Here is a 72,089-nt window from a genome sequence, read left to right on the forward strand (position 1 = left end):
TGAAAACTGTGTAAAAGATGGTTCAACATCAAACTGATGTATGCTGTCCTCACAACATTTCTTGGATTTTAAGTGAGAAATTCAAGTTTTAAAAATCTCTCCAGCATCCTGAGATTTCTAAAACCTGGAAATATAGGAGGATCTGCTACTCTCTTGCTGACGGAAGAAGGGTGAGAAGTAAAAAACGAGTAAAAAACGACGGCTGGTCCGCTTCTTCTCTTGTCTCTTAGCTACAATTTTGAAGAAATCCCGAATTCTAAAATCCGCATATCCAAACGGTTGGATATGCGGATTTTAGAATCCAGGTTTTTAGTTTGAGAACAATGTAAAAGAGGGTTCATGATCAGGCTGTTGTGTGCTGTCCTGGCAGCGTTTCTTGGATTTTAAGCAAGAAAATCAGGTTTTAAAAATCTCTCCTGCAACCTGAGATTTATAAAACCTGGAAAATGGGAGGATCTTCTACTCTCTTGCTGATGGAAATAATGGAGAGAAGTAAAAAATGAGTAAAAAACGATGGCCGGTCCTCTCCTTCTCTTGTCTCTAACCCTCTTTTATATAGTTTTCAATCTAAAACATGGATTCTAAAATCCTTGTATCCAAACGGCCCCTTAGTGTTGAGAAAATCCACCGGGCAAATCCAATTCGATTGTACATAAATTAACGAAAAAGAAAAGTAAACATATACCATACGATGGACACTGATAGTTCTGCAAGATGCCCATATCCACGGGCGAGAACATGGTCTCCACTATGAGAAAAACCCGCAACCCTTTCCTTGCTCTCAACCAAGACCATACAAGGGAGTAACCTGAGAGGAATCCGAAAAGAAAGCCAAGAAGTAGAAACCCTCTTCCTCTCTATTCCTATTCTTCTTCTTCTCTCTCTCTCTCTCTCTCTCTCAAGAGAAATCGTTCTCACACCCAAGCCTTCACTTGCCACAACAACCCTTTGATTGTTTTAGGAAGACTTTTTAGGTTTGTCTTGAAGCCTAAACGAAACTATTTCCAATTTGCCTCCACCGAATCCCATCAGTCCATGGGAAACAAGGCAACTTTCCCAACACTTGGTCATTCCTAGCAAACTCTCTGGGCCTGCTTCAAATTCGTTTGTCCGGTCGGGAATCAAAAGTGTGAGTGTGACATTTCCAAATGGCAATGAGAACACTTTGATCTGATGATCCTAAGTCGTTGATCCATCAAACTTCTATTAGGTTTCCATCGACAAAAGCTAAAACCATTGATTTTGGTTGTTCTTTATCTTACACATGGGTTGCCTCATGATGATCTACAAGATCAACGGTCTTGATTGCACATTCATGTCCCTATGGTACCATAAAATTGATTGTCACCACTGATCCTGATCGACCCACTCTCTTTTAAATTTTGAGTTATGATAGAATTGTATCCGATCAATCAGTGGATCCCGCTCTAAAAATAGGCTCGGTGACATTTTCCTGCAAGGTGAATCTCTTTAACATCCAAATCTCCGGGTCCGATTAGTAATTGGGCCGTTGGATCCTTAGTATCAGATAAAGACTCCACTACTTAAATGCACATGATATGAAATTATATAAACTTTTGTTACAAGGGATTTGCTAGGCAATTTCATGGAAAGCCATTTCGTGGCTGACTTTTGCATGGGAGAGGCCACCTAAAATGAATTAAATGAATAAGACAGAATCTATTAAAAAGTCGGGTCGATACACACAACACCTAGTATCCATCGTTTATGGATGGGACTACTGGGGTATCTAATCCCATTCGTTCCCCTAGCGAACTCTTATTGTCATTGTCAGCCCAGTAGTGCTTCCACCGTTGGTGTTCTTTTCGATCTCTACGCATTTCACTGCTCCACTGGAAATGCCTTCTTCCCCTATCATCCTCTAGCTTGGTAAGTAAGCAGCATCCGGCTGAAAACCAGAGTGGCTAGTTGTTAGTCGCCTCCACTATCGATTAAGGTTTAGTTGAGACCGAGCCGTGGAGAAGTAAGCTCAAATCCCACCTCCCGACCGTTAACTACCATAATGGCCTAGGGATGAAAACTTCAATTTGCTCCACAAAGCACTCGCCCCTTTATCAATTTGAATTGATAAATCAATTTAAATGGAATTGAATGAAAAAAATCTACTAAAAAGTAAGCTTGTGTAGCTGTTCACCAGGGGTGTAAATGGATATTCAAAAATTCGATTACCCTCCACATCCGAATCCATTTAAAGCGAATATTATCAAGATCCGTTTCAAGCGGATATTATCCAAATCCGTTTATGAAATATCCGGCTTTTAACGGATGCAAATTTGGTAAATGGTATATCCGATCCTTTTAACATCCGAATTCGAGAAGTAAATCTTTTTTATTTATTATTAATAATATCAATAATATTTATTTTTAGTAATAACACACTATCTTTTGTTTCTAAAAGAAAAAGTGAATTTTCTTCTTAGAAAAAAACAAAAACAAAAAGTGTTTTGGGTATGAAATGAAGTAATCTCTCATTTTAAGGGCATTCTTGGAGTTTGAAATGGCTTCGCAACAAATGTGGGCTGTAGGATGAAAGAGACAAATGGATGATGGTGATTGAAAGAAGATATCAAAGTTTCTAGAGAATTCTAGAGCAAAAAGGTCATAGTCATTGATGGTAAATGGACGGCTCAGATCAATTTTTCAACTTGGGGTTATATAAAAACCCAAAATGCAATCAAAAGAGAGGACTTCTAACGCTTGCAAGGAGAAGCAAGAGAGAGGAGAAATGAGGAGGCTGAGACATCATCTTCGGCATTCCTTGGTTCCTCTAACCCCACCAAAATCCACTGCCGCCTCTCTCCACCTTCTCACTAGGGCTGTCAATTTCACCCGAAAAAGCGGGGATCCGCCCCGCCCCGCCCCGTTTGGGGAGGGGATTCCCCGATTTGAGAGGGGAAGGGTAAGGGGAAGGGGATTTTAAAAATTCCCCGGTGGGAAGGGGAAGGGGATGGAGTTGTCCCCTCCCCGCCCCGCCCCGCCTCGCCCCGTTAATCAATGCCATTTTTTGTATATTTTTAAGTGTTTTTTTTTTTAGGAAAACTACTAGAAACTCTGTGGATCGGCTACCAGATTCCCCGAAACATAGACTTAGCTTGTCTTTTCCTTTTAATTAGCTTCTGAGAGCATTTTGGGAACTATAATAACCTTTTGACAGATGTTGAAATAATAAAGACAAGCTGAGTGAGTGAGTGTATGCAATTATCAAAAAATCGTAGTGCCAACATCGGTAGCCAAAATAAATTGCATTTTATTATTAAAAGTATGGTATGGCCCGCACCATACGATGATCCAAACCATCCATTAGATGGGGCACACCCTAAATAGGTTGTGCCGCAAAAATCATTTCCATAGGTTGATCCTAACCCTCCGATCTATAGAGGAATAGGATCATTCAGTACCTCTACAGATCGGAGGGTTAGGATCAACCTAAGGAAATGATTTTTTGGGCGCAACCTATTTAGGGTGTGCACCATCTAATGGACGGTTTGGATCATCCTATGGTGCGGGCCATACCTTACTTTTAATAAAGTCAGGAGTGCGATCATCAGAATACAGTAGTGCTCATAACATTTCCCAAAATTAATGATCCAAAATGGGGTTTGGATGTTGGGTACTCTAAGTGGCAGGCTATGATACCACTTGATCTAAAATTGAAGTTGGATCGAATCCAATTAGCAATGTGCGGAAATCCCATCATCCAACAACAGCTACTGTCGGTCCAATGGGTCCATCCATCCATCGTCCACACACAAATACCGAATATGGATCTGCCCTCTCTTATTAAATCTTCAAGTAAAAAAACACTGCAAACAAGTGAAATCTGGATGTTCGTTGCTGCCCAGCATTTCAATCAATATATAAAGAAGAGAAGACAAACTCCTTATACCAATCTCTTGCTAATTTAATTAACAGCTAGCCTATCGATTGTTAGTTTATAACATTTTTATATATTGAAATTGCATCAAGTTGATTAGGGACACCCAGCATTAGTGTATCAATGACTAAAGAGGGGGTGATGTTGGGGCGGGGCGGGGCGGGAATTTTGTCCCCGCAGAGGGGAAGGGGTAGGGGACCCCAACATCCGGCCCCGACCCGCCCCGTTGCCAGCCCTACTTCTCACAGCCACCTCCATCACACCCAGTCACCTCTCTAACCCAATCCCCATCTGCATCACCATTTCTCTTCATCTTCCACAATCAGCACTCCCACTTCCCCTGTTCAAAATAGCCCAAACCCATTCCATCATATACATAAAAAAGAAGAAGAAAAAACCCAAAGACCACTACCAACACCATCATCCATCCCCACCGCCTCTCTCTCTGTGCTTTGTTTTATAAGGAAGAAGAGGATCTCATATATTTTAGGGTTTGAGAGTTAATTTTGTGAAGAGAAGGTAGTAGGGGTGTAAACGAGCTAAGCCGAGCCGAGCTTGGACAGGCTCGGCTCGTTAAGCTCAAAAGCTCTGCTCGGTTCGGTCAGGCTCGCGAGCCTTATCGAGCTCGGATTATGTTAAATTCACACCCCTCATCTTCCCTGGACAGCCCTATCTAGTGTAATTTGACTACTATTTTTACACTACGGGGGGTGGTCCAAGTAACAAATGGGGTTCCAAAAAAGAAGTGACATATTTTGCCTACCCCTTTCACTCCCTGGACAACCCTTTTAGTGTATATATTAATATAATATATATATTTAAATATATTAAATTCTTAACGAGCCGAGCCGAGCATGACCTAACTCGGGCTCGGCTCGTTAAGCTTAACGAGCATGGCCAGCCGGCTCGGCTCGGCTCGGCTGGTTAAGGATTCGAGCCGAGCTCGAGCGAGCTTCCGAGCCCGAGCCAAAATTGACACCCTTAGAAGGTAGCGGTCTAGTTTTACGGTTCGAAAAATTTATTCGAGGAGTAAGAAGGAGAAGAAAGATAAAGTGCCGCAATAAAATATTCGAATTTACCAGATAAACGGATACGGATAATATCCGATTTCAAACAATATTCGACGGATACGAATTCAGTAAGAGATATTAAATATCCGTCAAATTCGAATCCGAATTTGGATAGTGTATACTGTAATCGAATTCGGATATAGCCAATCCGATTCGAAGTCGATCCGTTTACACTCCTACTGTTCACCCATGCCAAAGTCAGCCTGGGATTGGCTTTCCCCGAAATTGCCCAGCAAATCCCTTGTAACAAACTTTTATATAATTTCATTTCGTATCATATGTATGGAATTTGCTAGGGACCATTGGAAAAGGGATTTCGAAGACAGGCTGTTGCATGAGAGAGCAGCCAGCCACATAGGCTCACTTTTCAACAGATTTTGTCTTATTCATCTAATTCATTTGTTGTGGTTGGTCACTCTTAGAACAGCTGGTCCGTGAAATGGATGTTCCTGGCAAATATTAAGTTGCGGAGTCCTTGTCTGATACTAACCCAATTACTAATTGGACCGGAGATTTGGATGTTAAAGAGATTCACCTTGCTGGAAAACTGTGATGAGCCTATTTTTTGGGCCGGACCCACTTATTAATCGAGCCAACCCTGTCCACTCCATCTCTAGCCATCATCAATAGATTTCCTCTTTTAGAGAGCATCCGAAGAATGTCATAAAGTCCCATCATTCCACCATACACAACGGCTCTTTTCCAATATTTGTCTCTTTCCCCAATGCATCGAAATTCAAAACGCACACTCAGTGGGCCCATCTTTCCATCTCACTCTACCGTTACACCGACACACTTTCAATTCCTCCCCTTTCCCTCCTCTCCATCACAAAACAAAACCCTTATTTCCTTCTCTCGCCATGACTCTTCTAAGTGAAGCTGTTCTCACCCCCTGCAAAAAACTTGTAAGATTTGGAGCAACCATGTTCGGTAGAAGCTTCAATTCCTCCAAATGGTACCAAACCCACTTCTTATTTTCTCTCAATTTCATTTTCCTTTCTTCCATTTGGAAGATTTTTGAGACCCATTTCTTAATCTCTTCTACCCATTTGAAAAATGTACAGTAAAACTGTGGCGAGATTGGCAACTTCTAGGATAAAATTACTGAGGAACAAGAGAGAGATGCAGGTGAAGCAGATGAGGCGCGACATTGCGATGCTTCTTCAATCAGGCCAAGATGCCACGGCTAGAATCCGGGTAAAAAAAAGCCCTAGTCTCCTTTAATACCATCTATGTGTTTGTTTGTCAGTTCTTGCAATCTGAAGCCTATTTGTTATGAGACTATATTTTAGATTTTGATGTGTTTTCCTGACCTAATGTGGCTCAATTTCTGCTGAAGGATTTTTGTGTCTTTTGGGTTTGATTTTTGGATGGATTAAACAGAGACCCAATAAATAGTTTGCTGATAAAAAACTACATTTCTCGGCATATATAAGTGATTCTTGAAATTGGAAATGAATAGACTGAGATTTTGATTTATCTCGGTATTGGACTCTACCAGATGCTTTGTTTGTATTTAGAGCCAATATAGTCTGCAAAACCACCGATGAATAATAATTTTTATCTATCCTATCGGCCAGTGAAAAAAACCATACTCCATAATTTGATTGGGCCATAAAAACCAAAAGATTCCTATATTGGCCGAAAATAATTCGATTGGCCCACAAAAAGCTGATACATTATAATTTGTTGTATTTTGACAATGAAATGGTCTTTTTGAAAACTCGTATCACATCAATTCAAGGGGAGATGCTTTTAGATGAAAGTAGAACTATTTGTTAACTTGGAAGGAGTGGAAAAACCTCATATTTAATGCAATTTTATTGCTTTTTTTACCTTCCTATATTACAAACTATTGGGGTAAAAATTGACACCCAATCAGAGGCCAAGAAGTGGCACTATAAGACTCAAAAGCTGGAGAGGTAAAAGGGTAGCTTCACAACTCTTTTGGAAGCCCTAGAAACCTTAAAACTACAACCCAATCAGAGGCCAAGAAGTGGCACTATAAGACTCAAAACCTGGAGAGGTAAAAGGGTAGCTTCACAACTCTTTTGGAAGCCCTAGAAAACCTAAAACTACATCCTAACACCACATCGGCCAAAGATAAACTTGGAAACCTGAAATTCTAGGTAAGCCAGCCAATCAGGAGAAAGTCCCAAGAGGCAACTTTCCTAATTGGCGGGGGACTCTTGCTCTATAAAAAGGGACTGAGGCTCAAAGGTACGGATTCAATTTCCTTTTTTTTATTTTCAATTCATTGTGCCCGCAGAGAGGTTCGTATCTGTCTTGAGAGGAATAAAGGCCCAGAGTAGGCCCCCCCTTGCAGAGAGGAGGGAATACTTGCATGCACAGAAGTCTACCTCAGAGGTTTGAAAACTTCACACCACTCAATACTCTGAGGAGCCACAACCTGATGGAAATCCGAAACTAAGAATTTGTTAGATGGCCCGCGAAGCTGCAGACCAAGAGCAACAAGTGAGACAAAACCAAATACTGCAAATTCCATCGGGACCACGGCCACACCACTGAGGAGTGCAGGCACCTCAAAGAGGAGATAGAAGGTTTGATCCAAAGGGGCTTCCTCTGAAATTACGTCGACAAATGACACCATCCTAAGGATGAGAGTGGCCGAGTAGATCCCCAGTGAGGAGTCCGAGGAGAGAGGATCGGCAACAATCTCCTGCTGGGGTCATCCACACCATCACGGGTGGCCTAACGGTGGGGGGTGCCACTTCAGCCGGGAGAAAGCCATATGCTAAGCAGGTCAACTCTGCCCATGGTCCGAGCAAAAAGCCAAAGATCGACCAGGGCATCTCCTTCTGGGATGACGACCTCAAGGGCATCCTAATGTCACTTTAAAGAGGAGATAAAAGGTCTAATCTAAAGGGGCTTCCTCCGAAATTACTTCGACAAATGATATCATCCTAGGGACGAGAAGTGGCCGAGGAGATCCCCAGTGAGGAGTCCAAGGAGAGAAGATCGGCAACAATCTCCTGCTGGGGTCATCCACACCATCTCGGGTGGCCTAACGGTGGGGGAGCCACCTCGGCCAAGAGAAAGGCATATGCTAGGCAGGTCAGCTCTGCCCATGGTCCGAGCAAAAAGCCAAAGACCGACCAGGTCTTCTCCTTCTCAGATGATGACCTCAACGGCATCTTAATGTCGCACAATGATATTGTTGTGGTGGCAATGACTGTGGCCAACTACACGGGTGGCCTAACGGTGGGGGGAGCCACCTCGGCCAAGAGAAAGGCATATGCTAGGCAGGTCAGCTCTGCCCATGGTCCGAGCAAAAAGCTAAAGACCGACCAGGTCTTCTCCTTCTCGGATGATGACCTCAACGTCATCTTAATGTCGCACAATGATATTGTTGTGGTGGCAATGACTGTGGCCAACTATGAGGTCAAGAGAGATTCTTAATTGACAACGACAACTCGGCTGGCATCCTATATTACGAGGCATTCGAAAAACATGAAACTTAGGTAGATCGGCAAAAGCCCGTGGATTCACCTCTGTACGAGTTCTCGTGTGATGCAATGAAGTCAAAGGCTTTATAGGGCTACTAGTTACTGCCAGGCCAGGGCACAATGATGGTGAATTCATGGTCGTTAAAGCTCCATCAGCATACAATGCCATCCTAGACCAACCTACCCTGGTAGAATGCTCTAAAGGCAATTGTCTCCACCTACCACTTGAAAATGAAGTTACCAACTGGCAATGGGGTAAGGTAAAGTTCGAGGAGATCAAGTTGCAACTCGTATCTGCTACGTGGCCAAGCACTTAAGGGAAAATCCAAGGAAAAACCCCCTTCCTATCAAAACCTTGGACCACAGAGACAAAGCTTAGGTCACCAGGTGAGAACCAGCAGAAGACCTGATTGCCATCCCACTGTTCAAAGGGGATGAGGACTGAGTAGCTCAGATCGGTTCGTCACTACAAGGAGAGCTCCACTCAAGCATCATCAATGTTAAGTCAATGTGCGCTCAAACTCACCTCAGGAATCCATATCTGCTGCCGACTTGGGAAATATGTTCGCCATCCCACTGTTCGAAGGAGATGAGGACCGAGTAGTTCAGATCGGTTCACCACTACAACGAGAGCATTGCTCAAGCATCATCAACTTCTTATGGTTCAATGCAGACATTTTTTGCCTGGTCTGTAGCAGATATGTTGGGAATAGATCCCGAAGTGAGCGCACATAGACTTAACATTGACCCAAACCGCAAGCCAAGAAGAAGAACTTCTCACCAGAAAGGCAGTTGACGATCGGAAAGGAGGTAGAGAAACTTCTCCGAGTTGAGTTCATCCAAGAGATCTATTACCCATAATGGCTAGCCAATGTGGTTACGGTGAAGAAGCCCAATGGAAAGTGGAGGATCTGCATAGACTTCACAGAACAAGTCTTGCCCGAAGGACTTCTACGCCATACCGAGGATTGACCTACTGATCAATGCGACCTTAGGGAATGAGCTGCTAAACTTTATGGATGCGTTCTTTGGCTACGTTCTTTGGCTACTATCAGATCAGAATACATGGGCCCGCTCGGCCTGAAGAACGCTGGCGGTGCTACCAGAGTTTTGTTAACAAGTTATTCAAGGACCAGATTGGACATGAAAGCCTACGCCGACAACATGTTGGTGAAGAGATTGGACATGAAAAAGCCTACATCGACGACATGTTGGTGAAAGGTCGACAACACATGGCCGATCTATAAAAAGCCTTTGAAATCCTGCAGAGGTACTAAATGAAGTTAAACTTGCCAAATGTGCATTCAGAGGCCAAATGCTCATTTGGATTCATGACTGGGAAATTCCTCAGCTTCATGTCCAGTCAAAGAAGAATTGAGGCGAACCCTAAGAAAATCAAAGCCGTGCTGGAATGCGCATTTGGATTCACGACTGGGAAATTCCTCAGTTTCATCACCAGTCGAAGAAGAATTGAGATGAAACCTAAGAAAATCAAAGCTATGCTGGACGTTTCCGCTCCAAACTATCAAAGAGGTGTACCCCCGCCTGCCGGCTTTCTCAAAATAAATTTTGACGATTCTAGCCTTGGTAATCCTAGACTTTCTGGGATTGGTTGCCTTCTTAGAGATGAGGCGGGAGTCACATTGCGGGCCTTTTAAGGCCCCATTGGTTTAGGGGACTCTAATGAGATAGAAATCAGGGCTACTTTGCAAGGTATCAGGCTAGCGGAGTCTATTGACTTGGACAAGCTTATAGTGGAGGGAGACTCCGCTTAATGTCATCAGATGGCTTCAAAATAAAAAGTCGGCTCCTTAGAGATTTGCGAGTTGGATGGATGAAATTAGGGATCGCATTGGAGGGGCGAATGTAATTTTCCAGCATATAAAAAGATCGGCAAATGAGGAGGCAGATAAGCTTGCTAGGGAAGTAGGGAAGCAAAAGCTCGAGTTTTTCTATTTTCTCCCTCCTTGATGTTCTTTTGTGTGTTCTGTTTTTTCTTTTCTTTTAGTCGTCCTCCTCGATTTGCTTTGTACACCATCAAAAAAAAAAAAAAACTATCAAAGAGGTGTAAAAGCTTACATGACGGATCACAAAACTAGTTCGGTTCATGTCAAAATCACCTGAAAAGTGTGAAACGTGAAGGAGTTCCAATGGACAGAGGAGTGAAGCGTACATGATGGATCACAAAACTAGTTCGGTTCATGTAAAAATCACCTGAAAAGTGTGAAACGTGAAGGAGTTCCAATGGACAGAGGAGTGCTAGGCGTCCTTCGAACAATTGAAGCATTACCTCAGCTCGCCACTACTCCTCACCAAGCCCGAAGTCGAAGAAGAGTTGTTCCTATACCTTGCAGTGACCTTGGTATGCTTGTGTAGTTTTGGTTAGAGAGGAAGAAAAAACATAGAAGTCAATCTACTATGTTAGCACTGAGCAGAGGGTGCTACACGATGATGAAATGAGGTACCAGAGAAAAGAAAAGCTTGGCCTATGCCTTGGTGATTGCAGCACGAAAGCTCAGGCCCTACTTTCAGGCTCACACCGAAAGTGTCCTGACGGATTAGCCACTGAGGAAGGTCTTGCACAAGCTAGATACCTCAGGTCGCCCAGTCAACTGGTTGGTGGAGTTAGGGGAGTTCGACATCCACTACAAACCTTGACCAAAGATAAAGGGGGTCTTACCTGACTTTGTGGTAGAATGCACAATCCCAGACAATCCTCGTGTGTGGGTGGTGGGGGTGGCGTGGGGGTGTGTGTGTGTGTGGGGGGGGTGTTGTGGTGTAGGAGCCAAACTTCGATCTAGATGGGCCGATGTGTGCAAATCAGCTTGGGGGCAGGAGCCAAACCCCGAGCTACAAGGGCCGATGTGCGCAAATCAGCTTGGGGGGTAGGAGCCAAACCTCTATCTAGATGGGCCGATGTGCGCAAATCAGCTTGGGGGCAGGAGCCAAACCCCGAGCTACAAGGGCCAATGTGCGCAAATCAGCTTGGGGGGTAGGAGCCAAACTCCAAGCTAGATGGACTGATGTGCACGGATCAACTTGGGGGCAAGAGCCAGACTCCAAGCTAGAAGGGCTGATGTATGCAGATCAGTTTAACAAATAAAAGCCAAGGTCCGAGTTGGATTGGCTGATATGGATGTTATACGTCGATCGCTCGTCAGCGGAAGTGGAGCCAGCTTGATGTTGATAGGGCCTGACGGTTTCATGGTGGAACACGCTCTACCCTTCAATTTCAAAGCCTCCAACAATGAAGCAGGAATTCGAGGCCCTGATTCTAGAAATGAATCTCACCCTGGAAGTCAGAGCTGAAAGGTCTAAGGCCCACAACAACTCCCAGCTCATAGTCAACAAACTAAAGGGCGAGTGCGAGGCAAAAGGACCAAGGATGGTGAAATACCTGGAAAAGGTAAAGAACACCATCCCAAACTTCAAGAAATTCGAGATCATTCAAGTTCTGAGGTCGAAGTCGACACCTTATCTCCGTCAGTGACCCCAAAGAGTCGTTTAACGCCTGATCATATAAAATGGTATGGGTGGCCAAGTGCCTGGTGATTGCTCTTTATAGACTTTTCGGTGACATATTCAAACAAAATGTCGAATTTAGATAAAAGCAAAAGCCTTCTGGTCGTTCTTCCAAATAGTGCAAACTTCTTGAAGAGATATTTTAGCGGATCCATTAAGGATAAGAGCAAAACTTGGCTGGGTATCATATAATTTCTTAATCATTGTGTGGACCAAGCCAAAGCTAAGCAAGTTTTCTTGAGGAGAGTATAATTTTTCTCATATCCTATCTTTTCTTGTTGAGATAAGTGACTCCTATTTTTATGATGGATCACGTTGGGCTAGCATGCATTGCATTATCACATCGATGATTGAGAGGCAGATAAGTGAAGGATGACCCGGAGAAGGAGGTACAAAGACTGGTGGATTGCTAAAGTACCTCTTGATCTCTTCAACAAATGCTTCTTGACATTGCTTATTCCTTTCTTTGGAGGCATTCCTATTGAGCGCTTTAAAGATTGGTTCACAGTTGTGTTGTCAGCTGAGCAATGAATAGCCTCCAATATTGAATCTTCTCCAAGAATTCTCGGACTTCCTTCTCTGTTTGAGAAGGCAACATCTCTTAGATTCCTTTCTTTGGAGGCATTCATATTGAGCACTTTAAAGATTGGTTCACAATAGTGTTTTCAGCTGTGCAATGAATCAATGATTGAGAGGCAGATAAGTGAAGGATGACCCGGAGAAGGAGGTACAAAGACTGGTGGATTGCTAAAGTACCTCTTGATCTCTTCAAATGCTTCTTGACATTGCTTATTCCTTTCTTTGGAAGCATTCCTATTGAGCACTTTAAAGATTGGTTCACAATTGTGTTGTCAGCTGAGCAATGAATAGACTCCAATATTGAATCTTCTCCAAGAATTCTCGGACTTCCTTCTCTGTTTGAGAAGGCAACATCTCTTAGATTCCTTTCTTTAGAGGCATTCATATTGAGCACTTTAAAGATTGGTTCACAGTAGTGTTTTCAGCTGAGCAATGAATCGACTCCAATATTGAATCTTCTCCAAGAATTCTCGGGCTTCCTCGTCTTTTTGAGAAGGCAACATCTCTTGGATTCCTTTCTTTAGAGGCATTCATATTGAGCACTTCAAAGATTGGTTCACAGTTGTGTTGTCTGTGTTGTCAGCCGAGCAATGAATCGACTCCAATATTGAATCTTCTCCAAGAATTCTAGGACTTCCTTCTTTGTTTGAGAAGGCAACATCTCTTGGATGGCCTTGGTCTTGGATGGATAGACCTCAATCCCTACCAAAGTCACCATGCAGATAGTTACAAAATTAGAATAATTGCCATAGATATCGGGGAAAGCACCAACTCCCTTCCTCAATCCCTACCAAAGTCACCATGCAGATAGTTACAAAATTAGAATAATTGCCATAGATATCGGGGAAAGCACCAACTCCCTTCACCTCTATTTGCTTTGTGCTAAGCAAAGCCACCCGATGACTTACAGCATCAACTACCTTGTTTCTTCTGCCAAACTTGTGTTTGATAGTGAATGGGAATTCTTGTAGTTATCTAATTCATTTAGCATGCCTTTAGTTGAGTTTTCGCTGCCCTTTTAGGTGTTTGAGTGCCTGGTGGTGATAGACAAACAAGATAAATTCCCGTTGGACTAAATAGTTCCACCAATGCTTTGATGCTTGGACAATAGCGTAGAACTTAATAACATAAATAGACTAATTGAATCTTTGCACCATTGAGCTTCTCATTGTAAAAATCAATTGGCCTTCCATCTTGGCTCAAGAGAGTTGTTCCAATGCCAATGTGAGAATCATAGCAATCAATTTGGAAAGCCTTCTCAAAATCTGGAAATATTAGGACTAGAGTGTTGGAAATATTCTCCTTGATAAGGCTAAAACTATGACCGGCTTTGGGCATCTGTGTGAAGGGCTATCTCATCCTAATGCAGTCGGTAATGTGTGCTATGAGACTGCTGAAATTTCAAATGAATTTCCGACCAAAACAAAGTGAGCCTGTAAAAACTATAGACCTCCTAAAGTGAGTGAGCCACAAGCCACTCTAAGATAGCTTGTACCTTGGCTTGATCAGTATATGATCAGTCATAAAAGTGTACTTCTCTAGGTTGACATAAGTATATAACTTATCTCACCGCAATGCCTCCAACACTTTGCTTGAGTGCTGCATGTGAATATCTACTGAAGGGCTGTCAATCAAGATACAATGGAAAATCATCCAATAAAATGCCACAACACTTGCATAAATATGGAAAGAAAGAAAGATTCCTATTCTGTAAAGACTACCCTTCGATCCTCGTTAAATTTGAAAATTGGAATTTTAAGTGTGGTTGTGGAATTTTAATTTTGATATAAGACTCATGAATGGAATGTTAGTAGATAGAATTTTTTTCCAAATTCATCTCTTTGTGTTTCAAAAAAAAAAAAATGATGGTTTTCAGTAGGTTCTTTTCCCGTAGCGACTCTTATTGTTTCCAGTTGTTATGTATTCTAAAATGGAAGCATGCAGTTGTAGTTTGACAAGATAAGTACTTTTTTTTTTTTAAAGGTAACAGATATTTATTAATAATTGCAAAAAAGATTACATCTCCCGGGGACGAGTTGCCCCACTGATGCATCCTTTGTACAGTTAGTTTCCCCTAATCCCCTTACATGTAGTTGTAGTTTGACAAGTACTTATATAAATAAAGAAGCAACAACTAAAATAAAGAAACTTCCTGAAAAAATAAGAATAAATAAAGAAACTTCTAAATCAGAATAACATGGATGCTCTCACTCATTTTGTGAGCCCTCCATTTGGATGCCGGAATTTTTTTGGTTCTTGGGACCTTTGCGGAATTTCCGCAGGAAACTCACATTTGGTTGCTGGTTATATAGTGGGCCCAAAAGAATCCCACGAACCAAAATAACCCCGCATGAAACCCAAAGCTGGAAAAAAAATCTCAGGAACCAAAATAATCCCGCACGAAATCCGACGAACCAAAATAACCAAAAGAAGAACTTTTTTCTTCCCAATAGCAGTTCAAGCAACCAAACAAAGCATGGGATTTTTATTTTACCGGGATTTTTTTTTCCCACCATAGTCCGGTCAACCAAACATGGGATTTTTTATTTTACCGGGATACTTACAGGGAGTTTTTTTTCCCACCAATCTCCCAGGAAGTTTGTTGTTCCACAAAAGTCCCAAGAACCAAAAAAATACCGGCAACCAAACGGACCAAGGGTTGTCCATCCACTCCATGTGATCCTTTACTTCTTGCTCGTGTACTCCTGCATCATAAATTTACTTTAATTCAAGGAGAGCAACTAATTATCCATTAAACTTGTAACTTGTTGTTTCTTCTGATATTATGGTCCTTGGATAGTCTCAGTTCATTGGTTTACTCATTTGGAAAAAAGTGATAAAATGCATTAATAGTTGAGAGTTGGATAGAGGAAGGCTTCATCTAATACCGATTATTATGCTGTTTATTTTAAAGTTCCTTCTTAAGAGATTACACGAAATTTGTAGGTTGAACATGTGATGAGAGAACAAAATATTATGGAAGCAACCGAGATAATTGAACTCTTCTGCGAACTGGTTGTGGTTCGACTGCCTATCATTGCGAAACAAAGGTTATTATGATCTATTCCTTTTCTTGTTTCTTTTTTCATCTATCTTGGTGTGTTCTCTTATGCTTGTATCTTGACCATCTCGGTCTTCTTTTATCAATAAATTGGCGATCATTCCCAAAAAAAATAAAAATCCTTCTAAGCTAGGAGATTCATGTTTATGCAAGGTTTGAAATTTCGGTTTCGGTTTTGATTTCGGTTTTGGCCTCAGCTGAAAATGAAATTTCGGTGGCAATTTCAGTTTCAGTTTTAAATTTCGGTCCCGGTCAAAATCTGAAATTTCGGTAGAAACTTTTCATGTATGCAAGGTTTGAAATTTCGATTTCGGCATCGGCCTCAGCTGAAAATGAAATTTCAGAGGCAATTTCGGTTTCAGTTTTAAATTTCAGCCCCGGCCAAAATCTGAAATTTTGGTAAAAACCTTCATGTATGCAAGGTTTGAAATCTGGGTTTCAGTTTGGGTTTTGGCCTCAGAAAATGAAATTTCGGTGGCAATTTTGGTTTCGGTGGAAATTTCAGTAATTATCTTATAATTTTGGGTTCGGTTTTAAATTTCGGTCGAAATTTCTGTATTTCGGCTGAAATTTAAAACCATGCATGTATGTTAATTCTGATGTAGTAATTTTATATTCAGGGGATGTCCGGCAGATCTGAAAGAAGGGATTTCTAGTTTAATATTTGCAGCTCCAAGGTGCTCAGATATACCAGAACTACAACAAATTCGCAACATTTTTGAAAAGAAGTACGGGAAAGATTTTGTATCAGCTGCGACAGAATTACGTCCTGACTGTGGTGTGAATCGCACGGTATGCACCTTATGCGGTTCTAAAGATACGTGTCCCCTATTTGGGGAGCCATTGATAGGCATGTGGTATGCACCTTATGAATCTGAAAGGATTTTGATCCCCTACACCTTGCTCATGGATACAGGCAAAGTTTTTTGAAATCATAATTCAATTCTTGCAGAATGTGAAATCTAGCTACTTAAAACTCTACGAGTTAACTCTTAATTTTGAAATGCTCAAACTTCTCTTTGAGGTCTCATTTTAGTTTAATTGAGACATGCTTTATCATTGTGTATTTCATGAATATTGCTGTTTATTCTTTTTTTTTTGAATGGTATATTGCTCTGTTTAATCTTAGCAGGATGAATTTTGATGTATCAATGCTATATACTTGGGATCATCACCCATAAATATTTTTTTCTTGCACAGCATGATAATTTTACATGAAAACAGCATTGATGCATTTTCATCCCTTTAAAGTTTAAACTTCTTATCTCCATGTATTGGGGGATAGAGTTCCATTTTTTTGTTTTACAGAATCACACAACTTAGAGATGTGGTAAATACTGAGGTGATCTTAATGTTATCTTCCCTATAGCTGATTGAGAAGCTATCTGTTCGAACTCCAACCGGTGAAGTTAAGTTGAAACTCATGAAGGAAATAGCCAAGGAATATCAGATTGAATGGGATACAAAAGAATCCGAGCTCGAGCTTCTCAAGCCCCCTGAAGAAAACCTAGTGTGTTCTCATGCTACTCCTCTCTCTCTCCCCCTCTTTCTCTTAATGAATACAGTTCTCATGATGAATAATTACATTTTATACAGGAAGGACCATGTACTTTTGTTAGTGCCACCAGCATGCCTGTGAAGTCTATGTCATTGCCAGATGTTGGGCCAAATGGGTCAAATAACAGGTACCAACCTCAATTCTCAGGCGCCTGCATGCCAGTTTGATGTCAACGTTAAAAGAAAAAATAAATCTGATTTGTTTTTCTTTCGATATCCTTTGGTCCTAGATTTTCCAACAACAGAGAAATCAATGTGAAGTCTATGCCATTCCCAGATGTTGGACCAAATGGGTCAAATAACAGGTATCAACCTCAACTCTCAGGCTATCACAAATATCTCAAATATTTACTAAATATAATGATTTTATCATGTTATTTTAATAAAACCACAAAATCACTATATAATCCCAGGAATTTTAAAAAAAAACCGATATTTTAATTTATCATGATAATATCGCGATATTTTACAATATTTTTTATTTTTTCTTATTTTTTATATATTTTTAAATAATTTTATTTTACTGTTTTTCCCGATATAAAACCGAAAAAAATAAAATAAAAAATCTTTAGAGAAATTCCCGAGAATGATATTTGTGACATAGCTCTCAGGCACCTGCATACCCAGTTTGAATAGAAAAAACAAGACTGATTTGTTATTCTTTTGATATCCTTTTGCCCTAGATCTTCCAACAACGGAGAAATCAATGTTATGCATTTCAAGGATACAGCGTCAGCTGCTCAAGCAGCTGCTGAGTCAGCAGAGAAAGCAGTTGCTGCGGCGCAAGCTGCTGCCTATCTGGCCAACCAAAACCCTAATCGATTCTCTCAAGAGTCTGGTTTTAGGACTGTTATTGGAAATTTCAGTGACCCAACAATACCAAGCAACAAAAATGTGTCGGGAACTCGCACTATCAATTCCACTCAGTCTTTTGGTTCAAATGATCCACAGGTTTTTAGAAGTGTTGAAAACTTCCATAAGCGTGGAGATAATCAGTCTAAAAGGTGGCATTATATGAGTGAGGAGGAGATGGGGGATACCAATTTGGATGGCAAAAAGACTTATAGAAGGCACAGCTATAATGCGCCTAAAGTGCATTCTGATGTTAATTTTGATGATTCAGATGGTTTAGATTCAGAGTGCGATGAAGAAATCGAAATGGAAATGCCTGTAGGTGGTATTTATCTGCCACCCAATCGGCCACCTCCCCCATTACCCTCATCTTATCATACCAATAAACCCGAGGAAAGAACATCATGGGATAGCTCTGGTTCGCATAAACAGAATACCATCTCTCATGTTCATCCAAAATTGCCAGATTATGACGCAATATCTGCTCGTTTTGAAGCTCTAAAGTTTCCCAGATCTTGAACTGAAGAGTTGAACCATATAGTGTCTGAATTGAAGAGTTGAATGCTTTACGTTTGCTGTATGTCCATATAGTGCCTGAACTGTTATTTCTTTTTGAAAGGTATTACCTAATGAACTGTTAATTTTTTGTTTTACTTAATGTACAATAAATTTTGTATTCCGAAAGGAAGTAGTTGATGAAGGTAATTCAATTTGGATGCTCAATAAGGTTTGGCCAGTGTTGTGATTTTCTGATTCGACCGACGTTTCTTCCAAATCTTAAAAAGTTATTCAGGCTCATGATTATCTTACAAAGATTATCCCCACCACCTAAAATACATGGTTACCGTTATATGCCCAACTAGTGTTGCATAGATTCGGATTCGCATGTTGGGATCTGACACAGATTCGAGGTGTCGGATTCGGCAAACCCTCAAAAGTAGGATTCAGATTCGGTAATTTTTAAATAAAATAAAATTTTCAAAAATTAAAATTATATGAGGAAAGTGTTCTTGCGCAGCTGTGCATGGAGCTTCCCTGCGCTTAAGTGGCTTAAAAAGCCTCCCATTGGTTCGTATAGCGGGTCCACCTTTGCAGGTCCACAAAAAGTGACCAATGGGAGGCTTTATAAGGTAAGCGCAGGGAGCTTCCTTGCGCTTAAGTGGCTTAAAAAGCCTCCCATTGGTTCGTATAGCCGGTCCACCTTTTCAGGTCTACAAAAAGATACCAATGGGAGGCTTTATAAGCCACTTAAGCGCAGGGAGCTCTCTGTGCATGAACACTTTTCTCAATACACACACACACATAGAGGAAATGGTTTGTGAGAAGCTGCTCAGATAAGCTTATCTGAGTAGAGGGGGAGCTGGGGAATTATTTAGATGATCCAAATCATTCATTTGATAGGCCCTAATATAGATAAGGTGTGCCCAAAATATCAGCTCCCTCGGATCATCCTAACCCTTCAACTGTAGAGGCAAAATATGGACAAAATATGGATCATCCAAATAATGTGGCCCTCCCTATGTTTGTGAGCTCCTCTGCTCAAATAAGCTTATCTGAGCAGCTGCTCAAAAACCATTTGAGCTTATCTGAGCAGCTGCTCACAAACATAGGGAGGGCCACATTATTTGGATGATCCAAAGCATTCATTTGATAGGCCCTCATATAGATAGGGCATGCCCAAAAAATCAGCTCCATGGGATCATCCCAACCATACGATTTGTGGGGTTAAAAATGGACGTGTATAACGTTCACAAATTTGTCTGTATTTTGCCTCCACAGTTTGAAGGGTTAGGATGATCCCAGGAAGCTGATTTTTTGGGCACACCCTATCTATATGAGGGCCTATCAAATGAATGCTTTGGATTATGTAGCTAACTTAGCTACACCGACGGCTTAAAATACAGTGGGCCCACATTATTTGGGTGATCCAAACCATTCATTTGATAGGACCTCACATTGATAGGGTGTGCCCAAAAAATCAGCTCCATTAGATGATCTCAACCCTTCAAACTGTGGAGGCAAAAATGGTCAGATTTGTGAAGGTTTTTACACGTCCATTTTTGCCTCCACAAATCGTAGGGTTGGGATGAACCTATGTAGCTGATTTTTTGGGCACACCCTATGTGAGGGCCCATCAAATGAATGGTTTGCATCACCCAAATAATGTGGGGCCCACCGTATTTTAATCCGTTGGTGTAGCTAAGTTAGCTACACGTATGTTTAGCTACACTTTTCTCATATATATATATATATATATATATATATATATATATATAGAGAGAGAGAGAGAGAGAGAGAGAGAGAGAGAGGAGAAGGTACTCCCTGGAGTAGATAACTTATCTACTCCCTACCTTAAAATAACAGTTGGGGCCACATTGTTTGGGTGATCCAAAGCATTCATTTGATGGGCCCTCACATAGATAGGGTGTGCCCAAAAAATCAGCTCGATAGGATCATCCTAACCTTATGAACTATGGAGGCAAAAATGGACGTGTATAAACTTGCACAAATCTGTCCGTTTTTTGCCCCCACAGTTCATAGGGTTAGAATGATCTTATCGAGCTGATTTTTTGGGCACACCCTATCTATGTGAGGGCGCATCAAATGAATGCTTTGGATCATCCAAACAATGTGGCCCCAACTGTTATTTTAAGGTAGGGAGTAGATAAGTTATCTACTTCAAGGAGTACCTTCTCTTTTCTCATAAGTATATATCTATGCAGGAAAAATTGAGGGTAGAGGGTTAAGGCAAGTCTTGTATTAAGAGAGTTGAAGGAGGAAGGGGGTCGATGTTTGAGCGTCGAGGCGCTAGGATTTTTATTAAAAGAGTACGGATTGTGCTTTCATATAAAAAAATTCATAAGAAAATACGTTTAAAGGGAAAATATGCAGGATTCACATTTCAAAAGAGACAATGATGAATCGGATTTGTTTGAAAAAAAAGAGGATTCGTATGGGACACGGCTACGACAAGAATCCGGATGTGTCCCATGTGAATCCATATCCGATTCGGATGCGGAGGCGTGTCGACACGGATTTGGCTTAGGGGGCCAAAGAATCCATGCAACATAGTGCCCAACGAATCATATTCGATATGATATGGTACTATTGCTAGTACTAGAAACTTGATGAATAAAACAGTTTGAAGAGTTCTTATATGGTGTCCGCCTTTTATGCACAGGTGGCTTTTATGCACAGGTACAACAACTGTTGGAATCCAACATGGGGTTACTGAGTGTCTGGCTAACCTCAGAAAAAAGGATTCATTGATTCACCAATATATTTTAACCAATTCAGATTTATTTACTCATAGTTATAATGGATATTAAATTGAGAATTTTAGTAGGTTAAGTAAATATAATCTTGTATTTCCATATAAAAACTTACTAGTAAAATAGATAAAACTCAAAATATATGATTATTGTAAATTTGTTATAGCAATATTTAGAATAAAAATAGATAAAAGAGATCTGCAAGTATCACAGTGAATCCTAAAGATTTATTTACCAATATATTTTAACCAATTCAGATTTATTTACTCATAGTTCTAATGGATATTAAATTGAGACTTTTAGTAGGTTAAGTAAATATAATCTTGTATTTCCATATAAAAACTTACTAGTAAAATAGATAAATCTCAAAATATATGATTATTGTAAATTTGTTATCGCAATATTCAGAATAAAAATAGATAAAAGAGATCTGCAAGTATCACAGTGAATCATAAAGTATTAGAATCCTAAAGTATTAGAATAGGATACGGGCACGTAGCCTATTCAGAAGAATCCATATAGCATAGATGTCCACAAATCCATGTAACATAGGTGTCTATACTTAGCTAAGTGTATTTTTAAGAGATACAATGCGGTTCACCCTGTCTGAAGATCCAAATCATTCATTTGTTAGGCTCCAATGTAAATAGGTTGTGCCTTGAAAATCATCTCCATAGGATGATCTTCGCCGAGAAGTCGTAATTTCCTTTTTCTTTTTTTCTTTTATTTTCGCTCATAAAATGTCTAGTTTATTTATTTACAAAACTTCAGTTCCCTCTTTTCTTACAATGGAGAAAAAAAGAGATCAAGAAGTCATGCCGCCGCCGCGCCCTCCCCCACCCCCACCCCCACCCCCCCCACACACACACACAATTTTTGAACTCTCGATCGATCTCTCAAGTCTCCAGTCTCCAGTGGCACATTACAGAAACCTCTACAGATTGAAAGGAAACGAAATCAAGAAGTCATGTCCCCCCCTAATTTTCAAACTCTCGATCGATCTCTCAAGTCTCCAGTCTCCAGTGGCACACTACAGAAACCTCTACAGATTGGAAGGAATTATGTTCTCTAATGAAAAGAAATTAGGACTTTTCGGCGAAGACCATCCTATGGAGGTGATTTTCAATGCACAACCTATTTATGCGCTGGGGCCCAACAAAGGAATGATTTGGATATTTGAACAAGGTGGGTCCCACTGTTTTTTTTTAAATGCACCTATCATGCAGACACCTATCATGCTTCTTGTTTGTTACTGTAGTCTATGTTAGTCAATGTGCATTGTCCTACCAACCAAATTCAACTTGTTCATTGTGTGTAACATTGACTCAGATGAGTTAACTTGGTTAATGCAACTTTTCATGATTTTTCTTGATAATTGGTCTAAACTTTAAAAAATATCAAAGTATAATAAGCTTTAAGTAATATACATGCCAAACCTACTTGAAATAACTGATAGATTAATCTCCACAAGTTCATAAATTATGTGAACTTTGAAATAATAGGAGTATAGCAAAAAGGGAAAATACCTAATGACAAGGGTTGCATTTTCATCTGGAGGGGCTAGAGAATTTTACTGACATAAAAAAGAGCAAAAAAAAAAAAACAGGTTTATATTGCTCATAAAGAAAAGAAGAATCAGCTTAATAAATAAGAAAAAAACTCCGGCTCATTTACCTTAATCATTGCTTTGCTCACTTAGATGGAAAATTTTGAATGATTCTAGATTTGACTCGGTCAAATTTTTTCAACTCATGCTGGTTTGACAAATCCCATCATGATTCATTCATCTTGCTCCCATTCCGACCCATTTAATGTAAGGTTTACAGCTTGAATCAGTGACAAATTTAGAAACCCATTTAATTCCGACCCAAGTCCAAACCAACCTCAATGGTATATTAGTCTGACTTGTATAAGGTTGGCTGAGTTGGCTGAGTTGACTCAGTTTGAACCCAAGGTTTTTACTTACCATGGTTCAATTGAATTAATGTAAGGTTTACAGCTTGAATCAGTTACAAATTTAGAAATTTTTTAAGTAAATAGAACATGTCTACACCAAAGAGGACCTGTACCCCATTTGAGATATACATAATTACATATAACCAATGCCTCCACTATTCTAGAAGTGAGGATCACATTGTACTTCTCAATGTGACTACCATGCTTCATATTCAGAATTTGAGATTTTAGTCTAGTAGGAGAAAGAAATTGAATTAAAAACAAAAAAGATTGGGACAGAGCCTGTTTCTCTGGAGCTACTAATCACCTACTCTGTTTCCCTCCCACTATGTGAGAAATAACCCATGGAAGTTCATGCAACTGAAAGCAATTCTGCTGATGATTGAATATAGATAAGATACTATGGCAATCGTAGCAATGAAGGGCCCATCATATTTGAAGCAGTGTTGGCTATGTTGGGGAGAAACCCATGAACAAACATGTGAGAGTTGGTCCAAAGAAGAGGTAGAAACATATTGTCATGTGTTGCCTACATGTGGGGCTCACTCAACTTATTCCAAAAAAACTTTCTTACTGCTCTAAAAAACGAAATTAAAACAGATTTTGGAGGACAGAGAACCACAGAATTCAGCTAAAACCTTCTCCAAATCTTTATGAATCACAAATGAGGTAGACATTTTCTACCAATAAATTCTGTTGGAAAAGTTTGCCATGTGCTAGCACCAGAGATGTATTACAAACTGGAGGTGATGGCTGACCAAAACTGAAACATGCCCACCTCCCCAAAGGGTCAAAACTCCCCTATTATCTGATCCTCACATGTTTTTGCATCCACTACAGCCCAACATAAGGAAAGCTACGCTCACATGCAGTGTCTACTGTCTACCCTTCTTTGTCTATATATAATTGAGGCCCATCATATCTTTCTACTCAACACAACTACATCTCTTGTGATCCAAGAGCAAGAGAAATCATTTGTTTGTTGATCAAATCTTTCGATTCAGCCCTTAGTGTAAGCCATGATCAACACAAAGAGACTAGTGGAGTTGGCAAGGAAGTGGCAGAAGAGAGCTTCCATGGGGAGAAGGAGAGACTCATTCCCAAGAACTAGTGGTGCCAAAAATTCGAGCAAAAGTAGCAAACCAGTAGTCAAGAAGGGCCATTTCATTGTGTACACCACAGATGGCAAACGTTTTGTGGTTCCCTTGGCATATCTCAACACCCCCATCATCGATGAGTTGTTTAAAATGGCTGAAGACGAGTTCGGATTACCAGGCGATGGGCCTATCACATTGCCATGTGACGCGTTCTTCATGAAGTATGTTGTATCGTTGGTACGGAGACGTATATCTGAAGATATAGAGAAGGCTTTGCTCATCTCTATAGCGACTGGCCTGTGCTCAACATCTTCCTTAATTCCTAATGGGCAAACCAAGCAACAATTACTTGTCCATGGTTTCTGAAGGGCGAAACTGCTGTCACTTTTATATTTGTATATGATTTACACAATTTTTATTCAATACAAACTCCTACACTTCATTGACAAATTTATGATCAACTAATTTCGGTTATATTTTCATCTCAATATATAATAAACATTTATTGTTGCAAATACCAATGTAGATATATAATGCAAACATCAATGTAAAATTAACTTAAATTCCATAAAAGGAAACAGGAAGGGCATAGTCGTACCATTCAATACAAAATCCTGAATTGTTGCTGCATTGCACGAAATGATAGTTCTTACCATTCTATCAATTGACTTTATCTTGTTAAATATTATCATTGAGAATGGGTCATCCATAGGCTGCTGATGGATGCCCTACTCGACCCAACTAGACAAAGCTAGCCCAACTCAAACCTGAACTGCTTGTCCTCTCCCATGTACAGGTGCTATTCACTATGGGGATAACAATCGGGGGTTTTGTTATACTTGGATTAGTCCCTTTTGTATCTCGGTGGAGACAACTTGTCCCGACCACTACTTAATAAAATTGTCAAGTTTCAAAAAAAAAAAAAAAAAAAATTATAATTGGATTGCATTATATATGTCTCGAATTCTATCTGATGTATATTCTTCTGAATATACTTGGGTATATTCAGTAGGCTAATAGTGGTTTCGGTCCATAGTAGCTGTGGGGATACAACAAAAAAATCTTTAAGGTAGTTGGGAATCAAATCAAGATGGAGATTGCAGGATGTCTTATTTCCACATAGTAGTGGGAAAATACTTCTCCTAACTTGAATAGGAGACTTATTGTGACATGTGAGTTTTAGATTTTAAGAGTGAAATCTAGTGTTTCATGGTGAGTTGGACTCCAAGGGTTGCAAGTACTCAACTGGAGGTGGAGCTTTGAAAATTACATGTGACTGTTTGGTTCCAATGAAATAAGAGAAATGTTGAGGATTATTTTGTCTAGACGGGAATATGATTTCTAAAAGTATTCATGTGCTTGATGGTTAGCTGGAAGTGGGATGGGCAGAGTGCAAGACCTTGCATAGTCTCTTTCGCAGTTGGGGAAGAGACATATAATATAGATTTCTAGGGCGCAGATAATGGTGAGGGGTTAGTTCTTGTATTGGAAGACGATGGATCAAGGTGCCTCTCCCTAATTGGCTAATTGAGCTGACTTGGGAAAGCTTCACGCGTGTATTAGTCGTATTGATCTAGTCAAGTAGAGTAAAAAACCAACATGATTCAATGATAGGTGTAGTTGGTACTTCAAAAGGCCAATGGTTGTTTATGATGAAAGGAGACACAGGTTGAGATGCCAAGAGAAAATCTTCAAGGTAGCTTTTGAAACAAGCCAAGATGGAGATTGTTGGGTTTTGTCTTATTTTACAACCATAGGGTTTTTAAATTCTAATAATCGTGGGGCTCTCTTGCTTATTCCTAGCTTAACTAAGAGTTTAGTAGGTCTTATGTTTAGGGGAAGAAATATCTCACTGAGTGTTAGAGAGAAGGTTTTTCTTTAGGATTGGGAGTGGAGAAGTGCTTGAGGCTTGAGTGTGGGGTTTCAAGGTGAGAAGGGGGAAATAATTACAGTTGTAAAGGGGTTGGGTAATCCTTTAGTAATCTTGCATTTTCTTCTATAGTGAAAAAATGGAATGCTGATACGGGGCATCAAAATTATTAATGACTAGGAAAGGCAGGAAAAGGCAGCAAGTTTTCGGAGGGTATAGAAATTATGAAATATTTAGAAGCAAGAGGAACAAATGTCTTACAGAGCTGTTGTAGTCTAAGTGTTAAAGAGTACATCTTGACTGACTCTGGGTTGAAAAAAGGGGATGCATGCTCCTTTATAAATCTACAACATTAGTTTAATAAGAGTAATTTAGAAAATGTTGATCTTCTATTCTCAATAATCTCCTACAAACTGATCATTGTTCTTTGTAATCGCAATTTCATTTGGACATAATGACAAACAAGCTCTTAGATTGATTTGCTTTGGATGATCTAATAGTCTGATTCACAAATGGGTGTCCATTAAAAGATGACAAATGAAACCGCAAACAAAACAAGCAAGACTATTAAGCAAGCCCCTAATAGGAGAAAATAATAAACATAGAAAATAAAAAAGATCGGGATAGAGATGTGAAGTCAGAAATTGAATCCAGAAGATTTGGGAAGATTGTTTCTCTAGTCGTGTAGCTCTCTCTCTCTCTCTCTCTCTCTCTCTCTCTCTCACACGCGCACACACACACACACAAATATATATTTGTGTGTGTGAGTATGTGTGTGTGTGTGTGTGAGAGAGAGAGAGAGAGAGAGAGAGAGAGAGAGAGAGAGAGAGAGAGAACTTGTTGAATGTCATGGAACTGAAGGCAATTCTGCTGATGATTGAATATAGATAAGATGCTATGGCAATGGAAGCCAGAAGAGTTAAAAATATACTGGCAATTGATATTAGAAGCAGTTATGTCTATGCTGGGGAGCAACCCATGTACAAACACGTGAGAGTTGGACCAAAGAAGGGCTAGAAATATAGGGAAATGATGAATTCGCTCCTTTATTTTTACATGGGACAGCCAATTCCAGCGTATGTGGCAATCAGGTCCCTTCAATCCTTCCCACCTGAAGCAAATCAGCCCCTCTGTAGTCGTAGATACAACAGATGTGGCTGTCCCAAGTAAAAAAGGGCCTGATATATAACTTCCTGAAATATATTGTCAACTCTTGCCTACATGTGGGGCTCACTCAACTTATTGCCAACAATGTCCCTACTGCTCTCAGGAAGGAAATTAAAACCAGATTTTGGAGGACAGAGAACCACATAATTCAGCTAAAATCTTTTCCAAATCTTCATAAATCACAAATGAATTGGACACTTTCTACCAATATACTCTCTTGCTTAGAAAAAGTTTACCCAAGTGATAGTATGAGATGAGATTTATTACAAACTGGGCCCTCTCTTGATGATGAGGTGAAGGCTGATCAAAACTGAAACATGCCCACCTACCAAAAGGGCCAAAAACTCTCCTCTTATCTGATCATCACATGTTTTTGTATCCACTACAGCCCAACATAAGGAAAGCTGCACTCACATATAGTGTCTATTGTCTACCCTTCCCTGCCTATATATGATTGAGACCCATCATATCTTTCTACTCAACACAACCGCATCTCTGGTGATCCAAGAGCAAGAGAAATCTTTGTTTGTTTCTCAAATCTTTCATTTCAGTCTATAGTGTGAAACATGATCAACACTAAGAGACTTTTGGAGTTGGCAAGGAAATGGCAGAAGAGAGCTAACATAGGGAGAAGAAGACTCTCATTCCCAATAACAAGTGGCGCCATGAATTCGAGCAGATGTAGCAAACCAATAGCCAAGAAGGGCCATTTCATTGTGTACACCACAGATGCCAACCGTTTTGTGGTTCCCTTGGCATATCTCAACAGCCCCATCTTCAATGAGTTGTTAAAAATGGCTCAAGACGAGTTTGGATTACCAGGCGATGGGCCGATCACATTGCCGTGTGAAGCATTCTTCATGGAGTATGTTGTAACGTTGGTCGAGAGTTGTGTGTCTAGAGATACAGAGAAGGCTTTTCTCAACTCAATAGCCTGTGGCCGGTGCTCAACCTCTTCCTTAATCCTTGATGGGCAAAACAAACAACAATTACTTATCCATGGCTTCTAAAGGGCTAAACTGTTTTTTTTCCTGGTTTTACATTTGTATATGATTCATAAAGGTTTTACTCAATACAAAATCCTACACTTCATTGACAAATTTCTGATTGACTAAATTCGGTTGTATTTTAATCTTTGTTGGGCTTTCATGGGAGCGAAAATATAATAGTAATTTATCACCCATATTCGCTCCATTTTTCTCAATAAAGTGTAGGATTGAGAAAAAGAGAAATATTAAGGATTATACTTTCTGGAAGGTAATATTATTTCTAAAATGTGTTCTTGATGATTAGCTAGAAGTGGGATGCACAGGGTGCTTTTTTCAAATTTAGTTTTCACAGTTTTACCTCCAAACGGTCATATTTTCAAATGAGTTATATATACATCATTAAAAATTATCTAAACAAGCTTTTGAACATTTTAGAAAGATCAAATCCCATTTTCCTTGAGCCAAACTTTTCTATCAAAAGCTAAACCTCTTTGAACTTGATTTTTATATTCTATCAAGAGGATCTCTATTAAGCTCTTTGACAAATTATAGAAGCATTGAAACTTTGAAGCATCAATCAAAATCGAAGCAAATAGCAAAAATAGTAAATTTCAGAGCAAAAAAATCAGGATTAATCAGAAAAAACAGAAAAAAGAAAGAGTACTACAAAAATAGAGCACCAAAAATTTGGAGATTGAAAATTTGAGTTTACTTCAGCTTCAACTTAAAGAAGAAAAAGAGAAAAAAAATGTAAAGGAATGTAAATAAATATAAATTGCATTCTTGTAATATTATGCAATAGCTGTAAAACACAGTAATATAGATTGCTAAGAGTGTGACTGACTGACTGGACAAAGTGAAACACATAGTTAAATAAATACCATATTTTCCCCCCAAGAGAACCAATCCATCACGTGAAACACCACATCCTGCAAGCATGCATACAAAATGGAACATAGTAAGTGGGAACTAAATTTAAGAATGCCATAATATACAAACCAAATAAGTGAAATTATTACTCACCATCATCCTCTACTTTAACATAGCATGCCCCAACACCTACAGAGACATGTACTTGACACAACAAATCATAATCAGTTACAGAATTTGAAAAAAAAGAAGAAGAACCGAACATAAATGGATGGACTATATATGTAAACTGCTAGAAGAAAACCGAACTAAACCATTCAAAAAAAGGAAAAAAGAAAAAGAAAACCGAACTAGAGTTTGCCAGCATGATTTGCCATCACCTGAATTGATAAAACAGAAAAAAACCTCAAAAAAAAGGCACCCACATGAAAAATGATCTTTTTTCTTTACAAAAACATTTTAACCAGCCACATTTACAGTATTAGCCCCTCCAGTGCTTTTTCATAGAAATCATTATTGGACTTAAATTTTTTTAATGCAAAAGGTATTATAGGGCTAGAAACCGTGCATTATGGGAATGAAAACCATGTGTGCATAATGAGCAATCCCACACAAGACAAAAAGAATAGTTATATGGAAGAAGATGATGCTTGGATTGAGCATGGTATCTTGATAGGTGTTGAGTTTGTAAACTATCTCTTAATGTAGTTGCTAGTTTGTGTATCATAGCTGTGGGTCATAGGAAAGTACTAGTCATTTATATGTTTGAGGACCTATGAGCAAAAGAATGAACTAAAGGCAACAACAAAAATGACTAGCTTGATTAAATTTAAGCATGCAGACAGATGAAAAGAACTTTGAACAGGGAGAGATCAATCTTATTACCTTCGAAGCACCTGCGTCCACACTATTAAATACCAATTCCTCAACAACTCTTGTCAAGTCAAACAGAAAAATGCACGAACGCAAGGAACTATGAACAACTCTTGGCAAGCGCTCAATGCTCCTCATTCACACCAAAGCTGAAAGCATACATAAATTAAATGCTACCACATAAACAACACGTACATAGTATGATCTACCAACAGAAAATAAACATAACTTATAACAGTTCTACCAAGGTCTTGGTACACACAAAATATAGATATACACACATAGGTCATATATAAACGGTTCAATTAAAAATAGATAAACATCACATAACCAAACGGCGCATTCGGCGCAGAATGCGCCCCAACATCTCCACTCGGTCCATCTCGTCCAGAGAAAGGAAGGCCTCAGTTTTCTTGTGATGCCCGTGCAGGTACACGTAAGTATCAATGAGCTCACCTCTGGCGAAACCATCAATGTTCAGCACCGCATCTTTGAGGTCAGAGAGGCTGTGTACCTCACAAGAAGTAATTTTGGCATCAGCAGCCATTTCAATGCCCAGTCTGCATATAAAACCATAATGTGAGTCAACATACCTCATAAACAAGTGGAAAAAAGTCTAAAACGCTACTGTCATAGGTACTAACCCCACACCAATGGCTAACCTCAAGAACCAAGAAACACTGTGGATGTCTTTTTCACGCTTGTCTTTCAAATCCTCATGGCGCTCAATATATGCATTTCAGGCTGCTTCTGCCTCCTTCCTTGTGGCATAGGAGCGATAAGATGCTCTACTATACTTGTTCACTTGAAGGTGACAGTCTGCCCCCAACTCTTGAATATGCCCACCTGTCGTCCCTTGAAAACAACATAAAACTTATCCTTCGCCATTATCTGGTACCACATAAACAACACATACATAGCTGCAACAAGAAATGATAGATAAACAACATTTACTTATGATTTGGGCCAAGGACCACAACCTTCACACACACACACACACACACACACACACACACACACACACACAAATCATCAAAATTATCAAACAAAATTTAGCCAAAGACCCCAACCTTCACATAAATCTAATATATCTAAACATTACACCCATCCATAAAACTAATAGTTCCAAGAAACTATTACACCCATAGTTCCATCCATTTCACAAACAACACATAGTTTCATCAAACAAATACACCCAAAATATATCTAAACATAACACATAGATAGTTCATAAGTAAAAGGTTCATAAGTAACACATAGTTCCATCCATAAAAAGACCCAAGAACCAAAAAAACCTCCAACCGAAACGGTTCAAGACATAGACCCAGCCAAACGGCGCAGAATGCACCCCACCATCTCCTGTCGGTCCATCTTCTCCAGAGAAAGGAATGCCTCAGCTTCCTTGTGATGCCCGTGTAGGTACACATAAGCATCAACGAGGTCACCTCTGGGGAAGCCCCCAATTTCAAGCACGGCATCTTTCAGGTCAGGGAGGCTGTGCACCTCACCAGTAGTAATTATGGCATCAGCAACCCTATTAATGCTGGAAGACACAGCCTGTAACTCCGATAGAAGTGCAGCATTAGGATGCTTCTTTGACTTCTTCCCCCCACTAGCAGATGGGCCCCTGATAGGAGAAGAGTCACTATAGCCAATGCTAGCATCTAAGGCAGGTGTAGATGAAGACGCTCTACCATGAGGCGGAGTACGGAGGAAGCTGTCGTCCATATCATCTAGCCCAACCGGAAGGGTCGATGAAGAAGCACCATGTGTGTCCTGCGTCGGCTGAGTGGGATCCCTTCTTGTATCCCTGACATCCTCCCCACGTGCGTAATCATCATCGCAGACAGCTTTCATATCTTCGTAGAGGGGATACCGTTTGCTAAAGAAGCGTTGGTGTTCTGGATGCAACTGTAAAAAAGGAAAGGAATTGTCACGGAATATTATTTAAACATGTAACTTATAAATAGAGGAAGTGATATACGAAAAATAAATATTACCCTCAAGTATTCATTCTTCACTTCTTCGTCAACCGATAACTTGCATATGGTTTCATCCCAGCCAAAGCCACTGAGATTTAAGATGGAGTTCAGAGTCCTATAAGTTGTCTTCAGTGTCTTCAACCGATTTTTCACATGCTCTTTCGTTAGGGTCATGTTTAGGACAGTAACTAGTTCCTGCGCAACAGCAAAATAAGCACACTCTTTGAACCCAGAACTAGTTTTCTCCCCCTCAGCTATCTGATTCTTAAGGGTTGCCAAGAGAGCCCCATCCATAGTCACATTCCATGAGACATTCACCTTCTTATCAGCTGTACCTGCAGTACCTGCTATCTCGCCTGCAACTTTTCGAAACACTTCATATAAAAAACTTCAATCATAGAATTATAGATAACCAATAGACATAAGCAATCTTAGAAGTTACATTAACCAATACTGTAGCAAACATAGAAATTACATAAACAGATCTCAACCCAGCACACTAAATGAATATCTATAAAAATAGTACACCACAAAGAAAGGAATATAAGCTACAGTTCCAACAAAGTACACATCGAAAATGTAAACACATGTGTGTTTCCTAACGACGACGACGTGGTTGGAAATCATTCCACATCTGATTCATGATTGTGGTTCGAATGTTATGACCTTCCCTTAAATCCTCGGCCCCGATCATAGGAGGAGGAGGAACATGTCCTTCCTCCTCTTCCTCTTCAGGTGGAAGCAATGCCAGCTCATCATCAACATCCTGAATGTAGGCATCGTCGGGCATCTCCCTCCTAATGTGGTTGTGGACGCAGCAACAGGCCAACACTATGTCGATCTGCTTGTCATATGAGTACATGGGTGCTGAATTTAATATGCCGAATCGCTTCTTCAGGACACCAAAAGTTCGCTCGATTACATTCCTTGCCGAAGAATGCCTTTGGTTATACAACTCCTCGAGTTTTCTTGGTCTGCGCCCTCTAATCTGATTGAGATGGTAACCAATACCTCGGATTGGAGTTATCAAATGGGACAGGCATGGATACCCGGCGTCACCAACGTAAAACTTTCCTACAATCAAAGAAAGGATTATACTCAAATTAGCTATGTACTACGGGAACTGTATCTGTACAAACATAATAATAAGGTAACTATTATCTGGCAAAATAGGAATCCCGTTCTGCTTTGATATGGCAGATGCTAACACCCGTGAGTCCGATGCTGACCCCTCCCACCCACAAAGGACGTACGTAAACTTTAGGTCAAAGTCGCAACAGGCTAACACATTTTAGGATGGGAAGTGCTTATGACAAATATATCTTTCTGAATATCCTGAGATACTTTTGCAGGAATGTGCGTCCCGTCAATTGCACCGAGACAATCCTATAATATGGACATTCAGATGTCAACCATCACTGTGAACATGGCTCAATTACTAACAAACTACAGTCGAAATACGTAGCTATCGTAAATGTACCTTAAAATAAGGCATGGAATTAGGATTATCAAGAATTGCACGTGGTGTCTCCCTTGATGGACGTGCTATGAACATGTAGTGCAGAATGAGAACAGCATCAAGAACCTTATTAAAATACTTTGAAACAGTTGTCCCAGACCTTCTTGTGGTTGCCCTAACAGTACGATTCCTTTCGTTGTGTGAAATCACACTTAAGAAAATCATAACTTGTTCCTCAACAGTGCAATGAATTGTGTCTTCCAGCAAGGTAGTGTTTCTTAAAAGGGCCACGAAGGTGCGGAAGCACCGAACATCCATACGAAGAAGAGCAATACAATGGTCCTCTGCGTTCGTGATACGTCTAACAAAGGTCCTACCGGTTAGGTACCCGCTTTCGTAAGGTGCTCTTGTAATATTCTGCTCTAGGTATAGTCGAACCCTAAGGGTAACTGCAGCTGCCGCAGGGATTACTATAGCTGCAGCTCGAAGGATCAACATCCGCCTATCTGCTAGTTGACGAGGCATGATGGTAACCTTACGAAATACTAAAAAAACAAAATTTAGTATAAGAAGACAACCGGCAAAGACACCATAACCACAGTCACAACCATTGAAACAAAACTCCTATAGCCACCACCAACCACCAAAGCACCGACTTACAACCACAACCACCGTAACACCAAACAATATCATCCACAAAGCACCGACAACCGCCCACAACCACTAAACCACCAAACCACCAAACACCCATCAACCACCAAAGCACCAACATCCATCCAGAACCACAAAAACATCTAAACCATCATCAACAACCAAAGCACAAACATCCACCCACAACCACCAACACATCCATACCCAAAACATCCATACACCAACAACCACCGACATAATTATATAGTATTGCCATTGCAAACAGAAATCCCCCAAAATCAGCCATAAAAACCATTGCAAAAAAAGAAAAAAAAATCTGTATGAAGCCATTCCAGACAGAAAAATAGCATAAAAATGAAGAGAAAAGGGAAGAAAGGGGATCTGAACCCTAATACCTAAATAAAAGCTAACAAATAAAAGCTTTAGACAAGCCATTGCAAACAAAATGCCCCCAAAATCAGCCATAACAACCAAATCCGAACCCTAAAACCCAAATACACTAAAATGGACAACTTTATTAATTGATTGATGCGTTAAAGAAGAAAGATCCTTTGGGAGAGTAGTTCATCAAATCCAATCATGTCATTACACATGGAAACAGATGGTTAGGCAAACAATCATTGTCGGGATTAATGGTAATAGGTAATCTTAAGGCACTACCATGTAATCAAGACCATTGATCTTGTAGAACATCACGAGGAAACCAACAAGATTTGGGTTCCATCCCAAATATATGGATATCCAATGCGTATGATAAAGAATTACTAAATATTTTTGTTGGTAAAATCTTAAATGAAGCTTGATGGAACATGGACAGGTGATCATTTGCTCATGGAGTTCTCAACAGCATTTAGAAATGAATTATCATTGACGTTCATATCATTTCACATCAAATGATAAGATCATGTGCATGAGACACAAGTAAGTCTCAATTAGTGTCTCTTAGGAAGATATCTCACATTTGAAGAGAAGTTAATGTTTTTGTTGATCATATTTTTGTTGGTGCAAAAATCCTACACTATTGTAAGAGAAAATAACTTTTGATCAAAGGTTTTCGAATGTCTTTCCAATTAGTAAAATTGTACCTTAAATTCAAGTAATGTGAGAACTGAGAGCAACGATTGTTGGTCCGAAGCCTTGTGAAAAAAAACTTAATAATTCGTTTAGAGTACAGAGAAAATACAGAAAGAAAATGAAGAGAGCAAAAGAGATCTACATTACAAAATGCTCCTGGATAAAAAGACAAGATGCAACCTATATGTTGATGCGTGTAGCCTTCCAACATTATTTACTCCCTATATTTATACTCTCTGATTCCTGAGGTCTCTTTTCATGATTTGAATTCAAATTTCTGGCGATTATGGAGTTCGAGTGGCAATCGTATTTCGATATCCATTTCGAATGGTCTCGTGTGTGAGGTATCACATCACTGGACCTCAAGTAATTAATTGTGTGACTCACTTAATAATTTAACACTTCACGACTACGTGTCGCGTTGTACGTGTATCATTTAATCTCTTACTTTCGATATCTAAACAGCTCTATCCTCCATGGTGCTTGATTAGTGCACAAGTCATAGAAATCTTTCAACTCAGATCTTTGGTAATTAGTGGCATTCAAATTTCAATTTGAACCGTTGATAGCAGAGTATTCGAAACATCCTTCTTATCCACCTGTGACTAGTTGTTTTTTATGGAGATTTGGTTGTGTGATTTCAAGCAATGAATCACACCTGAATCAAAGCTTTAATCGTAAAAGAAAATATTGACATTGCTTGACCGTCCTTATATAGGGCCACGCTCTTAATCTTGTTCTTGAAGATATACATTGTAGAAGCTACAAAAGATTATAATCCTTTTTCTTATTCTTTAATAAATTCTAGTGGGGTCTGCCACAAAAAAAACTACTTTATAGTGTTTTACTAACACATTTAGGCTCGTTGATAACAAAAATTGTAACTGGGTCTATGCTATGTCTGTGATTAAATCTGTCAGTGGAGGTCCTTGATCCATCGAGCCTATTTTACAGTTCTGCCAATAGTTTCTCAACCATTGCTTGTAAAAAAAAATTCTTAGGCCTATGATCTCAGTCCGAAATGGGACCAAGACCATCTGGGTCATCCCATGATGTTCTACAAGATCAATGGTCTAGATTGAAAATATATGCCCCCTCTTCTGGGATCCTAGAATCCATCGTTCACCTTTGATCACATAGTCATTTCTACAAGATCAATGGTCTAGATTGACCATACATGCCCCCCACATTTGGGACTAAGGGTGTCAATTTTGGCTCGGGCTCGGAAGCTCGCTCGAGCTCGGCTCAAGCTCGGCTCGAATCCTTAACGAGCCGAGCCGAGTTGGCTGGCCAGGCTCGTTAAGCTTAACGAGCTGAGCCCGAGTTAGGCCAGGCTCAGCTCGGCTCGATAAGAATTTAATATATATATATATATATATATATATATATATATATATATATATATATATATATATATATATATTAATATATACACTAAAAGGGTTGTCTAGGGAGTGAAAGGGGGAGGCAAAATATGTCACTTCTTTTTTGGAACCCCATTTGTTACTTGGACCACCCCTTGTAGTGTAAAAAGAGTAGTAAAAAAACACTAGATAGGGCTGTCCAGGGAAGATGAGGGGTGTGAAATTAATATAATTCGAGCTCGATAAGGCTCGCGAGAGCCTGGCCGAGCTTGACCGACCTGAGCCTGGTTCGAGCCCGAGCCGAGCTTTTGAGCTTTACACCCCTATTTGGAACCCTAGAATTGATGGTCGGTCATTTCTTTAGACAAAATTCTATCAATAAACAACTAAACTAGTAAACTACAGTTGGACCATCCTCATATAGGAATAGAAATCTTCCCATGAGAGATTTCCATTTTACACTCCGGTGAGGGTAATTCCGTCAATTTAATCTATTTTTAACGTGGGAGTATTTCTGAGAATAGAGCTGAGGAGATATCTATTTAACCCCCCAACCAAAAAATAAAAGAGAGAAGAAGAAGAAGAGAGGATGACTATGGTAGGTAGCAGGGAGGTTAAGGAGGGACCCACCGTGTATGTTGGCAAGGGGCAGCAGGAGAAAGAGGGTGTTGTTATGAAAGGGGTGTCGTGCTCTTCTGCCCACTTGGACAGAGAATTGGTGGGGAGGGATGGATTCTGTTTGGATTGCTCGGAATCGACGGTGGAGAGCTCGTCGATCGGCGTTGGAGGGGAGAACTCGTGCAAATCAACAGCGGAGATTGATCGGGAAGAGGAGGAGGATGATGTTCAGAGTGAATTCAAAGGTGGTTTGGTTTCTATGGGATCATTGGAAGAATCTCTTCCCATCAAGTGGGTTCTCTTTTTTTCTCTTACATTTTGAAAAAATTTCACTTTTGAAGGAATATGAATTTGGTTGGATTTGTTTCTTATATTTTGTTTTTGGGTTTTTTGGCAAATGGACTAAAACCAAAAAATAAAAATTATATCGCAGCCAATGGGGGAGCCCTTTCACCTCTTTTTTGCAAGGGCTCCCTTCAGTTTAGACTTCCTCCTGATTTTAAAGCACTGTTTTGCTAAAAGAGGAAAAATTATAATATGGCAATACTTGAAACAAGCTGGCTTTCTTGGGCCCCATTGAACTTTTCGAGTGTGTATTTTGTAGGGGTTTGCTAGGGACTTTAGCAGAAAGATATTTAGGGGTGGTTGTTTCATGAGAGAGCAGCACCTAGGATGAATTAAATGAATAAGACAAAATCTGTTGAACTCTCAAACACTTACATATTTTTTAGAAATTGGTATTGAACTCTCAAACACTTACATAAGTGTTTGAGAGTTCAACACATTTTGTCTTATTCATTTAATTCATCCTAGGTGGTGCTCTCTCATGAAACAACCACCGCTAAATATCTTTCTGCTAAAGTCCCTAGCAAACCCCTACAAAATACACACTCGAAAAGTTCAATGGGGCCCACCTGTTTTGGTTGATCTAAACCATTCATGCAATGATCCCCGCCATGGATAGGTCGTGTCCCCAAATATTTCCCAATAGAATTATCTTTACCTTTCAATCAGATGAGGTCTTAATGCCGTCATTATGAACCTTTTGGAGCCGTCCATTTTACACTAAATATATCAAAGGGTTGGATCCCCATATCTCCACCCATCTCTGCAGTTCAACAGTTGGTCTTGTTACTCTTGAACAAACTGATGTGGGCTTAAAATTAAAACGATCAACGGTCCACATTTAATGCACAAAAGATCCATGGATTGGAGTAATTTTGATCAGTAGGGTCTACCAAAGGGACGGTCTAGATGACTGTCCATACAATCCTATATACAATTGTGACAAGCATTTAGTGATCGAATAAGAAAATGTGACCCACATCCAGTGGGCCCCTATTCCTGATGGGCTATTTCACTAAAGAATATTTGTACTGGTAAGCGTCCGTGGGCTTTAAAATGGATGGCCCAAAAAGAAAAGTCCACGGGTTGCATCATTGTTAGAAGTTAGAACCATGGTTTTAAATTTCGACCGAAATCCGAAATTTTGGTACCAAAACGAAATTGCACCGAAATCGAAATTTCTGAAATGTACTAAATTTCGGTAGAAATTTCGGCGAAATAATTGATAAATTAATATTATTTAATCCTTTATCAAATTTCGACCGAAATTACCGAAATTTTGGCTTAAAAAATGATATTTCGAGAGCTTTTACCAAATTTCGGCCGAAATTTCGGTTTCGGGAAGGACCGAAATTTCCCCCGAAAGTGAAATTTAAAACCTTGGTTAGGGATTGAAATTTCGGTTTCGATACCGGTTTCGGACCCATGAAATTTCGAAATTTCGGTCGAAACCGGTACAACAATTAAATGACTATTTTATTCAATATTAAATTTCGGTCGAAATTTCGGTGAAATATTAAATTAATTTAAAAAAAACAAGGATTTTGGGTTAAATTTTGGAAAAAACATAATTTCGCCCGAAATTCCATCCTAAATTCCGAAATTTCGGCCGAAATAAAATACCATTTCGGATAATGTTGATTTCAGTGTCGGTCTCCACCGAAATCCGAAATTTCGGTCAAAATTTAAAACCATGGCTAGAACTTAGAAGTTAGAACTAAGAAAATTAGAAGAGAATGGAGCAAGAAAGCCAGCTTGTCTGATTTTTGGCAGGCTTGCGTTGGTATTTGATTCTCCTTTTTTTTATTTCACGACCACTTTTATTTACAAATAACACAACTAAGAGAGGAAGAAGTATTAGGGAGCTATGCTCAAGCAAATTGATATGTTATCAATAATATAAGTATGTCCAAAATCTCCCCCCTTCATCTCATACAACACATTTTATACGACTCTTTCATAGGACTCTCCCCAAAACATTAACTTCTATAATTTTAAATAAAGTATTAAACGGAGAACCTACAACACACGTTTTTTATTTAAAAAAAAAAAACATAGTTTAAAACAAAGTTTTGCTAACTATGTGGGGCATGATATGGTAATAATAATGGAATTATTCATGTTATCTGATGGAAATATAATAATCATTTGCACTCATTTTCTCAATATATGATGCAAATACTTGGCTAAAGGTAGTAAGGGAACGAATCAGGCGAATCAAGGTGGAGATTGTAATGATATGTCTTATTACCATATAGTTGTGAGAAAAGACTTATGCTAACTTGAATAGTAGACGTGTTGAGAGTTTTAGATTTTAGGAGAGAAATCTATTGATACAAGATTTCTGAACTTAAAGAACACACAAAGGAGGAAAAATATTTAACGCGGCTTGCGACGATGCGTATGTGCAAAGTACAAACTTTGCCAAAAAGTAACCTGTGCGTACTATCTACTACCAGAAAAATAGCATGTGCTTTAAAAGCAATTGGGAAGACGGAGGGATTCTTATTAACCCTCTCCACTCTTCTAATTTTTCAATGTGGGATTAAACTTTTAGACTTCACACAAGAATTTTTACACCACTTAGAAAGCAAATAACTTTTATTTTCAAAAACACTTTAATTTTGAAAATATCCGGCACTGCAATAAAAAACCAAAAGATTGTTTCTCCTGAGCTGGTAGTTTAAAAAATGTATCGGAAGGGCCATGAGTTAAAAATGAATTGGCAATGGAGGGCCCATCATATTAAAAGCAGTTGTCTAAATTAGGGTGCAATCCATGCACAAGCACATGAGAGGTGGACCAAAGAAGAGGTAGAAATATATTGCCATCTGTTGCCTACAAGTGGGGCTCACTCAAAATATTATGTCCTTAGTGCCCTTAAAAAGGAAATCAATATACTGTTGACAAAAAGTTTTTCCATGTGGTAGTATGAGAGAGAGATGTATTACAAACTGGGACCTTCCTTGATGATGATGCGATAGCTAACCAAAACTGAAACATGCCCACCTCCCTAGAGGGCCAAAACTCCCCTCTTATCTCTATCATTACATAAAGCCCAACACAAGGGAAGCTACACTCACATGTAGTGTCTACTATTGTCTACCCTTGCCTATATATAATTGAATCCCATCATATCTTTCTACTCAACACAACCACATCTCTGGTGATTCAAGAAAAAGAGGAATCTTTTGTTTGTTGCTCAAATCTTTCATTTCAGCCCATAGTTTAAAACATGATCAACACTAAGAGGCTTTTGGAGTTGGCAAGGAAATGGCAGAAGAGAGCTAACAAAGGAAGAAGAAGACTCTCACTCCCAAGAACTAGTGGGGCCATGAATTCGAGCACAAGTAGTAAACCAGTAGTAAAGAAGGGCCATTTCAATGTGTACACTGCAGATGGAAAACGTTTTGTGGTTCCCTTGGCATATCTCAACAGTCCCATCTTCAATGAGCTGTTTAAAATGGCTGAAGACGAGTTCGGATTACCAGGCGATGGGCCTATCACATTGCCATGTGATGCGTTCTTAATGGAGTACGTTGTATCGTTGGTCCAGAGTCGCGTGCCTAGAGATACAGAGAAGGCTTTGCTCATCTCCATTGCTACCGACCGGTGTTCAACATCTTCCTTGATCACCAACCAACAATTACTTGTCCATGGCTTCTGAATGGCGAAACCGTTTGCTTTCCGATTTTACATTTGTATATGATTCATACATTTTTTATTTAATACAAAATCTTACACTTGACAAATTTATGATTGAGTAAATTTGTTATATTTTATCTCTGTTGGGCATCCTTGGAGATTATCTATGCTATCTTACCAAAATGTAATAACCATATATCATCCATGTTCCCTTTACAATGTTCTCGATGTCTAACGCAAATCTTGGCTGGTACAATCAACTTACATTCAATAAAAGAGAACAGGAATGGCATGCTCCAGACAACCTGAATTTCTGCAAATGTATGTGTATGTGTATGTTGATCGGTACCTTTGACACTTCATTTTGCCAGTGACCATATGCAGTCGAGCGCTTCAATGATGAATAAAACTGTAATTTCGTTGATGCCCCGATCACGATTGTTGATTTGTGTCAAACCCCGGTCCACTCGATCAGATCAGGCTGAAATCTGACCGTTAGATCATGCTCGTTCACGAGTACCACTGTTCAGATCGACATTTTTTCATGATTCTTGGCTAGTGTAAAACCCTAGTCCACCTAGTAATTTGACTGTTAGGTTGCGACCGATTGCCAAGCTACGGTCCGGATCACCTCCGATTGGGATTCGATCATTGGTACATAACTGGTCGAGATCCTACAGTCTATATCGGACCTGATCGAGCATTGACCATTACCACGCGATTCTACAACCCTGATTATACTCGATCGAGTCTAACTGTTGGAACACACCCGAGCGCGATTCTATTGTCCAAATCATAGGAGTTTAGAATCTATCACCATGCGATAACATCGGTCGATCATGATCATGATCAAAGATTTAGATCTAATCTGAAAAAATATAAGTGCTCCAAGCGATGATGCATACTTTGCGAGGTACAAAGTACGCCAAAAAGTGCCACTAACTAATGCCCTACAACCCACGCCGCGCGAACGGTTCAACTTGGTCCGACTATTTTGAATAGTGTAAATCCAGTAATTTCAATCTTTTCAGTCATTCCATAGGAGAATGGTGATGAAGAGATTATCCATGTTTTTTTTTTTGAATGGTAAGGAGATCATCAATGCTATTTAACAAAAAGTTGATATTCGGTTATTTTCCATGTTTTCCTCATCTCTTGATTAAACAATTCAAATGTTTTGGTAGTAAAATTAACTTATATGTTGGGCTACCGGGATGTTGTTGGGTGTAGCCCATCATGTAAACTGATCAGAACCGTTTATTTGATGTCCCACAAGTGACACTATTGATCTAAGTTCCACGGGAATGGAGATCCCAACCATTTGGTAATTAAAGGGTTGAAAATATCAGTGGCTACTTCTTAGGAAAACTCTTAATTAGGGTACGTTTGGATTGCCAGAATTAGGCGTCGGAATTGGCATCCTATTCTGATTCTGCCCGATTTTGGTATTGGCTAAAACAAATTACGGAACGAGGGGGGAAACGATAGCTTGGGGGATTAAAGGGGACAAATGCCGGAATTTTTTTCTCACCACAAGGGGTGCTATTCTGATTAAGCTCCGGTCGGAATGAAATTTTATTGGAATTTTTTTTCAATTAATTATTTTCTTTATTTTAATCTTGTTATCATTCTGTTTCCAAGGAATGAATCTTGGTGTTGAAGAGCCTAAGCAACTACATTTGATCTTATATTCCAAGCCATTTGTGATTTGTTGGAAGCAATATTGATTGGACCCAATACGTCGTAAAATAGTCTACCAAAAATATTGGGGCATGTATTGCAAACTGGCCCTGCTTTTATGATGAGGCAAATTGCTGAACAAATTCGAAACATCCCCACCTTCCAAAACTAAACAACTTATCTCATCATCACATGGTTTTGCACCCCCATCGACCCAGCTGAACAATTCAAAACATGCCCACCTCCCAAAACTTACATATTATGTCATCATCACATGGTTTTGCACCCCGATCAACCCAACATAAGGAAACCTACATTCACATGTAGTGTCTACTGTCTACCTTCTTTGCTTGTATATAACTCTCCCCCCTCCATTGCTTTCTACTCAACTCAACCACACCTTTGTTCATCCAAGAACTAAATATTTTCCTTACTGCTCAAAACTGTTCTCTATACCCCATAGATTAAACCATGATCAACACTAGGAGAATCGTGGAGATGGCAAGGAAATGGAGGAAGGTGGCTGCCATAGGGAGGAGACGAATCACATTACAAAGAACCAACAGTGCAGTCGAAAAGGGCCATTTCGTGGTGTACACAGCAGATGGAAGAAGGTTTGTGCTTCCATTGGCATATCTCAACAGCCCCATCTTCACAGAGCTGTTCAAAATGTCCGAAGACGAGTTCGGATTACCAAGAAATGGGCCAATTATGTTGCCTTGTGAAGCGAACTTTATGGACTACATTTTGTTGTTGGTGCAAAGACGTTTGTGTAAAGATGTAGAGAAGGCTCTGCTCACCTCCATGGCTACCGGCCGCTGCTCAACATCTTTCTTACTACCTCAAGGACAGATCAACCAACATTTACTTGTTGTTCATGGCTTTTAAAGGGCCAACATCCTTCAAATTTTTTATCTGTATATGATCTATACATTTTTTAATTCAATACAAAATCTTACAGTACATATTTTTTATTCAATTTTTTGATTAAATGACTGAAAAATATCATCACGAATCTAAAGCTCTCAAGATTCTAAGAAGGCGATGGCTATGCCTAAAAATGATGTGGCAAGAGAGGAGGCCTAAAAATGATGTGGGACAATAAACGTATCTCAGCCAGTTTCCCTCCATCTCCTCAATATATTATGCAAATACCTAGTAAAATTAACTTATATTTGATAAAGGGAAAAAGGAAAGGGAGTGGTAATGGGTTCGAATGTGGTAATGGGTACGTTGCCCTAATGTCTCACCCAGTCTGCAATCCTCTCTATTTGATCAATTGATCTGAATTTGGAATTGTCACAGTTGTTGTTGGATCATGTAGCCTTCAACTCTCTGTCGGAAATCCGTGGTGATTGGATAGTGGTCACTTGTGAAGATTATCACATGGCAAACCCCAAACACATTGAACACACCCACATGCATTGATTTCCAAAATTATATTTATATTTATATTTTTGAATAAAAACTAATTTGTAAATGGGTGACTTTATTAAATACATGTCATGTGCATTGACGACTTCGGGAGAGAATGTTGAGTCAGCTTAGTGTGAGTAACTCATTAGGTGGTTGACAAACATCCTACCTAGTACAAGAGGGTAGTTATCTTAAGTGGGTGTGTGTGATTGCTGCAGACGATAAGCCTTGATCATGACCCTTATCCTAGAATTAAAGAACATAAAAGATAGCTCATGAAAGATAGGTAATGATGGAAACGAAAAAATCTCTCTACGATATTGTTGTGTATAACACTAATAGAAGTGTACTCCTCAAATCAGAGAGAATTAATCTGTCTAAGGCGATCTGAGAATCCACTGTGATCCGAGAAAACATTGAGTTTCAATTAGGAGACGTGAGCCCTTACTATCTCTCACTCTCCTTTTTGCGCATATGGATCTTCAACCCAAACGATCTTCGGTGAGATTCACTATGCTCCTGCACTAATGCTCATCGACACTAGGCACCTATGTATGACAAGTTGTGGTCACCTAAAATATGCCACATGTACGACACACACACACACACACACACTCCCTACCTTAAAATAACAGTTGGGGCCACATTGTTTGGGTGATCCAAAGCATTCATTTGATGGGCCCTCACATAGATAGGGTGTGCCCAAAAAATCAGCTCGATAGGATCATCCTAACCCTATGAACTGTGGAGGCAAAAAATGGACAGATTTGTGCAGGCTTATACACATCCATTTTTTCCTCCACAGTTCATAGGGTTAGGATGATCCTATTGAGCTGATTTTTTGAGCACACCCTATCTATGTGAGGGCCCATCAAATGAATGCTTTGGATCACTCAAACAATATGGCCCCAACTGTTATTTTAAGTAGGGAGTAGATAAGTTATCTACTCCAGGGATTACCTTCTCTTTTCTCATATATATATATATATATATATATATATATATAGAGGAAAGTGTTTCTACTCGGTCCCCTAGATAAGCTTATCTACTCCTCCCTTTAAAAAAATACAGTGGGCCCACACTGTTTGGATGATCCAAAGCATTCATTTGATAGGTCTTAACATAGATAGGGTGTGCCCAAAAAATCAGCACCAAAGGGTCATCCTAGCCCTTCGTTTTGTTGGGCACACCGTGTCCAAAATGGACGCATATAAACGTGGACGTTTATATGTGTCCATTCTGGGCACCACAAGGCACTACAAAACGAAGGGCTAGGATGACCCTTTGGTGCTGATTTTTTGGGCACACCCTATCTATGTTAAGACCCATCAAATGAATGCTTTGGATCATCCAAACAGCGTGGGCCCACTGTATTTTTTTAAAGGGAGGAGTAGATAAGCTTATCTAGGGGACCGAGTAGAAACACTTTCCTCATATATATATATATATATATATATATATATATATATATATATATATATATATATAATATTCAGGCAATCTACCAATTCCTATAGTCTGTGGACTATTCAACGTATCCACTTTGATAAAAGGATTAAAATTCGAGCCATATCCCTATAGTATATGTGTCAGATAAAGTGCCCTGAACATATGAATTTCGTCCAATAAAAGGGGAAATATTATTTTAATATTTAAATAAGTTTTCATATAAAAGGAGTTTTATATGTGGGCCATACTAGTTTCCAAAAGTTTTAAAATAACTTTCAAATTAAAGTATATATCTATTAATAAGAGAAAGTTTATTTACAAAAGGAAACTAGTTTTAAGATAAAACAAAAGAGAGAAGTTTTTGGAAAGTTATTTGAGTCTACCATATTTGAGACTCTACATCCCACGTTTCCAACAAGGGAGAAAATGTCTAACCCTTGTTGGACGTTTGATGATCACTAAAAGTTAGTTTTTGTAAACTTATTCTCTATTTTAGATAAAGCTTCAAGTGAGAGATTTTAGGATCAAAATTTGTAGAATTGAAATTCTATAAAACCCAACTTGGAGTGGACGTTCAAGACAACAATTTGGAAGGTGAAATTTTCATTTCCGCACCATATTGAAAAAACGTCCAACCCTCTCTCTCTCTCTCTCTCTCTCTCTCGTTTTCTTCTCAAGTTCAAAAACTAGTTTCCATTAAAAGACATAACTTGAGATCAAAAGCTCCATTAATAGCTTAGATTCCCAATTCAAAAGAAGGGCTAATTTAGATCAGTTCTTGATATAGAATAAGCATTATTCTATTCTCTTTGTGAAAATAAAAAGGTTCCCATCGGATCAACTTGCGGTGTCCGTGGCGAAAAGTTCGTTTGTGGCGATTCGGGGAGTAGATCAAGCAGACGATCTTCTTCGTAGCAATTTCTACAAAGGTATGTTTTTATCTGTTTGTTTTATCACAAAAATATAATCTACTTCCTAGAAATCCTGGGCTAAGGGCAAAATTAAAAGATAATTATTATACTATATATGCTATTTGATTCCGCTGCGCATAGTGATTTTGTCCGGGGGTTATACGACGACCCTTTTAACAATATGTTGGGGGGTTCCCTGTGAAAGCAAAGGTCCCACATCGGTAAAGTGAAAGTGATGTGGATGGGCTTATAAGGGTTTGGGTTCCCTTCCCTTAACAGCTAGCTTTAAGGGTGACTTCTCCTCAGGTCCAAACAAGTGGCATCAAAGCCGGGGGTGGTAACCCCTGTGCATCCTCGAGGATCCCTTGGGGATGATCTTGTAGTGTGGAGAGGGGGATCACACTCCACTTAACGGCGAGCTTTTAAAGATGAGTTCTACAGGGTCTCAACAGTATATTTAAGCAAGTAATTGGCTAGTGAAACATCACATGGAGTGTGGGCTGGCTATGTTATACCACGGGGTGCAAGCTCTGCACAAACTTGTGATAGGTGGACCAAAGAAGAGAGACTGAAATTTGAGCATGTTGAAAAGACACAACATCATATATTGCTTACCAACATACAGGCTTCGGCCAATTTGCACCACACGAACCTTCTATTGTAAGTAAGAATTGATCCGAGAAGTTCTGATAGATGCAACTAAGGAACGGCAAGATCCCATTTTATTCCAGATCTTCACTTAACACAAATGGTTTCAAATTTTGTGTGTCTCTTTTGAATTTTTTCGGCCATGTTTGGCAGCCATGAAAGTATTTTTTCATGAAATATTTGTTCATCAAATGGTGGGAGAGAGGGCCAAGGAGGGTGGGAGAGGGAGAGTTGAGAGGAGCTAATTCATGCGTATATTGCAATGTTGAAAGTTTTTCTCTGCATCTCTCACAATCCCTTCCCCTCTCTTGACACTTATAAGCTAATTTTCCACGAAAAAAAGTTTCATGGTTGCTAAACATGGCTTTAGAGTTTCGGGGTAGTATAACTTGATGAATGTTTTGATGATGGAACTCTAAATGCGCCATACACAACTGGTAGAAGTCGTCGGGTACAAGATGCATGGCTAGGAATCTTGTTGTTAGTGTTGGGAGGATAAAATTGTTCTATCTATATGCGTGGATTGCAATGTTGGCGTGTAAATCGAGACCAAGGTATGATAGGACCACAACTAGATTGAGATCCATAATGGAAATGTGAGGGTCTAAACTTCATTGTATTGGCCAAAGACCAAAGTTCCCAAAAACTTTCTAATTGGATGGAAAGCTCGCTTCAGAAGGTATGTTCTTCTCGCCTTCCAAATTTAGGTGAATCACACTTCCTATGAGTATGCTTCTTAGTTAGGTGAGTATTTCTTCCTACAAGAATATTTTCTCTTTTTGATAAAACCAAATGAGCATTTTTTTTTTTTTTTAAATTGCATTAAAATAATGAAACTTATGTGAAACTATAAATTCCTAAAACTTGTAATTCTAATAAGTTGCGGAGTCTTCTTTTAATATTTTAACTCTTCCTCCCTAACCTACTACTATCGTATGCTTTCTCTATACTTCTAGTCTGCTTCCAATGAAGCTTTATTACATGCTTCATTTTGACTTTCAATGACACTCCCAGACATTTTCTCACTACTTTTTTAGAGCTTTTCGCTTCCCACATTTACTCTTTTCTAAACCCTGCGCTTCCCACATTGATTTTCACACTCGCTTCTAGGGCTGTTCAATCGGTTATTAACCGAACCGTATTGACCTAGGGCTGGCAATTTCACCCGAAAAAGCGGGGATCCGCCCCGCCCCGCCCCGTTTGGGGAGGGGATTCGCCGATTTGAGAGGGGAAGGGTAAGGGGAAGGGGATTTTAAAAATTCCCCGGTGCGGGGAGGGAAAGGGGAAGGGGATGGAGTTGTCCCCTCCCCTCCCCGCCCCGCCCCGCCTCGCCTCGCCCCGTTAATCAATGCCATTTTTTTGTATATTTTTAAGTGTTTTTTTTTTTAGGAAAACTACTAGAAACTCTGTGGATCGGCTACAAGATTCCCCCAAACATAGACTTAGCTTGTCTTTTCCTTTTAATTAGCTTCTGAGAGCATTTTGGGAACTATAATAACCTTTTGACAGATGTTGAAATAATAAAGACAAGCTGAGTGAGTGAGTGTATGCAATTATCAAAAAATCGTAGTGCCAACATCGGTAGCCAAAATAAATTGCATTTTATTATTAAAAGTATGGTATGGCCCGCACCATACGATGATCCAAACCATCCATTAGATGGGGCACACCCTAAAGAGGTTGTGCCCCAAAAATCATTTCCATAGGTTGATCCTAACCCTCCGATCTATAGAGGAATAGGATCATTCAGTACCTCTATAGATCGGAGGGTTAGGATCAACCTAAGGAAATGATTTTTTGGGCGCAACCTATTTACGGTGTGCACCATCTAATGGACGGTTTGGATCATCCTATGGTGCGGGCCATACCTTACTTTTAATAAAGTCAGGAGTGCGATCATCAGAATACAGTAGTGCTCATAACATTTCCCAAAATTAATGATCCAAAATGGGGTTTGGATGTTGGGTACTCTAAGTGGCAGGCTATGATACCACTTGATCTAAAATTGAAGTTGGATCGAATCCAATTAGCAATGTACGGAAATCCCATCATCCAACAACAGCTACTGTCAGTCCAATGGGTCCATCCATCCATCGTCCACACACAAATACCGAATATGGATCTGCCCTCTCTTATTAAATCTTCAAGTAAAAAAACACTGCAAACAAGTGAAATCTGGACGTTCGTTGCTGCCCAGCATTTCAATCAATATATAAAGAAGAGAAGACAAACTCCTTATACCAATCTCTTGCTAATTTAATTAACAGCTAGCCTATCGATTGTTAGTTTATAACATTTTTATATATTGAAATTGCATCAAGTTGATTAGGGACACCCAGCATTAGTGTATTAATGACTAAAGAGGGGGTGATGTTGGGGCGGGGAGGGGCGGGGCGGGGATTTTGTCCCCGAAGGATGCGGGGAGGGGAGGGGGGAAATTCCCTGCAGAGGGGAAGGGGTAGGGGACCCCAACATCCGGCCCCGCCCCGCCCCGTTGCCAGCCCTATATAATTGACCTAACCAGATTAACAGAACACATTTCGGTTATTTGAATCTGCCAACCGAAACCGAAACCGAAACCGAATGGTATTAAAACCGAACCGAACCGAAACCGGATAAAAATTTCGGTTGTTCGGTTAGTCTGGTTAAAACCGAATTGAACAACCTAACACAGCAATTTCCCTAACCAAAAGCCCAAATAGAGAGAGAGAGAGAGAGAGAGAGAGAGAGAGAATGAGAAACCCCCTTCTACTTCTCTTTTCCTTTTTTTATACTCTTCAAACCGTAAAGAGCTCCTCCTCAAAACCCCATATGGATTTAATGTCTTGTAATGCCGATTCTTTCGGATTGCCAAACACTGCATCAAGAAGATGGGATACAAATACTTGTGCTATTTCTGCCATATCTTCTCCTCATGTAAAGAAGAAAATCCCAAGAACGAACCAGATGTTTGTGTATAGTGCAAATAGACAAAATAAACTTTAATCAAAGCTCTTGCAACAAAAGTTTGGGTATTCTCAAAGGAAGTGATATTTCCACTCCCTTTTAAGTATTTTCACGCTTTTTTGCAAACAAAAGGGGGTGGAGATATCATTTTTACATAAATTGAAAAGTAATGGACAATCATTAATGTGATGTAACTCCTTGCAGTCACTTTTGACTATCACAGGCTTGCAGTCATTGATTTTTCAACTATGCACTATGAAGCTAGAAATTAAATGTTCGCCCTTTTTTCTACTTGGTACAACCCCTTTAGTACTTTAGTGTAAAGAAATAGTAATATTAAACACATTAGAGGGGCTATTCGAGTTAAAAATGAGGGTAGTGTATCACTTCCACCGAGTCTTCATGATGTGAACCCACACTCTTTTTTTTATTAGTTGGGTCCACAATCTTAGTGGTCAAAGAAAGGAAGTGCTATAGTTGCACCTTATAATAATGACTACTCTTCTTAGGACTGTAGAGCTTTGGCTTTCGGTGAAACCGAAATAATTTTTGGGAAAACTGAAACCGAAAACTGAATTTTGTATAATTTGACAACCGAAACCGAACCGATTAACCTGATGACTGAACCGAAATGACCGAACTATTTCGATTCGGTCGGTTAATTCGGTTTTAACCGACTAATGCACACCCCTACTTGCTTCCCATTCTGGCAACTATATGTTGGACACTTGGGCCCTGGTTGTTTTGGATTTTGAGAATCAATTTTTGAGTCTGAAACCGATTCTTCGCAAAATTGGACATTTAGCTCGCAACTATAGAATCAATTTTTGGCTCAAATTGATTCTACATCCCAGCAAAAATACATATTACTTGGAAGTAGAATCAACTTGACTCCAAAATTAATTCTACACACCGAAAAAACACCTCATTTTCCCGAGAATCGGTTTTGGACTCAGAATCGATTCACTAAATAAAAAAACAAAAAGGGCCTTAACAGTGCAAATAAAGAATGATGTTTAGGTTATCTACTCTTCATGTATGTGCACACTCACTGGATAGTGTAGTTCATGTTGATTAAAAGAAGGGCTTTCAATTTGCAATATTCTAATGCCCTTGTGATTATTCTTTTTGAAATCTCTAAAATACTAAACAAGGAATATTCAGGTAACAACACAGGCTGCATTGATCGGTTGGACCCGAATGTAGATGAATTAGTTAGTAAAAAGAATGGCAGATATAACAAACAGGGCCCTACATTAAATGTGAGGCAATGACTGAACAAAATCAAAGCATACTGTAGACACCCCATTTTTACAGGACCCAAGTTCATAGTGTTTGTGTGAGACCTCGTCAAATTAGTGAGTTGAGGTCCCGAATTCTCTCCTAAGCTGGGTTAGGGTCCCATCGAGGCCCCTGCCAATGTTCATCGAAATCCGAGCAGATTTGTCAAATAAGACGAGCGATGCAAGAAGCGCAGTACAAGCAATGAAGGGGGGTGATTTATCCGTGGCAGGGAGTATTCAGTTGAGAAGGGGGGTGAATTATCCTGCGATGGGCGCGCCCGGACCTAATAGGACAAATCTGGCAGGCGCGCCTCATCGTTTTTTCGCGCGCCTCATCAAGTGAGGGTGCTGATATCAGCACTTATATTTTGATATATAAGACAAAAATAAAAAAGAGATGACACTGTTCATTTTTGTTGAGGAAAATCAGAGAGAGAGAGAGAGAGAGAGAGAGAGAGAGAGAGAGAGAGAGGATCCCCAAAACCATAACCCCAAATCATCTTCTCCTGTGAGATTCGACCGGAATCGGGCCAAATTCCGGCAGATCTATCTTCCACAAGATCTGTTAAACCCCCTTCTATTGAAGTCATCACCATCTCCATTGCCTTTGTGGATTCTCTCCTCCTTTGGTCCCTATTCGCTAGATCTGTTCTTGCAAGCTTATTTTCTTCGAAGTTCAGACCCAAATTCCGGCAAACTCTATAAATTTCGACTCGGAATCCGACGATCTGCCATAGATTCCGACCATCACCATCTCACTCTATTTACTTATTCATATCTCCACTATTACCATCTCTTTTCTTTTATTCTTTCATTTATCAGTTCCTTTGTTTGGAAACCTAGATCTCTGCAATTTAAGTTTGATCCGAAAATGCCAAATCAACCACCGCTATCACCATCCTCTATTACTTTAAACCTAAGATCCGGTGGTCTCTAATTCAGATCCGGTCATCTATTTCATAGATCGGGCCATTCCTGCTACAAATCCGGCCGATTCTCAATCCAATCTCACTTATCATTTCCATTAGATCCTTAAATATGTTTTACCTTTAAAGATCTGGTCTATTCTCATAGATCAAATCCTTGAATCCGATTATATTTTCATCTTCTCCTGCGATTCCATAGCTGTTGGTTCATCATTATTGTCGCTGATTTGGTGGCAAAGCTTGAAGAAGGAAAGGTAAATTGGATCGTGCCGTGTTGGAATATCTAAAGAGAAAAGGTATTATTCTACTTTGATCTGAGTTTTAATTCTCATGAAAATACTAGATCTGGATTTGTGATGAAATCACTGTCGTTTGAAGAAGAAATTTTCTTGAAAATGATATGATCTCATGGCTGTTCTGTAGATCCTTTAGATGATGTTATTCATGTGGTGTTGTGAATGTTCTTTAGATTTTCTTCTTTCGTAATTTCTCTTTCATGACTTTGGATTCCATCTCCATGCAATTATATCAGAGATTTCTCCAAAATATTGGGCGAATGTGAAGTTTTTCAGAATTCATGTGTGAAAATCATTGATAAGAATAATGTTCTCTAGTTTCTTTGGATTTAATAGGTTTGTTTCTTAATAGGTGTTTGTTCTGACCATTTGATTTATTCGTGTTATTATTCTTGTACATTTTGGTGAATGATGTACCAATAGAGCAGGTCAATTACAAGTTTAGGTATACATCTTGTTCAGGTTTATCTGTGTTGTATTCATTTATGTGAGTCATAAATCATCTCTTGTAGTTTCATTTCTCTGTGAAACATGTCAGAATTCCATTCCTATGTTGATGATGTATATTCCTCTATCATATTGTTGATCTGCATTGAAAGCATGATTGGATGTGAGCTGGTTGATTTATACAGTAGAAGTTCACTGGATCTGTGGAAATTGTCTTGGATGTCCATTTGATGATGTAGTCATAGATTTACCCAGAATTTGGTGTAGAATTTCTATCATAATAGTTCTTCATGATTTATGGAAAATCTTTTCGAATTTTTTTTTCATCCAATAGTATGTGACTGCGTTGTCTGTATAGAGTTTATAGCTATGATTTCAAGATCATTTGTCATATTTTCCCAGATTTGATAAGCTGATGATCAACTAAGAATTTCTTAATCTTTTAAAAGTTCAAGTAAGCTATTCTCCTCTATTATTTGATTTTTATGGCAATTGCGATGATGCTCTGTCATATTTGACGTAGATAATGGCGTTTATCTTCTATGTATTTTGATAGGATTGCAACTGTGTGGCTTTGTCTGTTAGAAATCTCAATGGTTAAGGAGACAACAATACGGTTATTTTGATTTTGCTCACTGATAGAATCTGTTAATGGTATGATGATAAAAGCTTGCATGTTTGATTTTATTAAGGATGAGATTGCTGTTTTCTTTACATGTTTAGGGAAGTGATTTGAAATTCCTTTTGGTGCGATTGTTGAAGATGTGCCTATATTCATTCACAATGATTTACGAACATTGTGTAGAAAATCCTGTAATGATTCAATTTCTTAAAGTATAGCTTAAAGTTTTATACAAATTTTTTTTTTTGACTTGTTTTGATTTTTATTGGCTTTTTTTTAGAATGTAACAATCTGATAGAGGAAGGGCTTGGATAATCTAGTAATATGAGTTTCCTTGGTTGGATTTCAAAATGATATGATTTCATTTTTTTTTTTACATATGAATTAATTCTTATCTTGGTCGTGGAATATGACTGTATTGTGATGGGAATGTGGTTATCGTCATTATTCATGTTCATGTTTTGAGGCTTGCGAGCATATGTATTTTTCTTACATCTGAAATTGATTTTTAGCCTTTTATGATGTTGAACTTCATCACTTCAGACCATGACAGCAGTACATTTAAATAAATTGCTGGGGGATTTCAAATTATAACAGATTTTGAGCTCTTCATATTGGGTTTTGAGTGGGAATTTAAGATCACTGTGGTTTTTCAAAGAGATAAAAGCCATGTTCTGTGGGTTACTACCTCATAAATTTCTTTAATCACCTGACCTTTAAATGCTTCTGCAATTATTGTTAGATGCATCATCTTTTGCTTCTCATTATTCAGCTCAATAGTGGAGAAAACCAACCTTTTGAACCCTCCAGTAGCTTTCTTTGTTGATTGAATCATGCTAATGCTTATAGCCGTCCTTTAAGTTGAACGTACATATGTGTGTGACCAGTGAATATGCCCGAGAGTATGCGAGATGGCAGTACTAAAATTTCTTCATTACATTGTATTTGATTTGGTTTGATGGAGCTCACAAATTCTGAATGAGAATCAGCTCATAAAGTTCCCATAAATTTTGCTTATCTCAATTACTTGGGATCTTGAGATCCTGCTTATCTGGAGTTTTACTCTACCTCGTACAAATGCATGACTGCTTTTCTATTTGTTATGTGCTCTGTAATGGTGACTGTGAGTTGAGATAAAAACACCTAATTACTGTTTTACAATGCATAACTGCTGTCTTACAGATTATTTGCCCTGAAGTTATGATTTTTGTTAGGTTAAGAATACATAATTGTTGCCCCTATAGGTTTCTGCACACTATAACTATATGACTATTGCTCCATAGACTTGTGCATTTCACTGCTTCAGATAGTGCATTGGTTCAATCATGTGCTGGTTTGGTTTCTCATGGATTTATTTGGTCTTTGCACTAGACCAATTTCAAGCTATTTTTTGCATTCACTGATTTATGAAGTCATTGCACTGGTTCTATTTCTCATTATTTCAGTATACACAAATTTGTGGGATGAAGGTATAAGGTTGCTGTCATGTTGATTCCCACAGCTCACTGCTATATATAGCTCAGCTTCTCTCGGAAGTGTTTGCATTATAAATTGTATAGACTCAATTATCCTCTTCACTTTTATCCTACAAGATGTATTAGTTTAGTTTTTGTGCATTTGGTCTAATATGTTTCATAAATTGATTTTGTTTTATTTGTTACTTAGTTCATGTTTTGTTTACAATTTAGTCTGTTTTGTGATTTAAAATTTGTTCATTTAAAAGCTAGTTCAAGCTCTGTTCATGCTCTATGTTATTAAATTAGCCTATCATTTAGAAGACTTGCCAAAGTCCTAATAGCATTTCCCCTTCTCTTTTAGGAGACTATCTAAGTCTTTTAGACATCCCTTTTAGGCTTTAGATTTCTTTATCATTGCTAGGGCAATGAAGGCGCTAGCCCAAGCCCATCCTTAGGGGACTTGTTCAGTCCAAGTAGCGCTCCCTTCTGTATTCTAGTAGACTAGCCTCAGTCTTTTAGACACCTGTAGAAATTAGAGCTCACCCTTAGAGAGACAAGCCATGTCTTACATAAGCAAAATCGCACCTCTTTTAGGAGACACACTTTGTCTCGTTAGGCGATTCTCCTTCGGAAACAAGCCTTGTTATTTAGAGCCTACCCCTTTGAGAGTTTATTTTAGTTGGTAGAGAGTTTACCCATAGGAGACATGCCTTGCCTCATTTACAGATCTCTTATTAAGAGACAGGTTTTGTCTCGTTAGGGAGTTTCTTTTTTAGGGGGCTTATCTAGCCTCATGTTAGGGTACCTTTTAGAGCGAGTCTTTGACTCGTTCGTCTTTTTTTTAGTGATATTGTTAGAAAGTCTTTGACTCATTCGTCCTTTTAGGTGTCATTATTAGAGAATTTTTGACTCATATGCCTCATTGGTAGCGTTAATAGAGAGTCTTTGACTCATTCGTCTTTTAGGTAGTATTATTAGAGAGTCTTTGACTCATTTATCCTATAAGTGGTTATTAGAGAGTCTTTGACTCATTTGTCCTTATTAGAGAGTTTTTGACTCATTTGTCTTTCTTAGCGATGTTATTAGCGAGTCTTTGACTCATATTGTCCTTATTAGAGGGTCTTTGACTCCTTCATCTTTGTGGTTGTGTTATTAGAGAGTCTTTGGCTCATTTATCCTTTTTAGTGGTATTATTAGAGAGTTCTTGACTCATTTGTCCTCTTAGGAGTGTTATTAGAGAGTCTTTGACTCATTTACCTTCGCTTTTGATAGTGTTATTAGTTAGGGGATTCCCCTGTTTAGCCTTAGGATTTGGCCTTAGGGTTTTGCTTTGTATATTCCCTTAGGTCTTTGACCAAAATGGTGAAAACTCTTTAAGCTTCAAAAACAATGGAAAAGTTGTAAAATCCAAAAAACATTGAAAACTTTAAAAATGTCAAAAACATTTGAAAACTTTAAAAATGTCAAAAACATTTGAAAACTTTAAAAATGTCAAAAACATTTGAAAACATTAAAAACCTTAAATCTTTTGGATTGTTGGGTTTTAATTAGGAGAGTTCGTTTCGAACTACGTTGGCTTGATCCTCTTCCACGAGGTACGTAGTGCAGCTTGGGATTTATATCTTAAGTCCAGCCAAACTTTGAAAATGTTTCAAAAAACCTTTAAAACCTTGTTTTCAAAAGATCTTCCTCTAGAGTTAGGAGTTTCTTCTAGATAGAGAGTTTTAGAGTTAGGAGTTTCTTCTTGATAGGTTGTTTGATTATTTGTTTGTTGTGTGCTTGTTTTAGAGTTAGGGGTCTGTCCTAGAGTTATAGGAACGCCTCCGTCCGGTCAGTCAGCGATCCACATCGCCGAGTGATGACTAGAATATGATGCGTTAGTCAACCCTTTATTTTCCTTAGGAAACGCAGCCTAGTTACACATAGGTTGTAGGAACCACCTGCATTAGCTTAAGGCTAACCTGCATTTAGTTAGGGCATATAGGGTGTCCTAAAATCTACAATTCATTGAAATTTAAATAATCGCTCAAGAAGCTTTAATAACCAGTCCGGTCTTTTAGATCGAGTCTAGGATAGAGGTCTAGGTGTCTTAGGCATCATAACTTAGAATAGGCACGAAGAACTACGTTGCTCTGATTCTTGCGGAGGCGGGGATACGTAGGCTTCTTTGGATGAATATCAGACCATCCGAGGACTCGGGCTAAATCATTTAGAGTCTTATGATTTGTTATGTTGTGTGTTTTGTTATGTTTTCTTACTTTTTTGTACTGATCTTACACCTTTAGCTTTAGCATGCATGTGTTTGTCCATTAGAACTTAGACACCAGTTAGGCTTGTCACTCATAACTTAGTTGTGATTAGGTAACACATCTTCTCTTTTATTTTTTGTGTGCTTATTATTTTATCCCCGAGTCATGTATGATTAGGTAGACGTCTTCTCGGGGATATTTCGTTCCCATTTCAAATGATTTTCGCCCGAAACTCTTCAAGGTTAATAATAAATGGCATAAGAGACCAAGTGCTTGCACTCGGACGAATTGGGGGTGCTTTTCGGACCTTCTCCATTTGTAATCAGGCACGAGCCCATATGTATTTATGGTTATCCATTGCACATAGGATTTGATTTTGGGGTTCCATGGCCTATCCATGGATGGCGACTCTGAGTTTATTTTAGGTACCTCTTGGTTTAGGGATTTATCCTTGGATCAGGAGGTATCTCATTTATCGCCACTCGTGCTATGCTATGAGGGTGGCATCCGTTTCGAGAGTTCCTTGGTAGAGCTCTCCTTTCATGTGGAGATCTTTGAGGATGTAGGGACCCGTTTCCTCACCATCCTCAGATCGGGGTCCACACATACCCACCTCCCAAAACATCCATCTTATCTGACCATCACATGGTTTTGCATTCCCTACAACCCAACATACACTCACATGGAGTGTCTATTGTCTACCCTTCCTTATTTGTATATAACTGACCCTCCTCCCTGGCTTTCTACACAACACAACCAAATTCTAAGTCATCCAAGAACTAAATCTAGTTCTTTTTGCTCAAATTGTTACCTCTAGTTCATAGATCAAACCATGATCAACACTAAGAGAATTGTCGAGATGGCAATGAAGTGGAGGAAGGTTGCTGCCAAAGGGAGGAAAAGAATCTCATTACCTAGAACTAATGGCGCCACAAGTTCAAGGAAAAGTGGAAGATCAGTAGCCGAGAAGGGTCATTTTACGGTGTACACAGTCGATGGAAAACATTTTGCACTTTCCTTGGCATATCTAAACAGCCCCATCTTCACAGAGCTGTTAAAGTTGTCCGAAGATGAGTTTGGATTACTAGGCAATGGGCCTATCACATTGCCATGTGACGCGAACATCATGGACTACATAGTGTCTTTGATCCAGAGACAATTGTCTAAAGATGTAGAGAAGGCTCCGCTCATCTCAATAGCCACTAGCCGGTGTTGGGCTTCTTCCTTGCTCCAACACGGACATACCAACAAGCCATTGCTTGTTCATGGATTTTAAAGGACCAATTGCTGGGGGCAAGCTATTTTTTGGGTTTCTTCCTTGCTCCAACACTGCTAAAGCTTTTTTTTGCTGGGGGCAAGCTATCTAGACGCGATACTTCAACCTTGATTGTTCTAATCCCTAAAGTTGAAAGCCCAAAAAATTTCTCAAAATATAGACCAATTAGTTTGTGCAATTTTTGTTATAAAATTTTTGCCAAAATCATAGTTACAGGACTCTCTAGAGCCTTGCCTAACCTGATTTCTCCTAAACAGGGCGCGTTTGTAAAGGGTAGATGCATTTCAGACAATATATCTATCGCCCAGGAAATGATGGTGGGAGTAGGAAGGAAAGTGCGAGGTGGGAATGTTATGCTTAAAATCGACATGGCCAAGGCGTATGATAGACTAGACTGGGGCTTTATGCAAAAAGTGCTTGCTCGCTTTGGATTTTCTGATCCATGGAGAAAACTCATTGAGGAGGCAACCCAAAAGTGCTAGTTCTCGGTTGTCATCAATGGGGAACCTAGTGGTTACTTTAAGTCCACGAGAGGGCTTAGACAAGGAGACCCGTTGTCCCCATGCTTATTCATCCTGGCGGAAGAAGTGTTAAGTAGAGGGATCTCGAAGCTCTTTCTTGATGGAAAAGCTAAAAACTTCATGAGAAGTAGAGGCAGCACCCCAATCTCCCACTGCTTATTTGCTGATGATACGGTTATCTTCACTAATGGAGGCAAATCTAGCTTGAAGCAGATCATGAGGTTCTTAAAGCGATACGAAGTAATGTCAGGGCAGTTAGTTAACGAAAACAAAAGCAGCTTCGCTACTTCAGATAAGATGAAATCAAGCAGGCAGAGAGACATTGCAAAATGTACAGGGTATATGCAAAAGAGATCTCCAATAATGTATTTAGGAGCCCCTCTTTATTTGGGCCGGCCAAAAGCATGCTACTTTGATGGTTTGGTTGATAATGTCCGGAAGAAGATAGAAGGTTGGAAAGGAAAAATGTTATCTGTAGGGGGCAAGCTAGTTCTAATCAACCATGTTCTAGCAAGCATGCCCATCTACATTCTCTCAGCTATTAGCCCCCCCAAGAAAGTCCTTCAACGCATTGACAGCTTAATGGCAAACTTCTGGTGGGGTAAATCAGATTTTGGGGCAAGGAACCACTGGGTCGCATGGAAGCAAATATGTAAGCCCAAAGATGAAGGGGGTTTAGGTACAAAAGCAATGGTTGATTTGTGCGTTGTTTTCCGTATGAAGGCTCTCCATAGGCTCCATCAGAATCAAGGGTTATGGAGCTCTTTCTTGAGATCTACGTACTGTAGGGGTCAGCACCTCAACTATGTGGAGCCAAATGCAACATCGTCAAAACAATGGAGAGACATCCTGGCCACAAAATGCTTGTGGCAGGAAAATGCGATGTGGTTTATTGGGAAAGGAGATGTGTTTTTCTAGACAGATGTATGGATAGGGAAAAAGCCGATTGTGGAATATACGATTAGAGCAGAAGGCATGAATTTGAATTACAAAATCAGTGATTTGATCAACAGTGAAGGAGCATGGGTCAAGGAACAAATATTGCAATTCTTACCTGATGGATGGCAATCCATTCTGGACAGCATTCACCTTGCTATCAACCAAGTTGAAGACAAATTAATCTGGTCTAAAATGCCTTTAGGGAAATTCAGCACCAAATCAGCTTGGGAAGTAAGCAGAAGCCGAGGTGGAAATGTAGACTGGTCGCATGGAATATGGGACCAAATTCCTACAAAGGTGGGCTGTTTTGCTTGGAAACTCTTCAACAATGCGATCCCGACAGATAACATAATTAAAGATTTGCAGATACAGATAGCTTCAAAGTGCAACTGCTGCCCCTCCTCCAAAGAAGAAACTGTAAACCACCTCCTAGGGAATGGTGAGTTAGCAAGCAGTATATGGGGTTTTTTTGCTCGTCTCTAGGCGGTACAACTCCTCCCCCTTCAACCCAGTGAGAAGCCGAATTAAAGATTGGATGGCCATTGGTCGCTTAAGAAAATCTCAGGCAGGTTTTCTCCATGGTATGTCAGCCCTGTTTATCCCTTGGCACATATGAAAGGAACGCTGCTTGAGAAGAATGGAAGGCAAGATCAGCAACATAAATTGGGTTATAGAGAAAGTTGTGAGTGATTTAAGAGCAGTGAGAACTAGCCAAAAATTCTCGAAAGAAATCAGCATGCTGGACCGGCTTACTTTAGAGGATTTGAAGATTGACGTTCGGAATAAAAAAATTAGCAGGGAAATCTGGATTTGGTGGGAAAGACCTGTGTGTGGTCTTTTTAAGCTTAACATCGACGGGGCATCAAAGGGAAACCCGGGAGAATCAGAAGTCGGCGGAGTCATGCGCGACTCTAAAGCAAAAGTTATCTTTGCCTTCGCCTATTTCTATTGGATATCCACCAACATGGTGGCAGAAGCAAGGGTGCCCTTGGACGGTCTTAGGCTATGCAAAGCTTTCGGAATAGTGAACCTCATTGTAGAATCGGATAGCAAGGTATTGATGGATCTCATTTCAAAGAAAGAGAGCTACCCGTGGTCCATCTCCTCTTTCTGGACGGAGATGATGTTACTCATGGATCAACTTTGCCTCTCTGTAGACACCCCATTTTGACCGGACCCAAGTTCGTAGTGTTCGTGTGAGACCTCGTCAAATTAGTGAGTTGAGGTCTCGAATTTTGTCCTAAGCTGGGTTAGGATCCCACCGAGGTCCCCGTAAAGTTTCGGCAAAATCTGCCAAGAAATGGCAAATAGGACGAGCATCGCGGTAGAGTGTAATACAATCATGAAGGGGGGTGAATTATCTGCAATAGAGAGTTAACCGAAGCGAGGGGGTGAATTAGCTCGTCTGGGACGAAGCTGATTCGTGCTCTCATCACTATTTTGTGCGCTTATTAAATCAGGAGTGCCAATATCATTACTATTATTTTGATATATAATAAAAAATCAAGAAAATATGAAAAGGGAACTATTCATTCTCATTTTTCGTTGAAAAATAGCAGAGAGAGGGTTTGAAAGGGAGTGAAGCACAGACACGCACACAGAGAAGGAGAGATCAACGGTCATCTTCTCCGGCAATCCTCTCCAATCTCCGGCCGATTCTTTAGCTTCACTACACCTTTGCAATCGGTCATCGTCATCAATCATCTCTCCACCGGATTCTCCCTTGTTCATCTTTTTCTCCATTGAAAATCCTAACTCAGCTTTGCAAACCCTAACTCCGGTAAGGTCCCGTCGGAATCCGGCTGGGGCTTCCATTTTTCCTTCCATTTCGGCTCTATCTAGCTTCACTCCCTCAGATCCAAAGTTTCTAAGCACAGATCCAAGCCCTTGAGTTCTAAACCCTAACTCTTTTTTGTTTTCTTCTCCTCCGGCAATGGTGCCGAAGCTCCGATCGTTTCGCACTGCCACCTCTCCATCCCAATCCTCGACTCCTCTTCTTATTTTTCTTCTTCTTCCAGCTTCCTCCACCTCCATTAAACCTAAATCCCCTTTTCTCTCTTCAAATCTATACGGGAAAGAGAGATCTGAGATCTGAGATCTGAGATCTGAGATCTAAGATCTGAGATCTGAGATCTGAGATCTGAGATCTGAGAGAGAGAGAGAGAGAGAGAGAGAGAGAAAGGGATTTCATCCCTAATCATCTTCTCCGGCGATCTCTCTTCTCCGGCGATCTCTCTTCTCCGACCATTTCTCCAGCTCAGGATTTTTAACAGGGAGAGGGTCTCATTCTTATTGAAATAGAAATGGAGAGAGAGAGAGAGAGAGAGAGAGAGAGAGAGAGAGCTGAAGAGGGAAATTCATGAAACCCTATCTTATTTTTCTTCTTCTCCGGTGCGATCATCTCCGATGCGATCTTCTGTGGTGGAGTATCGGTTTTCTGTCATTTTATATCGGTTTTTCTGCTGTTTGAGCTCGTAAGGTTTCAGATTAGGAAAAATCGGAAGGAGGAGGTGCAGATGTGAGATCTGTTGAGGATTTTGTAAGTTGTGGTTTCTTCCGAGGTTTCTGTGAAGGGGAATTGTAGTAGTGGAAGAGGAGAGAGTTTCTCTTCCGGTTGTAGCGAGCCAAACGATGGCGGAATCGCAAGGAAGGCCGTTCTGGAGCCGCCATGCCGGATTTCAGCTTCTCCGGCTGTCGGAAAAGATTCCGAAGACTTTCTCTATACAGAGCTCTGGCACGCTTGTGCCGGACCGCTCTTGACAGTTCCTCGAGTAAGTGAGAGAATTTTCTTCTTTCCACAAGGGCATATAGAACAGGTTGAGGCGTCCACGAATCAGATTGCAGACCAGCAGATGCCTGTTATCTCCTGTCAAAGATACTTTGCCGTATAATGAACGTAGAATTGAAGGCTGAACCGGACACAGATGAGGAAGGAGTTTTTACCACTTGCGACAAGAGAAAGAAAAGGAGTTATTGTCAGAGGAGAAGAAGAACAGAGCGCGATGCATTGTCTCAGGTAATTGAAGGAGAGCAAAAGGAAAGGTAAGTTGATTTTATTATTCAGTTTTGTCCTTTTCTTTCTTTAGTTTTCTTTTATTCTTTTCTTAAGGCATTCATGGATAGATACTACAATGATTTCTTTTCTTTGGTGCTTGTATTGATTTTGATGGACTCTGTTGATTGATCTGTACTTGTTTCTATTTTGAGCTGATAGTTTCTATTGTGGATACTCCCAAAGATGCTTATGTGTGAATGAAAGTGTTATAGGGCTTGACTTTCTCTTTGGTGGTTCTTGTGTTGGACTTTGAGATTATTGATGCAAGTAATGTGCTTTCATTGAAATTATAGGAAAGAAGTTTCATTTTAGCAAGGGCGATGAAGGCGTTAGCCCAAGCCCATATTTTAAAGGACTTGCTCAGTCCAAGTAGCGTACCCCTCTTTTGTATAGTAGACTTAGTCTTTTTGAAGACCCTTAAACCTTAGGTTTCCTTCCTCTTTGTAAGGGCAATGATACGGATACTTTGAGCCCTCCTAGTGTATATAGGAGACTTGCCCAGTCTCATTAGATGTTTACGTCATTTGTGTCTCAGAGACAAGCCTTGTCTCATATAGAGAGTTTTTCCCTTTAGGAGGCTTACCTAGCCTCATGTTAGAGTGGTCTCCTCTTTTAGAGCGAGTCTTTGACTTGGTAGTGTTATTAGAGAGTCTTTGACTCATTTGTCTTCTTAATGATGTTAGTAAAGAGTCTTGGACCCATTTATCTGCCGGGTAGTAGTATTAGAGAGCCTTTGGCTCATTTGTCTTCTTTAGTGGTTTTCATTGGAGAGTCTTTGACTCATTCGTCCTTTGGATGATTTTGCTAGAGAGTCTTTGACTCACTCGTCCTTTAGATAGTATTATTAGAGAGTCTTTGACTCAGTTGTCTTTGTTGGTCTTGCTAGAGAGTCTTCGACTCATTTGTCTTCTTTAGTGGTTTTTATTAGAGAGTCTTTGACTCATTCGTCTTTGGGATGGTGTTATTAGAGAGTCTTCGATTCATTCGTCATTTTAGTAGTTTTATTAGAGTCTTTGACTCATTTGTTTTTCTTAGCGTGTTATTAGCGAGTCTTTGACTCATTTGTCCTTTTAGGAGTGTTATTCGAGATTCTTTCGCTCATTTATTCTTTTTAGTGGTGTTATTAGCGAGTCTTTGACTCATTTGTCCTTTTAGGAGTGTTATTCGAGAGTCTTTGGCTCATTTATCCTTTTTAGTGGTGTTATTAGAGAGTCCTTGACTCATTTGTCTTTTTAGGAGTGTTATTCGAGAGTCTTTGACTCATTTACCCTCGCTTTTGATAGTGTTATTAGTTGGAAGTTTCTCCTTAGTGTTGTCGCCGTTCTTCTTTGATTAGAGACTAACTCAGTCTTATTAGAGCTTTGCTTGTTTGAGATCTTAGATTCGTCTTCTCTGTCCTTGGGACACTTCTTTACGTGTTGTGGTTCGTCTCTTTGAGACGCTTGTTGTTTGTTCGGGGTTTTCCCTTTTGATTTAGGGCTTTGCCCTAGTTTGTGGTTTTGCTTGCGTGTTCCCCTGAAGGGTGAAAGCATTTAAGAATCCAAAAGCTTTAGAAAAGCTTTAAAATCCAAAAAAACAGTAGAAATTTGAAACTCAAAAAACATTTGAAAAACTTTAAAAAATATCAAAAACATTTGAAAAACATAAAAAAAAATCTTTAAAAAAATCTAAAGTGTTGAGTGTTTCTTTTAGAAGCGTAGTTTGAGAAAGTTCGTTTCGAACTACGTTGGCTTGATCCTCTCCCACGAGGTACGTAGCGCAGCTCGGGATTTATATCCCAAGTCCAGCCAAACTTTTGTAAATAATATTTTAAACCTTCTTCAAAAACCTTTAAAAACCTTGTTTTCAAAAGATCTTCCTCTAGAGTTAGGAGTTTCTCCTAGATAGAGAGTTTTAGAGTTAGGATTTTTTTTTGATAGGTGTTTGTTTGTTTGTTTGTTGTGTGCTTGTTTTAGAGTTAGGGGTCTGTCCTAGAGTTATAGGAGTGCCTCCGTCCGGTCAGTCGGCGATCCACATCGCCGAGTGATGACTAGAGTAGGATGCGCTAGTCCACCCTTTGTTTTTCTTAGGAAACGCAGCCTAGTTACACATAGGTTGTAGGAACCACCTGCATTAGCTTAGGGCTAATATGCATTTAGTTAGGGCATATAGGGTATCCTAAAATCCACAATTCACTGGAATTTAAATAATCGTACAAGAAACTTTAATGACTAGTCCGGTCTTTTAGATCGAGTCTAGGATAGAGGTCTAGGTGTCTTAGGCATCCTAGCTTAGAATAGGTGCGAAGAACTACGTTGCCTTGATTCTCGTGGAGGCGGGGATACGTAGGCTTCTTTGGATGAATACCAGACCATCCGAGGACTCGGGCTAATCATTTAGAGTCTTAGGATTTGCTGTGTTGTTATTGTATGTTTTGATGTGTTTTCTTACTTTCTTGTATCGATCATATACCTTTTAGCTATAGCTTGCATGTGTTTGCACATCAGAACTTAGACACCCATTAGGCATGTCACTCATAACCTAGCTATGCTTAGGTGACACATCTTTCATTTTATTTTATGTGTGTTTATTATTCGTATTCTCAGGAAATGCATGCTTAGGTAGACGACTCCTGAGGATTATTCCCATTTCACATGATTTTTACCCAAATTTCTTTGGAGTTAATGAAAATAGCATAAGAGACTTCTACTCGGACGAATTGTGGGTGCTCTTTAGAACTTCCCCATTCGTAATCAGGCACGAGCCCATGTATATTTCTGGTTATCCATTGCACAGAGGATTTATTTTTAGGGTTCCATGGCTTATCCATGGATGGCGACTCTGAGTTTGTTTAGGTACGTTTCGAATCCGGACTTGTTCCCGAATCGAGAGGTATCTCTTTTATATCGTCACTCGTGCTATGTTATGAGGGTGGCACCTGTTTTGAGAGTCCTTTGGTAGAGCTCTCCTTCACACGTGGATGATCTAGATGGTGTGGGGACCAGTTCCCTCACCGTATCCCTGATTGGAGTCCACAGGCTGGCGACTCTGCTGGGGAGTTCTTGAAACATTTACTAACTCTATAAAAATGCCATTTTTACTAACTTTAGAGATATTTGAGCTAAAATCATTTTAAATAGGAATTCTATCGTTAGAATCCAGGGGCCCCAGATAGGTGCATAATTAAAACAAGGAATTCACACACTGCACATCATATGCTATCATATTGTTTATTCTTTATTTTTTTCATTGATTTTCATCATTCTTGGCTCTACGAAAATAGATACAGTGCGTGCCAGACTGGGAGTTCATTACCCTGACGGGACTGTTGTATCTATTTTCAAGCTATGCGTCGGTGCTGCAGCTGTAGACATTGGGCGTACTTTTGTCTACAGCAGCCGATGAGCAATGAAGCATACTATGTATAACATGGGGTGTACTTGTGTTATACATGTTAAGTATGTTTCATACGCATAGTACCCGATAGATTGAGTCCGGAGCCCTACGTTGTTTTATATATTATGTATATACGTACTGACTTAGTGAAATCCAACTAGGAAGTACCCATGTTTATATAAAGTATATTGCATTCATATAGGGTCGAACGTGTGTTGCTTATACATGTGAAGCTTAGAGTTAGGAGCTTTGTCCCACTTGTAGACTAGGGTAGCTTATTTTACATGGCTGCAATGCGGTCCTAGTACACTCACTGGTCTGTCTTGAGTCGAGATTTTCTTGACTCAGCTAGATTAGAATTAGGGCTGGTGCCCCTGGTTAGGATTTGTGTGTATGTGTGCATACCTATATATACTTATTATATGTATTAGGGTTCTCCTCTTAGTTAGAATTCCTTATTCATTTCAATTGGTTATATCCATTTTCCGTTCAAATCTAGATCTAGTTAGTGGATTTTGACCGCCATTACCTTGGCCAGGTTTAGTCCTTGATCTGTTGATTATAGGATTTGACCCGTTGTCATATATGTTCTCACCTTTGGTGGGTCATTCATTTGGCCACCTTTCTCTGGTAACCATATTCCGAGCTTATCTTACCACCCTTATTCACATACCTTTGGTTGAGCTGTGGGAATCCTTTTGTATAGTCGTTATGCTGCCGGATTTTATCCAGAGCATTTTTTAGCATGACTGCTATTTCTTAGAGTTAGGAGAACCATGAGTTTACCTTATCTTGACTTTCTTGTCTAGCGCCGTTATGCTGCCGGATTTTATCCAGAATATTTTTGAGCATGATCGCTACTTCTTGAGTTAGTTAAATCATGAGTTTACCTTACCTTGACTTTCTTGTTTAGCCGTTATGCTGCCGAATTTTTCGCAACACATTTTGAGCATGACTGCTACTCTTTAGAGTCAGTTTACTTAGTCTGGACCTTAACCTCCTGTAGACACCCCATTTTGACCGAACCCTAATTTTCAAAATCGAATAAAATTCCGAAGTTGAGCAGGTGCCTTAAAGTCAACCTGAGTCCCGAAAGATTGATCCTTGTGTAAATTCGGAAAGGCAGAAGAGGGGTGCATTATCAAAGATGTGTGTGCCAATACCAACCCCGCGTGTAGCAAAAAAGGAGCGATATATTTGTCCCTTTAATACTTAGGACAGCCTACTCAAGTGCAAAAGGGAAGAAATAAAGTGCAAGATGGGGGTTCTTCTTCTTCTTCTTCTTCTTCTTTTTCTTCTTCCAGCCTCTCCGATTGGATTTTCATCCAAACCCATCTCACCCATTTCCAATCATCTACACCGTCCCCATCTCCGGTCATCTTCTCTGGCGGTCCCGCCGGAGATCCAACCACCATCTTCAATCTCGCTCACCTCTGGTCGTTCCATCCACACCCTGGAAATCCAACCACCACCTCCATCAAATCCGACCCTACCCCGACCACTATTTGGCCGAACCACCACCAAAACCCTCCTCTTAAACCCCATTTTCTAACCATTAAAACGTTAGATCCAGGCCATTTCTGTTAGATTTTTAGCTATCCTGTGAAAATCCGAACCTAGTATCTCATCTTCCAGCTTTTTTAAGTAAAGAGATCTGAAGAAGGAGGTGATTCAATTGGTGTTTCAGTGAGCTAAATTTCTGTAAGAAAAAAAAAGAAGAAGAAAAAAAAGAAACCAGGTCATCATCTATTAGTTATTGTGGTAAAATCAACTGATCTAACTCAGGTAATTCTCTCATTATTTTCCTTTTATTGATTTAATACTCTTTATTATTCTTTGGTTTCCTGCACATTTATGATTTCAATTCCATTTTGTTTGGTTTGGTTTTTGGAAGCAAATGACAGACATGTGCTGTACTTGTGCTTATGATCTGTTTGACAAAATGCTTTTTAAGTGTAAAATGTGTGTGTGGTACTGAATTTTCATTTGATGTACTAGTTGTACTGACTGTGGTTTAAAGCACTATTGTTTGTGGTCATAATGCATTGGTTCATAGCAGCCAGTTCATGATAAGGAAGGCAATTTGATGTCTACACTATTTTGGGTTAGTTCTGTGCTAGATTTGATATATGTATTATGATGAATTGGTTTTTATCTTTGTACGAGATATCAATACAATGTTGAGTTCTTCACTTTTGAACCGGATTTGATATTTGCACTAGTACGTAGGTATAATTGCTTGAATCATTTGCTGTCATCTTCTTTTTCCTGTTTCCAGGGCCTCTATGGGTGTCACTAGCTTGATATTCCCATAAGCTTGTTATGGCTTTTGGTAGGAGTGTCTTCATAATATGTGTATTAAAGGGGGCATGATGGGCGATGAAGGCGCTAGCCCAAGCCCATCCTTAGGGGACTTGCTCAGTCAAAGTAGCATACCCCTCCTTTGTATATAGGAGACTTGCCCAGTCTCATCAGATGTTTACGTCATTTGTGTCTCTGAGACAAGCCTTGTCTCATATAGGGAGTCTTCCTTTTTCGAGGTTTACTCAGCCTCATGTTAGAATACCCCTTTCTTCTAGCGAGTCTTTGACTCATTTTTTACCCCATTCTTGGTAGTGTTATTAGAGTCTCCGACTCATTTGAACTCCCTCCCTAGTGTCATTAGTTAGGAGTATTTCCATTCAAGACTAACTCAGTCTTATTAGAGCCTTCCCTGCTTGGGATCTTAGATTGTTTTCTCTATTCTTGGGACGCTTGTTTACTTGTTGTGGTTCGTGTCTTTGAGACGCTTGTTGTTTGTTCGGGGTTTCCCCTTTTGATTTAGGGCTTTGCCCTAGTTTGTGGTTACGCTTGCGTGTTCCCTTGAAGGGTGAAAACATTTAAGAATCTAAAAGCATTGGAATATTTTAAAATCCAAAAATATCAGAAAATTTAAAATGTCAAAAACAATGAAAACTTTAAACATATCAAAAACAATTGAAAACATTAAAAACCTTAAATCTTTTGGATTGTTAGATTTTAATTAGGAGAGTTCGTTTCGAACTACGTTGGCTTGATCCTCTTCCACGAGGTACGTAGTGCAGCTGGGATCTTCATCCCAAGTCCAGCCAAACTTTGTAAATAAACCATTCAAACTCTTTGTCCTAGATAGATAGTTTTAGAGTTAGGGTTTCGTATTTGATTTGTTGTGTGCTTGTTTGTGATTGCTTTAGAGTTAGGGGTTTGTCCTAGAGTTATAGGAGCGCCTCCGTCCGGTCAGTTGGCGATTCACATCGTCGACTGATGACTAGGTCTAGGATGCGCTAGTGATCTCATTGTTTTCCTTAGGACGCACAGCCTAGTTACACATAGGTTGTAGGAACCACCTGCATTAGCTTAGGGCTAACCTGCATTTAGTTAGGGCATATAGGGTGTCCTAAAATTCGTAATTCACTGGAATTTAAATAATCGTACCAGAAGCTTTTAATAACTAGTCTGGTCTTTTAGATCGAGTCTAAGATAGAGGTCTAGGTGTCTTAGGCATCATAGTTTAGAATAGGTGCGAAGAACTACGTTGCCTTGATTCTCGTGGAGGCGGGGATACATAGGCTTCTTTGGATGAATATCAGACCATCCGAGGACTCGGGCTAAATCGTTTAGAGTCTTAGGATTTGTTGTGTTGTTATATTGTGTATTTTGCTATGTTTTCTTACTTTCTTGTGCAGACCCTATACCTGTAACTGTAGCATGCATGTGTTTGTCCACCAGAACTTAGACACCAGTTAGGTATGTCACTCATAACCTAGTTGTGATTAGGCGACACATTTTTTATTTTGTTTTGTATGTGCTTATTATTTCATCCCCTGGTCATGCATGATTAGGTAGACGTCTTCCCGGGGATATTTGTTCCCATTTCACATGATTTTCGCCCAAAACTCTTCGAGGTTAATAATAAATGGCATAAGAGACCAAGTGTTCGCACTCGGGCGAATTGGGGGCACTCTTCGGACCTTCTCCATTCGTCACCAGGCACGGACCTTTAGTATCTCTGGTTATCCATTGCAAACAGAGCATTTGTTTTGGTTCCATGGCGCATCCATGGATGGCGACTCTGAGTTATTTTTAGATATATCTTGGTTTCGAGCTCTGGCTCCGGATCAGGATGTATCTCTTTCTTTTTATATCGCCACTCATGCTATGCTGTGAGGGTGGCAACAGTTTCGAGAGTTCCTTGGTAGAGCTCTCCTTCACTTCGTGGAGATCCAGAGGGTGTTAGGGACCCGTTCCCTCACCGTCCTCGGATCGGAGTCTACACCTCCTAGTATAGCTTTTATGCTGCTGGATTTTATCCAAAACATGTTGAGCATGATTGCTATCCTTTGGAGTCAGTTTACCTTGTCTTGATTCCCATGTATAGTCTTGATTAGATTGTAGCTCGCTTTTGGTGAGAACTTCTAATTTGATCAGTTGTATTTGTATACTTTTAGTTTCACTAGGATAGTGGCCTGTACATATCGTTCTCATGGTCACAATTTATTTGTTACCCTGTGATTATGTATCCACCTTTTTGTTGTATCATAAATTCATCTTATGTATACATTGCTCAGTAGGATTAGACCCTTACCAGTTTTGTCTTGAGATCTGGCCGATAGCTCGTTTGCTGTCCTTATGACCATGATCTATCATTTCTGATCATATTGATCGTATAGTTGTTGATATCCATCATTCAGATTTTAGATATGGTCCTTAACCCTACTTTTGTCATTCTTATGGCCATGGTCTATTATCTGAGCCATTGATTTTTCATTGATCCGTGTTTACCTATCATATATCTTTTACCCTTGGATCATATCGAAATCATTGATGCAAAAGTTTGATCTTACCTGTATTCTTTGAGTGCATGATAATTGCTGAGATCAAAACTTATTTTGATTAGGGATGTTTATCGTTCCTGACTCTTTCATTTCCAAAAGAAGAGCATTTATACTCAAATGAGACTTAAAGGTGTGGATTGAGAATTCATTGAGACCCTGTTGATGTAGGTCATATTATCACTGTCTATTTTTCTTTAACCTTCACAGACAATATTTCTTTGATTTTCAGAATAAAATACCCTTTGGTGTGTTTCAAGATTACTTTTTTCTCTATTTGTTCAGAATCTTTATCCCATAACTATTGATCTAGTGTGTGTGCTTCCAAGTCAAGAGTCTATGTTTAGCGAAAGACCATTCTTTCTAAAGACTGACCATTTCCAATCACATTTGATCCAGGCAGTCTATTATTTTACCCACATCGTCAATATAAGCCTTTTGTTGCCCCATTTAACCTAGACCTTGTGGAGTTGCCTTTTCTGGGATTCCTACTCCGAGATTGAACTTT

At 39.6% G+C, this 72,089-nt stretch overlaps 3 protein-coding genes and 4 pseudogenes across 3 annotated transcripts; 5 read left to right on the forward strand and 2 right to left on the reverse strand.

Annotated features, from left to right (window-relative positions):
• The first annotated feature begins 5,733 nt into the window (after positions 1-5,733).
• On the forward strand, positions 5,734-18,758 carry LOC143854521 (Regulator of Vps4 activity in the MVB pathway protein). The gene is made up of 8 exons (XM_077364533.1): positions 5,734-5,920; positions 6,030-6,162; positions 15,480-15,583; positions 16,215-16,386; positions 16,964-17,104; positions 17,191-17,279; positions 17,382-17,456; positions 17,835-18,758. Exons 1-8 carry the CDS (start codon positions 5,826-5,828, stop codon positions 18,520-18,522), a joined length of 1,497 nt encoding a protein of 498 aa, XP_077220648.1. The 5' UTR covers positions 5,734-5,825; the 3' UTR covers positions 18,523-18,758.
• A 5,492-nt stretch (positions 18,759-24,250) lies between these two features.
• Positions 24,251-24,694, forward strand: LOC143853799 (auxin-responsive protein SAUR68 pseudogene; annotated as a pseudogene).
• Positions 24,695-27,931: 3,237 nt separating this feature from the next.
• Positions 27,932-28,375, forward strand: LOC143853800 (auxin-responsive protein SAUR64 pseudogene; annotated as a pseudogene).
• A 3,128-nt stretch (positions 28,376-31,503) lies between these two features.
• On the reverse strand, positions 31,504-32,306 carry LOC143853685 (uncharacterized). Its single transcript, XM_077363404.1, has 3 exons — positions 32,098-32,306; positions 31,792-32,008; positions 31,504-31,654 (listed from the first exon to the last, which is right to left on the reverse strand). The coding sequence occupies exons 1-3, from the start codon at positions 32,251-32,253 to the stop codon at positions 31,635-31,637; spliced, it is 393 nt and encodes a 130-aa protein (XP_077219519.1). The 5' UTR covers positions 32,254-32,306; the 3' UTR covers positions 31,504-31,634.
• Positions 32,307-32,677: 371 nt separating this feature from the next.
• Positions 32,678-34,426, reverse strand: LOC143853801 (uncharacterized). Its single transcript, XM_077363530.1, has 4 exons — positions 34,309-34,426; positions 33,560-34,083; positions 33,387-33,465; positions 32,678-33,153 (listed from the first exon to the last, which is right to left on the reverse strand). The coding sequence occupies exons 1-4, from the start codon at positions 34,424-34,426 to the stop codon at positions 32,678-32,680; spliced, it is 1,197 nt and encodes a 398-aa protein (XP_077219645.1).
• Positions 34,427-40,716: 6,290 nt separating this feature from the next.
• Positions 40,717-41,374, forward strand: LOC143855005 (auxin-responsive protein SAUR68 pseudogene; annotated as a pseudogene).
• Positions 41,375-58,424: 17,050 nt separating this feature from the next.
• Positions 58,425-58,841, forward strand: LOC143853802 (auxin-responsive protein SAUR64 pseudogene; annotated as a pseudogene).
• Positions 58,842-72,089: the final 13,248 nt, after the last annotated feature.

The sequence above is a fragment of the Tasmannia lanceolata genome, unplaced genomic scaffold (genome assembly GCF_043159265.1).
Source record: "Tasmannia lanceolata isolate RefF3 unplaced genomic scaffold, GAP_Taslan_0.1 ptg000020l, whole genome shotgun sequence".
Taxonomy (NCBI): Eukaryota; Viridiplantae; Streptophyta; class Magnoliopsida; order Canellales; family Winteraceae; genus Tasmannia; species Tasmannia lanceolata.

What these genes read in the sequence shown, in the direction of transcription:
- LOC143854521 (XM_077364533.1), top strand. Translation starts at nt 5,826, where the DNA reads ATGACTCTTCTAAGTGAAGCTGTTCTCACCCCCTGCAAAAAACTTGTA. An exon ending in AGCTTCAATTCCTCCAAATG is followed by an intron (nt 5,921 to 6,029) that starts GTACCAAACCCA and finishes AAAAATGTACAG; the next exon opens with TAAAACTGTGGCGAGATTGG. An exon ending in CCTATCATTGCGAAACAAAG is followed by an intron (nt 15,584 to 16,214) that starts GTTATTATGATC and finishes TTTTATATTCAG; the next exon opens with GGGATGTCCGGCAGATCTGA.
- LOC143853685 (XM_077363404.1), bottom strand. Translation starts at nt 32,253, where the DNA reads ATGACCCTAACGAAAGAGCATGTGAAAAATCGGTTGAAGACACTGAAG. An exon ending in TGAAGAATGAATACTTGAGG is followed by an intron (nt 32,009 to 32,097) that starts GTAATATTTATT and finishes CCTTTTTTACAG; the next exon opens with TTGCATCCAGAACACCAACG. An exon ending in CCTCCGTACTCCGCCTCATG is followed by an intron (nt 31,655 to 31,791) that starts GTAGAGCGTCTT and finishes TCGGAGTTACAG; the next exon opens with GCTGTGTCTTCCAGCATTAA.
- LOC143853801 (XM_077363530.1), bottom strand. Translation starts at nt 34,426, where the DNA reads ATGTCGGTGGTTGTTGGTGTATGGATGTTTTGGGTATGGATGTGTTGG. An exon ending in ATTCCATGCCTTATTTTAAG is followed by an intron (nt 33,466 to 33,559) that starts GTACATTTACGA and finishes TCCATATTATAG; the next exon opens with GATTGTCTCGGTGCAATTGA. An exon ending in GAAAGATATATTTGTCATAA is followed by an intron (nt 33,154 to 33,386) that starts GCACTTCCCATC and finishes CTTTGATTGTAG; the next exon opens with GAAAGTTTTACGTTGGTGAC.